At 41.4% G+C, this 72089-nt stretch overlaps 1 non-coding gene across 1 annotated transcript; it reads left to right on the top strand.

Annotated features, from left to right (window-relative positions):
- The first annotated feature begins 43975 nt into the window (after positions 1 to 43975).
- On the top strand, positions 43976 to 44050 carry Trnat-ugu (transfer RNA threonine (anticodon UGU)). The gene has a single exon. It is a non-coding gene; the product is annotated as a tRNA-Thr (tRNA).
- Positions 44051 to 72089: the final 28039 nt, after the last annotated feature.

The raw sequence follows: 72089 nt of genomic DNA, 5'->3' as shown, positions 1-72089 counted from the left end.
ATAATCGATAACTAAAACTTGAATTGTACTGCTTCTTAATGCCTATTACATCTACTTAGAAGCCTCTTATGTGTTCTGCTATGCTGCTTTTAGTGTCTCCGCATACTGCAAGTACGCGACATAGATTTGCAGACGATAAATGTAACCATTTCAGAGAGAAGACCGGCCAATGTGACGATCTAGCATTAAGCCGATGAGATAACAAAAGACGAAAACGGACGGATTTCTCAGGTTTATGCTACATACGAACACGTTTCACATTCACCCATGCAACGTGGCTCCCAGTCCTCCATTCAGGCTAAATCTTAAGGTCCTAGCTCATGTCCAGTGCACCAAAGTAGGGTAAAAAGTCAATAATCGATAACTAAAACATGAATTTACTACCTCTTACTGGCTATTACATCAACTTAGAAGCTTCATCTGTGTTCTACCATGGTGCTTTTAGTGTCTCCGCATAACGCAGAGCGTGACATAGCTTTGCAGACAATAAATGTAACCGTTTCAGAGAGAAGAGCGGACAATGTGACGATCTGGCTTTAAGTCGATTCGAAAACAAATGACGAAAACGGACGGATTTCTCAGGTTTGTGCTACATATGAACACTTTTCACATTATCCCTTGCAACGCGGCTGCCAGTCCTCCTTTCATGCAAAATCTTAAGGTCCTAGCCCATGTCCAAAGCACCAAAGAAGGGTAAAAAGTCAATAATCGGTAAGTGAAACTTGAATTGTACTACTTGTTACTGGCTATTACATGAACTTAGGACCTTCATCTGTGTTCTACTATGTTGCTTTTAGTGTCTATGCATACCGCAGCACGCGACATAGCTTTGCAGACGATAAATGTAACCGTTTCAGATAGAAGAGCGGCCAATGTGACGATCTGGCTTTTAGTCGATTCGATAACAAATGACGAAAACGGACGGATTTCTCAGGTTTTTACTACATATGAACAGTTTTCACATTCTCCCGTGCAACGCGGCTACGAGTCCTCCTTTCATGCTAAATCTTAAGATCCTAGCTCATTTCCAAGGCAGCAAAGAAGGGTGAAAAGTCAATAATCGAAAACTAAAACTTGAATTGTGCTGCTTATTACTGGCTATTGCATCACCTTAGTAGCCTATTATGTGTTTTGCTTGCTGCTTTTAGTGTCTCCGAATACCGCAGCACGTGACATAGCTCTACAGACGATAAATGTAACCGTTTCAGAGAGAAGAGCGGCCAATGTGACGATCTGGCTTACAGTCGATTCGAAAACAAATGACGAATACGGACGGATTTCTCAGGTTTATGCTTCATATGAATACTTTTCACATTCACCCATGCAACGCGGCTGCCAGTCCTCCTTTCATGCAAAATCTTAAGGTCCTAGCTCATGCCGAAGGCACACAAGCCGCCTAAAAAGTCAATAATCGATAACTGAAACTTGAATTTTACTGCTTCTTACTGGCTATTACATTAACTTAGAAGCTTCTTCTGTGTCCTACTATGGTGCTTTTAGTCTCTCCGCATACTGCAGCACGCGACATAGATTTGCAGACGATAAATGTAACCGTTTCAGCGAGAAGAGCGGCTAATGTGACGACCAGGTTTTAGTCGATTCGTTATGAAATGACGGAAACGGACGGATTTCTCAGGTTTTTACTACATATGAACACTTTTCACATTCTCCCGTGCAACGCGGTTCCTAGTCCTCCTTTCATACAAAATCTTAAGGTCCAAGCTCATGCCCAAGGCACCAAAGAAGAGTAAAAAGTGAATAATCGATAACTAAAATCTAAATTGAACTGCTTCGTACTGGCTATTACATCAACTAAGAAGCTTCTTCTGTGTTCTACTATGGTGCTTTTAGTGTCTCCGCATACCGCAGAACGCGACATAGCTTTGCAGACGATAAATGTAACCATTTCAGAGAGAAGAGCCCCCAATGTGACGATCTGGCCATAAGTCAATTCGATAAAAAATGACGAAAACGGATGAATTTCTCAGGTTTTTATTACATATGAATACTTTTCACATTCTCCCGTGCAACGCGGCTGCTAGTCCTTCTTTAATGCAAAATCTTAAGGTCCTAGGTCATGCCCAAGGCACACAAGCCGCCTAAAAAGTCAATAATCGAGTACAAAAGCTTGAATTGTACTGCTTCTTTTGGCTATTACATCAAGTTAGATATTTCTTCTGTGTTCTACTATGGTGCTTTTAGTGTTACCGCATTCCGCAGCACGCAACATAGATTTGCAGACGATAAATGTAATCGTTTCAGCGAGAAGAGCGGCCAATGTGAGGATCAAGCTTATGTCGTTACGTTATCAAACTTGAATTGTACCATTTCTTGCTTTCTATTACATCAATTTGGAAGCTTCAACTGTGTTCTACTATGGTCCTTTTAGTGTCTCCGCATACAGCAGCACGCGACATAGCTTTGCAGACGTTAAATGTAACCGTTTCAGAGAGAAGAGCATGCTACGTGAGGATCTGGCTTTAAGTCGATTCGTGAAAAAAGGATAAAACGGAAGAATTTCTCATGTTTTTACTACATATGAACACTTTTCAGATTCTCACGTGCAACGCGTCAGTTAGTCCTCGTTTCATGCAAAATCTTAAGGCCCTAGCTCCAGTCCAAGGCGCGAAAGCCGGGTAAGGGTCAATAATCGATAACTAACACTTGAATTGTTCTACTTCATACTTTCTATTACATCAGCTTCGAAGATTCATCTGTGTTCTACTATGGTGCTTTTAGTGTCTCCGAATACCGCAGCACGCGATATAGCTTTGCAGACGATAAATGTAACCGTTTCAGGGAGAAGAGCGGCCAATGTGACGATCTGGCTTTCAGTCGTTTCGGCAACAAATGACGGAAACGGACGGATTTCTCAGGTGTTTACTACATATGATCACTTTTCACATTCTACCGTGCAACGTGGCAGCTAGTCCTCCTTTCATGCAAAATCTTAAGGTCCTAGCCCATGTCCAAGCTACAAAAGTCGGGTAAAAGGTCAATAATCGATAACTAACACTTGAATTGTACTACATCTAACGGGCTATTACATCAACTTAGAAGCTTCGTCTGTGTTCTACTATGGTGCTTTTAGTGTCTCCGCATACTGCAGCACGCGACATAGCTTTGCAGACGATAAATGTAACCGTCTCAGAGAGAAGTGCGGCCAATGTAACGCTCTGGCTTAAATCGATTCGATATCAAATGATGAAAACGAATAAGTTTCTCAGGTTTTTACTACATATGAACTCTATTCACATTCGCCCGTGCAACGCGGCTGCTAGTCCTGTTTTCATGCAAAATCGTAAGGTCCTAGCTCATGTCTAAATCACCAAAGAAGGGTATAAAGTCAATAATCGATAACTAAAACTTGAATTGTACTGATTCTTACTGGCTATTACATCAACATAGTAGCTTCTTCTGTGTTCTACTATGGTGCTTTTAGTGTCTACGCATAGAGCAGTACGCGACATAGCCTTGCAGCCGATAAATGTAACCATTTCAAAGAGAAGAGCGGCCAATATGACGATCTGGCTTTAAGTCGATTCGTTTAAAAATGAAGAAAACGGATGGATTTCTCAGGTTTTTACTACATATGTAAACTTTTCACATTCTCCCGTGCAACGCGGCTGCTATTCCTCCTTTTATGAAAAATCGTAAGATCATAACTCATGTGCAAGGCACCAAAGAAGGGTAAAAGTCAATAATCGATAACTAAAATTTGAATTGTACTGCTTCTTACTGGCTATTACATCAACTTAGAAGCTTCTTCAGTGTTCTACTATGGCGATTTAGTGTCTCCGCATACCGCAGCACGCAACATAGCTTTGCAGACGATAAATGTTACCGTTTCAGAGGCAAGTGCGGCCAATGTGACGATGTGGCTTTCAGTCGTTTCCATAATAAATGACGAAAACGGTAGGATTTCTCAGGTTTTTACTACATATGAACACATTTCGCATTCTCACGTGCAACGCGTCAGTTAGTCCTCCTTCCATGCAAAATCTTTAGGCCCTAGCTCTTGTCCAAGGCACGAAAGCCGGCTAAAAAGTCAATAATCGATAACTAACACTTGAATTGTACTGTTTCCTAATGGCTTTTACATCAACTTAGAAGTTTCTTCCGCGTTCTACTGTGGTGCTTTTAGTGTCTCCTCATACCGCAGCACGCGAGATTGCTTTGCAGATGATAAGGGTAACCGTTTCAGAATGAAGAGCGGGCAATGTGACGATCTAGCTTTAAGCCGATGAGATAACAAATGACGAAAACGGACGGATTTTTCAGGTTTTTAATACATATGAAAACTTTTCACTCTCTCCCGTGCAACGTGGCTGCTAGATCTCCCATCATGCAAAATCGTATGGTCCTAGCTCATATCCAAGGCACCAAAGCCGGCTAAAAAGTCAATAATCGATATCTATAACTTGTATTGTATTATTTCTTACTGGCTCTTACCTCAACTTAGAAGTTTCATCTGTGTTCTACTATGGTTCTTTTAGTGTCTCCGCATACCGCAGCACGCTACATAGCTATGCAGGCGACGAATGTAAACGTTTCAGAGAGAAGAGCGCCCAATGTGAAGTTCTATCTTTAAGTCGATTCGATATCAGATGACAAAAACGGACGGATTTCTCAGGATTTTACTACATATGAACACTTTTCACATTCTCCCCTGCAACGCGGCTGCTAGTCCTCCTTTCATGCAAAATCTTAAGGTCCTAGCTCATGTCCAAGGCACCAAAGCCGGCTAAAAATTCAATAATCGATAAATAAACTTGAATTGTACTACTTCCTACTTTCTATTACATCAGCTTAGAAGCTTCATCTGTGTTCTAGTATGATCCTTTTAGTGTCTCCGCATACCGCAGCACGTGACATAGCTTTACAGGCGATAAATGTAACCGTTTCGGAGAGAAGAGGGGCCACAGTGACGATCTCGCTTCCAGTCGTTTCAATAATAAATGACGAAAACGGATGAATTTCTCAGGTTTTTACTACATATGAACACTTTTCACATTCTCCCGTGCAACGCGGCTGCTGGTCCTCCTTTCGTGCAAAATCTTAAGGTCCTAGCTCATGTCCAAGGCACCAAAGAAGGGTATAAAGTCAATAATCAATAACTAAAGCTTGAATTGTACTGCTTCTTACTGGCTATTACATCAACTTAGAAGCTTCTTCTGTGTTCTACTATGCTGCTTTTAGTGTCTCCGAATACCGCAGCACGCGATATAGCTTTGCAGACGATAAATGTAACCCTTTCAGAGGGAAGAGCGCCCAATGTGACAATCTGGCTTTCAGTCTTTCGACAACAAATGACGAAAACGGACGGATTTCTCAGGTTTTTACTACATATGAACACTTTTCACATTCTACCGTGTAACGCGGCTGCTAGTCCTCCTTTCATGAAAAATCTTAAGGTCCTAGCCCAAGTCCAAGGCACAAAAGCCGGGTAAAAATCAATAATCGATAACTAAAACTTGAATTGTACTACTTCTAACTGGCTATTACATCAACGTAGAAGCTACTTATGTGTTCTACTATGGTGCTTTTAGTGTCTCCGCATACCGGTGCACGCGACATAGCTTTGCAGACGACAAATGTAACCGTTTCAGAGAGAAGAGCTTCCAATGTAGCGATCTGGCTTAAAGTCGATTTGATAACAAATGACGAAAACGGGCCAATATCTTAGGTTTTTACTACATATGAACACTTTACGCACTTTCCCGTGCAACGCAGCTACTAGTCCTCCTTTCATGCAAAATCTTAAGGTATTAGCTCACGTCCAAGGCACCAAAGCCGGCTAAAAAGTCAATAATCGAAAACTAAAACTTGAATTGTACTACTTCTTACTGGGTATTACATCAACTTAGAAGCTTCTTCTGTGTTCTACGGTGCTTTTAGTGTCTCCGCATACCGCACCCAGCGACATAGGTTTGCAGACGGTAAATTTAACCGTTTCAGAGGGAAGAGCGGCCAATGTGATGATCTGGCTTTAAGTCGATTTGATAACAATGACGAAAACGGACGGACTTCTGAGGTTTTTACAACATATGAACACTTTTCACATTTTCCCGTGCAACGCGGCTGCTAGTCCTCCTTTCATGCTAATATTAAGGTCCTAGCTCATGTCCAAGGGACTAAAGCCGGCTAAAAAGTCAATAATCGAAAACTAAAACTTGAATTCTACTACTTCTTACTACCTATTACATCAAATTAGAAGCTTCTACTGTGTTCTACTATGGTGCTTTTAGTGTCTCCGCATACCGCAGCATGCGACATAGCTTTGCAGATGATAATTGTAATCGTTTCAGGGAGAAGAGCGGCCAATGTGACGATCTGGCTTTAAGTCGATTTGATCAGAAATGACGAAAACGGACGGATTCCTCAGGTTTTTACTACATATTAACACTTTTCACATTCACCCGTGTAACGCGGCTGTTAGTCCTACTTCCACGCAAAATCTTAAGGTCCTAGCTCATGCCCAAGGCACCAAAGCCGGCTAAAAAGTCAATAATCGATAATAAAACGCGAATTGTACTACTTCTTACTGGCTATTACATAAACTCAAAAGTTTTTTCAGTGTTCTACTATGGTGCTTTTAGTGTCTCCGCGTACCGGAGAACGCTACATAGCTTTGCAGACGATATATGTAACCGTTTCTGAGAGAAGAGCCGCCAATGTGACGATCTGGCTTTAAGTCGATTCGATAACAAATGACGTAAACGGAGGGATTTCTCAGGTTTTTACTATATATGATCATTTTTCACATTCTCCCGTGCAATGCGGCTGCTAGTCCTCCTTTCAAGAAAATAATAAGGTCCTAGCTCATGTCCAATGCACCAAAACCGGCTAAAAAGTAAATATTCGATACCTAAAACTTGAATTGTACTACTTCTTACTGGCTATTACATGAACTTAGAAGCTTCATCTGTATTGTACTATGAGGCTTTTAGTGTTTTCGCTTACCGCAGCACGCGACATAGCTTTGCAGACGGAAAATATAACCGTTTCAGAGAGAAGAGCACAGAATGTACGTCCTGGCTTTAAGTCGATTCGATAACAAATGACGAAAACGGCCGGAATTCTCAGGTTTTTACGACATATGAACACTTTTCACATTCTCCCGTGCAACGCGGCTGCTAGTCCTCCTTTCATGCAAAATCATAAGGTTCTAGTTCATGCCCAAAGCATCAAAATTGGTTATGAAGTCAATAATCGATAACTAAAACGTTAATTTTACTACTTTTTACTGGGTATTACATCAACTTAGAAGCTACTTCTGTGTTCTACTATGGTGATTTTAGTGACTCCGCATACCGCACCAAGCGACATAGGTTTGCAGACGGTAAATTTAACCGTTTCAGAGAGAAGACCGGCCATTTTGACGATCTGGCTTTAAGTCGATTCGACAACAATTGACGAAAACATACCGATTTCTCAGGTTTTCACTACATATGAACACTTTTCACATTCACCCCAGTAACGCGGCTGCTAGTTTTCCTTTCATGCAAAATCTTAAGGACCTAGCTCATGTCCAAGGCACCAAAGCCGGCTAAAAAGTCAATAACCGAAAACTAAAACTTGAATTGTACTACTTCTTACTGGGTATTACATCAACTTAGAAGCTCCTTCTGTGTTCTACGGTGCTTTTAGTGTCTCCGTATACCGCACCCAGCGACATAGGTTTGCAGACGGTAAATTTAACCGTTTCAGAGGGAAGAGCGGCCAATGTGACGATCTGGCTTTAAGTCGATTCGATAACAAATGACGAAAAGGGCCGGATTTCTCAGGTTTTTACTACATATGAACACTTTTTACATTGTCCCGTGCAACGCGGCTAATGGTCCTCCTTTCATGCAAAAACTTAAGGTCCTAGCTCATGTACAAGGCATCAAAGCAGGCTAAATAGTGAATAATCGATAACGAAAACTTGAATTGTACTACTTCTTACGGGCTATTACATTAACTTACAAGCTTCTTCTGTGTTGTACTATGGTGCTTTAAGTGTCTATGCATACTTTACCCAGCGACATAGCATTGCAGACGAATAATATAACCGTTTCAGAGGGAAGAGCGACCAATGTGACGATCTGGCTTTAAGTCGATTCGACAACAATTGACGAAAACATTCGGATTTCTCAGGTTTTCACTACATATGAACACTTTTCACATTCACCCTAGTAACGCGGCAGCTAGTCCTCCTTTCACGCAAAATCGTAAGGTCCTAGCTCATGCCCAAGGCACCAAAGCCGGCTACAAAGTCAATAATCGATAGCTAAAACGTGAATTGTACTACACCTTACTGGCTATTACATAAACTTAGAAGTTTTTTCAGTGTTCTACTATGGTGCTTTTAGTATCTCCGCATACCGCAGCACGCGACACAGCTTTGCAGACGGTAAATTTAACCGTTCCAGAGGGAAGAGCGGCCAATGTGACGATCTGGCTTTAAGTCGATTTGATAACAATGACGAAAACGGACGGACTTCTCAGGTTTTTACTACATATGAACACTTTTCACATTTTCCCTTTCAACGCGGCTGCTAGTCCTCCTTTCATGCAAAATCTTAAGGTCCTAGCTCATGTCCAAGGCACCAAAGCCGGCTAAAAAGTCAATAATCGATAGCTAAAACGTGAATTGTACTACTTCTTACTGGCTATTACATAAACATAGGAGATTGTTCAGTGTTCTACTATGGTGCTTTTAGTGTCTCCGCATACCGCAGAACGCGACATAGCTTTGTAGACGGTAAATATAACCGTTTCAGAGAGAAGAGCCCCCAATGTGACTATCTGGCTTTAAGTCGATTCGATAACAAATGACGAAAACGGAGGGATTTCTCATGTTTTTAGTATATATGAACATTTTTCACATTATCCCGTGCGAAGTGGCTCTTACACTTCCCTACATGCAAAATCGTAAAGTCCTAGCTCATTACCAAAGCACCAAAGAAAATTAAATGGTCAATAATCGATAACTAAAATTTGAATTTTACTGTTTCTTACTGGCTCTTACATCAACTTTGAAGCTTCTTCTGTATTCTACTATGGTGCTTTTAGTGTCTCCGCATACCGCAGCACGCGTCATAGCTTTGCAGACGGTAAATATAACCGTTTCAGAGAGAAGAGCGGCCAATGTACGTCCTGGCTTTAAGTCGATTCGATAACAAATGACGAAAACGGACGGATTTCTCAGGTTTTTACTACATATGAACACTTTTCACATTCCTTCGTGCAACGCGGCTGATAGTCCTCCTTTCGTGCAAAATCTTAATGTCCTAGCTGCTGTACAAGGCACCAAAGCCGGGTGAAAAGTGAATAATCGATAACCAATACTTGAATTGTACTGCTTCTTACTGGCTATTACTTCAAATTAGAAGCTTCTTCTGTGTTCTATTACGTTTGCTTTTAGCCTCACCGCATACAGCAATAAGTGACATAGCTTTGCAGACGATAAATGTAACCGTTTCAGGGAGAAGAGCGTTAAATGTGACGATGTGTCTTTAAGTCGATTCGATAACAAATGACGAAAATGGACGGATTTCTCAGGTTTTTATTACATATGAACACTTTTTACATTCTCCCGTGCAACGCGGCTAATAGTCCTCCTTTCATGCAAAATCTTAAGGTCCTAGCTCATGTACAACTCACCAAAGCCGGCTAAAAAGTGAATAATCGATAACGGAAACTTTGAATTGTACAACTTCTTGTGGGCTATTACATTAACTTAGAAGCTTCATCTGGGTTGTACTATGGTGCCTTAAGTGTCTATGCATACTGCACCTAGCGACATAGCTTTGCAGACGACAGATAAAACCGTTTCTGTGAGAAGAGCGGGCAATGTGACGATCTCGCTATAAGTCGATTCGATTACAAATGACGAACACGGACGGATTTCTGAGTTTTTTACTACATATGAACACTTTTCACATTGTCCCGTGCAATGCGGCTGCTAGTCGTCCTTTCATGCAAAATCTTAAGGTCCTAGCTCATGCCCAAGGCACCAAAGCCGGCTAAAAAGTCAATAATCGAAAACTAAAACTTGAATTGTACTACTTCTTACTACATATTACATCAACTTAGAAGCTTCTACTGTGTTCTACTATGGTGCTTTTAGTGTCTCCGCATACCGCACCCAGCGACATAGGTTTGCAGTGGGTAAATGTAATCGTTTCAGAGGGAAGAGCGGCCACTGTGACGATCTCGCTTTAACTCGATTCGATAACAATTGACGAACACGGACGGATTTGTCAGGTTTTTACTACATATGAACACTTTTCACATTCTCCCGTGCAACGCGGATGCTAGTCGTCCTTTCATGCAAAATCGTAAGGTCCTAGCTCATGCCCAAGGCACAAAAAAGGCTGAAAAGTCAATAATCGATAACTAAAACGTTAATTGTACTACTTCTTATTGGGTATTAAGTCAACTTAGAAGCTACTTCTGTGTTCTACTATGGTGATTGTAGTGTCTCCGCATACCGTAGCACGCGACATAGCTTTGCAGACGATAAATGTAACCTTTTCAGAGAGAAGAGCGGCTAATGTGAGGATCTAGCTTAAAGTCGATTTGATAACAAATGACGAACACAGGCGAATATCTTAGGTATTTACTACATATGAACAGTTTTCACATTCTCCCGTGCAACACGGCTGCTAGTCCTCCTTTCATGCAAAATCATAAGGTTCTAGCTCATGCCCAAAGCATCAAAATTGGTTAAAAAGTCAATAATCGATAACTAAAACGTGAATTTTACTACTTTTTACTCGGTATTACATCGACTTAGAAGCTACTTCTGTGTTCTACTATGGTGATTTTAGTGACTCCGCATACCGCACCCAGCGACATAGGTTTGCAGACGGTAACTTTAACCGTTTCAGAGAGAAGACCGGCCAATGTGACGATCTGGCTTTAAGTCGATTCGGCAACAATTGACGAAAACATACCGATTTCTCAGGTTTTCACTACATATGAACACTTTTCACATTCACTCCAGTAACGCGGCTGCTAGTTTTCCTTTCATGCAAAATCTTAAGCACCTAGCTCATGTCCAAGGCACCAAAGCCGGCTAAAAAGTCAATAACCGAAAACTAAAACTTGAATTGTACTACTTCTTACTGGGTATTACATCAACTTAGAAGCTTCTTCTGTGTTCTACGGTGCTTTTAGTATCTCCGCATACCGCACCCAGCGACATAGGTTTGCAGACGGTAAATTTAACCGTTTCAGAGGGAAGAGCGGCCAATGTGATGATGTGGCTTTAAGTCGATTTGATAACAATGACGAAAACGGACGGACTTCTCAGGATTTTACTACATATGAACACTTTTCACATTCTCCCGTGCAATACGGCTGCTAGTCCTCCTTTCATGCAAAATCTTAAGGTCCTAGCTCAGGTCCAAGGCACCAAAAAAGTCTAAAAGGTCAATAATCGAAAACTAAAACTTGAAGTGCAGTAGTTCTTACTGGCTATTACATCAACTTAGAAGCTTCACCTGTGTTCTACTATGGTGCTTTTAGTGTCTCCGCATACCGCAGCATGCGACATAGCTTTGCAGATGATAATTGTAATCGTTTCAGGGAGAAGAGCGGCCAATGTGACGATCTGGCTTTAAGTCGATTCGATAACAAATGACGAAAAGGGCCGGATTTCTCAGGTTTTTACTACATATGAACACTTTTTACATTGTCCCGTGCAACGCGGCTAATAGTCCTCCTTTCATGCAAAAACTTAAGGTACTAGCTCATGTACAAGGCATCAAAGCAGGCTAAAAAGTGAATAATCGATAACGAAAACTTGAATTGTACTACTTCTTACGGGCTACTACATTAATTTAGAAGCTTCATCTGTGTTCTACTATGGTGCTTTTCCTGATTCCGCCTACGGCAACACGCGACATAGCTTTGCAGACGATAAGTACAACCGTTTCAGAGAGAAGAGCGGCCAATGTGACGATCTGGCTTTAAGTCGATTCGATAACAAATGACGAAAACGGACGGATTTCTCAGGTTTTTACTACATATGAACACCTTTCACATCCTCCTCTGCAACTCGGCTGCTAGTCCTCCTTTCATGCAGAATGTTAAGGTCCTAGCTCATGTCCAAGGCACCAAAGCCAGCTAAAAAGTCAATAATCGATACCTAAAACTTGAATTGTACTACTTCTTACTGGCTATTACATCAACTTAGAAGCTTGAACTGTGTTCTACTATGGTGAGTGCAGTGTCTCCAGATACCGCAGCACGCGACATAGCTTTGCAGACGATAAGTACAAGCGTTTCGGAGAGAAGAGCGGCCAATGTGACGATCTGGCTTTAAGTCGATTCGATAACAAATGACGAAAACGGACGGATTTCTCAGGTTTTTACTACATATGAACACTTTTCACATTCTCCCGTGCAACTCGGCTGCTAGTCCTCCTTTCATGCTGAATCTTAAGGTACTAGCTCATGTCCAAGGCACCAAAGCCAGCTAAAAAGTCAATAATCGATACCTAAAACTTGAATTGGATTACTTCTTACTGGCTATTACATCAACTTAGATGCTTCATCTGTGTTCTACTATGGTAATTTTAGTGTCTCCACATACCGCAGCACGCGACATAGCTTTGCAGACGATAAGTACACCCGTTTCAGAGAGAAGAGCGGCCAATGTGACGATCTGGCTTTAAATCGATTCGATAACAAATGACGAAAACGGACGGATTTCTCAGGTTTTTACTACATATGAACACTTTTCACATTCTCCCGTGCAACTCGGCTGCTAGTCCTCCTTTCATGCACAATCTTAAGGTCCTAGATCATGTCCAAGTCACCAAAGCCAGCTAAAAAGTCAATAATCGATACCTAAAACTTGAATTGTACTACTTCTTACTGGCTATTACATCAACTTAGAAGCTTCTTCTGTGTTCTACTATGGTGATTTTAGTGTCTCCGCATACCGCAGCACGCGACATAGTTTTGCAGACGATAAGTACAACCGTTTCAGAGAGGAGCGGCCAATGTGACGATCTGGCTTTAAGTCGATTCGATAACAAATGACGAAAACGGACGGATTTCTCAGGTTTTTTAAACATATGACCACTTTTCACATTCTCCCGTGCAACTGGGCTGCTAGTCCTCCTTTTATGCAGAATCGTAAAGTCCTAGCTCATGTCCAAGGCACAAAAGCCAGCTAAAAAGTCAATAATCGATACCTAAATCTTGAATTGGACTACTTCTTACTGGCTATTACATCAACTTAGAAGCATCATCTGTGTTCTACTATGGTGCTTTTAGTGTCTCCGCATATTGCAGCACGTGACATAGCTCTGTAGACAATAAGTACAACCGTTTCAGAGAGAAGAGCGGCCAATGTGACGATCTGGATTTAAGTCGATTCGATAACAAATGACGAAAACGGACGGATTTCTCAGGTTTTTACTACATATGAACACTTTTCACATTGTCCCTTGCAACGTGGCTGCTAGTCTTCCTTTCATGCAAAATCTTAAGGTCCTAGCTCATGTGAAAGGCACCAAAGCCGGCTAAAAAGTCAATAATCGATAACTAAATCTTGAATTGTACTACTTCTTACTGGCTATTACAACAACTTAGAAGCTTTATCTGTGTTCTACTATGGTGCTTTTAGTGTCTCCGTATACCGCAGCACGCGACATAGCTTTGCAGGCGATAAATGTAACCGTTTATGAGAGAAGTGCGGCTAATTTGACGATATGGCTTTAATTCGATACGATAACAAATGACGAAAACGGACAAATTTTTCAGTTTTTTGCTACATATGAACACTTTTCACATTCTCCCCTGCAACGCGGCCACTAGACTTCCCTTCATGCAAAATCTTAACTTCCTAGCTCATGTCGAAGCACCAATGAATGGTAAAAAGTCAATAATCGATAACAAAAACTTGAATAGTACTACTTTTTACTGGCTATTACATCAACTTAGAAGATTCATCTGTGTTTTACTATGATGGTTTTAGTGTCTCCGGATAACGTAGCACGCGACATAGCTTTGCAGACGATAAATGTAATCCTTTCAGAGAGAAGAGCGGATAATGTGACGATCTGGCTTTAAGTCGATTCGATAACAAATGACGAAAACGGACGGATTTTCAGGTTTTTACTACATATGAACACTTTTCACATTCGCCCGAGGACCGCGGCTGCTAGTCCTCCTTTCATGCAAAATCTTAAGGTCCTAGCTCATGTCCAATGCACCAAAACCGGCTAAAAAGTCAATAATCGATACCTAAAACTTGAATTGTACTACTTCTTACTGGCTATTACATGAACTTAGAAGCTTCATCTGTGTTCTACTATGGTGCTTTCAGTGTCTCCGCATACCGCACCCAGCGACATAGGTTTGCAGTGGGTAAATGTAACCGTTTCAGAGGGAAGAGCGGCCACTGTGACGATCTGGCTTTAAGTCGATTCGATAACAATTGACGAACACGGACGGATTTGTCAGGTTTTACTACATATGAACACTTTTCACATTCTCCCGTGCAACACGGCTGCTAGTCCTCCTTTCATGCAAAATCGTAGAGTCGTAGGTCATGTCCAAGGCACCAAAGCCGGCTAAAAAGTCAGTAATCGACAACTAAAACTTGCATTGTATGACTTCTTACTGGCTATTACATCAACGTAGAAGCTTCATCTGTGTTCTACTATGGTGCATTTAGTGTCTCCGCATTCCGCAACACGAGACATATCTTGGCAGACGATAAATGTAACCGTTTCAGAGAGAAGAGCGTCCAATGTGTCGATCTGGATTTAAGTCGAATCAATAACAAATGACGAAAACGGACGGATTTCTCAGATTCTTACTACATATGAACACTTTTCACATTCTACCGTGCTACGCGGCTTCTAGTCCTCCTTTCATGCAAAATCTTAAGTTGCTAGCTGATGTCCAAGGCACCAACGAAGGGTAAAAAGACAATAATCGATAACTAAAACTTGAATTGTACTACTTCGTACTGGGTATTACATCAACTTTGAAGCTTCACCTGTGTTCTACTATGGTGCTTTTAGTGTCTCCGGATACCACAGCAGGCGACATAGCTTTGCAGACTATAAATGTAACCGTTTGAGAGAGAAGAGCGGCCAATGTGGCGATCTGGATTTAAGTCGATACGACTTTCTCAGGTTTTTATTACATATGAACGCTTTTCACATTCTCCCATGCAACGTGACTGCTAATCTTACTTTCATGAAAAATCTTAAGGTCCTAGCTCATGTCCAAGGCACCAAAGCCGGCTAAAAAGTCAATAATCAATAACTAAAACTTGAATTGTACTACTTCTCACTATCTATTACATCAACTTATAAGTTTCATCTGTTTTCTACTATGGTGCTATTAGTATCTCCGGATACCGAAGCACGCGACATAGCTTTGCAGACGATAAACGTAACCGTTTCAGAGAGAAGAGCGGCCAACGTGTCGTTCTGGATTAAAGTCGATTCGATATCAAATGACGAAAACGGACGGATTTCTCAGGTTTTTACTACATATGAACATTTTTCACAATCGCCCGTGCAACGCGGCTGATAGACTTCCCTTCATGTAAAATCTTAAGGTCCTACCTCAAGTCCAAGGCTCCAAATAAGGGTAAAAAGTCAGTAATCGATAACTAAAACTTGAATTGTACTACTTCTTACTGCCTATTACATCAACTTAGAGGCTTCATCTGTGCTCTACTATGCTGCTTTTAGTGTCTCCGGATACCGCAGCACGCGACATAGCTTTGCAGACGTGAAAACGTAAACGTTTCAGGGAGAAGAGCGGCCAATGTGTCGATCTGGATTTAAGTCGATACGACTTTCTCAGGTTTTTATTACATATGAACACTTTTCACATTCTCCCATGCAACGTGACTGCTAATCATACTTTTATGCAAAATCTTAAGGTCCTAGCTCATGTTCAAGGCACCAAAGCCGGCTAAAAAGTCAATAATCAATAACTAAAATTTGAAATGTACTACTTCTTACTTGCTATTACGTCAACTTATAAGTTTCATCTGTGTTCTACTATGGTGCTATTAGTATCTCCGGATACCGAAACACGAGACATTGCTTTGCAGACGATAAATGTAACCGTTTCAGAGAGAACAGCGCCCAATGTATCGATCTGGTTTTAAGTCGATTCGATAACAAATGACGAAAACGGACGGATTTCTCAGGCTTTTACTACATATGAACACTTTTCACATTCGCTCGTGCAACGCGGCTGCTAGTCCTCCTTTCATGCAAAATCGTATAGTCCTACCTCATGTCAAAGGCACCAAAGCCGGCTAAAAAGTCAATAATCGATAACTAAATCTTGAATTGTACTACTTCTTACTGGCTATTATATCAACTTAGAAGCTTTATCTGTGTTCTACTATGGTGCTTTTAGTGTCTCCGTATACCGCAGCACGCGACAGAGCTTTGCAGACGATAAATGCAACCGTTTCAGAGAGAACACCGGCCAATGTGACGATGTGGCTTTAAGTCGATTCCATAAACAAATGACGAAAACGGACGAATTTCTCAGATTTTTACTACATATGAACACTTTTCACATTCTCCCCTGCAACGCTTCCACTAGACTTCCCTTCATGTAAAATCTTAAGGTCCTACCTCAAGTCCAAGGCTCCAAAGAAGGGTAAAAAGTCAGTAATCAATAACTAAAACTTGAATTGTACTACTTCTTACTGGCTATTACATGAACTTAGAAGCTTCATCTGGGTTCTACTATAGTGCTTTTACTGTCTCCGCATACCGCAGCACGCGACATAGCTTTGCAGACGATAAGTACAACCGTTTCAGAGAGAAGAGTGACCAATGTGACGATATGGCTTTAAGTCGATTCGATAACAAATGACGAAAACGGACGGATTTCTCAGGGTTTTACTACATATGAACACTTTTCACATTCTCCCGTGCAACGTGGCTGCTATTCCTCCTTTCATGCAAAATCTTAAAGTCCTAGGTCATGTCCAAGGCAACAAAGAAGGCTAAAAATTCAATAATCGATAATTAAAACTTGAAGTGTACTACATTTTACTGGCTATTACATAGCCGACTAAAAAGTCAAAAATCGATAACTAAAACTTGAATTGTACTACTTCTTACTGGCCATTACATCGAATTAGAAGCTTCTTCTGTGTTCTACTATGGTGCTTTTAGTGTCTCCGCATACCGCAGGACGCGCCATAGCTTTGCAGACGATAAATGTAACCGTTTCAGAGATATGAGCGGCCAATGAGACGATCTGACATTAAGTCGATTCGATAACAAATGACGAAAACGGACGGATTTCTCAGGTTTTTACTACACATGAACACTTTTCACATTCTCCCGTGCAACGCAGCTGCTAGCCCTCCTTTGATTCAATGTCTTAAGGTCCTAGCTCATGTCCAAGACCCCAAAGCCAGCTAAAAAGTCAATAATCGATATCTAAAACGTTATTGTACTACTTCTTACTGGCTAATACATCAACTTAGAAGTTTCATCAGTGTTCTACTATAGTGCTGTTAGTGTCTCCGCATACCGCAGCACGCGACATAGCTTTGCTGACGATAAATGTAACCGTTTCAGAGAGAAGAGCGACCAATATGACGATCTGGCTTTAAGTCGATTTGATAAGAAATGACGAAAACGGACGGATTTCTCAGGTTTTTACTACATATGAACACTTTTCACTTTCTCCCGTGCACCGCAGCTGCTAGTTCTCCTTTGATGCAAAATCTAAGGTCCTAGCTCATGTCCAAGGCCCCAAAGCCAGCTAAAAGGTCAATAATCGATATCTAAAACGTTATTGTACTACTTCTTACTGGCTATTACATCTACTTAGAAGTTTCATCTGTGTTCTACTATGGTGCTGTTAGTGTCTCCGCATACCGCAGCACGCGACATAGCTTTGCAGACCATAAATGTAACCGTTTCAGACAGAAGAGCGACCAATGTGACGATCTGGCTTTAAGTCGATTTGATAAGAAATGACGAAAACGAACGGATTTCTCAGGTTTTTACTACATGTGAACACTTTTCACATTCTCCCGTGCAACGCAGCTGCTAGTCCTCCTTTGATGCAAAGTCTTAAGGTCCTAGCTCATGTCCAAGACCCCAAAGCCAGCTAAAAAGTCAATAATCGATATCTAAAACGTTATTGTACTACTTCTTACTGGCTATTACATCAACTTAAAAGTTTCATCAGTGTTCTACTATGGTGCTGTTAGTGTCTCCGCATATCGCAGCACGCGACATAGCTTTGCAGACGATAAATGTAACCGTTTCAGAGAGAAGAGCGACCAATGTGACGATCTGGCTTTAAGTCGATTTGATCAGAAATGACGAAAACGGACGGATTTCTCAGGTTTTTTTTACACATGAACACTTTTCACATTCTCCCGTGCAACGCAGCTGCTAGTCCTCCTTTGATGCAAAGTCTTAAGGTCGTAGCACATGTCCAAGACCCCAATGCCAGCAAAAAAGTCAATAATCGATATCTAAAACGTTATTGTACTACTTTTTACTGGCTATTACATCAACTTAGAAGTTTCATCATTGTTCTACTATGGTGCTGTTAGTGTCTCCGCATACCGCAGCACGCGACATAGCTTTGCAGGCTATAAATGTAACCGTTTCAGAGAGAAGAGCGACCAATGTGACGATCTGGCTTTAGTCGATTTGATAAGAAATGACGAAAACGGACGGATTTCTCAGGTTTTTACTACACATGAACACTTTTCACATTCTCCCGTGCAACGCAGCTGCTAGTTCTCTTTTGATGCAAAATCTTAAGGTCCTAGCTCATGTCCAATACCCCAAAGCCAGCTAAAAAGTCAATAATCGGTATCTACAACGTTATTGTACTACTTCTTACTGGCAATTACATCAACTTAGAGGTTTCATCTGTTTTCTACTATGGTGCTGTTAGTGTCTCCGCATACCGCAGCATGTGACATAGCTTTACAGACGATAAATGTAACCGTTTCAGAGAGAAGAGTGACCAATGTGACGATCTGGCTTTAAGTCGATTTGATGAGAAATGACGAAAACGGACGGATTTCTCAGGTTTTTACTACATATGAACACTTTTCACATTCTCCCGTGCAACGCAGCTGCTAGTCCTTTTTTGATGCAATATCTTAAAGTCCTAGGTCATGTCCAAGGCCCCAAAGCAAAATAAAAAGTCAATAATCGATATATAAAACGTTATTGTACTACTTTTTACTGGCTATCACATCAACTTAGAAGTTTCATCTGTGTTCTACTATGGTACTGTTAGTGCCTCCGCATACCGCAGCACGCGACATAGCTTTGCAGACGAAAAATGTAACCGTTTCAGAGAGAAGAGCGGCCAATGTGACGTTCTGGCTTGAAGTCGATTTGATAAGAAATGACGAAAACTGACGGATTTCTCAGGTTTTTACTACATATGAACACTTTTCACATTCTCCCGTGCAACGCAGCTGCTAGTCCTCCTTTGATGCAAAATCTTAAGGCCCTAGCTCATGTCCAAGGCCCCAAAGCTAGCTAAAAAGTCAATAATCGATATCTAAGACGTTATTGCACTTTTTCTTACTGGCAATTACTACAACTTAGAAGCTTCTTCTGTGTTCTACTATGGTGCTGTTAGTGTCTCGGCATGCCGCAGCACGCGACATAGCTTTGTAGGCGATAAATGTTACCGTTTCAGAGAGAAGAGCGGCCAATGTGACGTTCTGGCTTTAAGTCGATTTGATAAGAAATGACGAAAACGGACGGATTTCTCAGGTTTTTACTACACATGAACACTTTTCACATTCTCCCGTGCAACGCAGCTGCTAAACCTCCTTTGATGCAATGTCTTAAGGTCCTAGCTCATGTCCAAGACCCCAAAGCCAGCTAAAAAGTCAATAATCGGTATCTAAAACGTTATTGTACTACTTCTTACTGGCTATTACATCAACTTAGAAGTTTCATCAGTGTTCTACTATGGTGCTGTTACTGTCTCCGCATACCGCAGCACGCGACATAGCTTTGCAGACGATAAATGCAACCGTTTCAGAGAGAAGAGCGACCAATGTGACGATCTGGCCTTAAGTCGATTTGATAAGAAATGACGAAAACGGACGGAATTCTCAGGTTTTTACTACATATGAACACTTTTCACATTCTCCCGTGCAACGCAGCTGCTAGTCCTCCTTTGATGAAAGGTCTTAGGGTCCTAGCTCATGTTCAAGACCCCAATGCCAGCTAAAAAGTCAATAATCGATATCTAAAACGTTATTGTACTACTTCTTACTGGCTATTACATCAACTTAAAAGTTTCATCAGTGTTCTACTATGGTGCTGTTAGTGTCTCCGCATGCCGCAGCACGCGACATAGCTTTGCAGACGATAAATGTAACCGTTTCAGAGAGAAGAGCGACCAAAGTGACGATCTGGCTTTAAGTCGATTTGATAAGAAATGATGAAAACGGACGGATTTCTCATGTTTTTACTACATATGAACACTTTTCACATTCTCCCGTGCAACGCAGCTGCTAGTTCTCCATAGATGCAAAATCTTAAGGTACTAGCTCAAGTCCAAGGCTCCAAAGCCAGCTAAATAGTCAATAATCGAAATCTAAAACGTTATTGTACTACTTCTTACTGGCAATTACATCAACTTAGAAGTTTCATCTGTTTTCTACTATGGTGCTGTTAGTGTCTCCGCATACCGCAGCACGCGACATAGCTTTGCAGACGATAAATGTAACCGTTTCAGAGAGAAGAGCGACCAATGTGACGATCTGGCTTTAAGTCGATTTGATAAGAAATGACGAAAACGGACGGATTTCTCAGGTTTTTACTACATATGAACACTTTTCACATTCTCCCGTGCAACGCAGCTGCTAGTCCTCCTTTGATGCAAAGTCTTAAGGTCCTAGCTCATGTCCTAGACACCAAAGCCAGCTAAAAAGTCAATAATCGAAATCTAAAACGTTATTGTATTTCTTCTTACTGGCTATTACATCAACTTAGAAGTTTCATCTGTGTTCTTCTATGGTGCTGTTAGTGTCTCCGCATACCGCAGCACGTGACATAGCATTACATACGATAAATGTAACCGTCTCAGAGAGAAGAGTGACCAATGTGACGATCTGGCTTTAAGTTGATTTCATGAGAAATGACGAAAACGGACGGATTTCTCAGGTTTTTACTACATATGAACACTTATCACATTCTCCCGTTCAACGCAGCTGCTAGTCCTCAATTGATGCAAAGTCTTAAATTCCTAGCTCATGTCCAAAACCCCAAAGCCAGGTAAAAAGTCTATAGTCGATATCTAAAACGTTATTGTACTACTTCTTACTGGCTATTACATCAAGTTAGAAGTTTCATCAGTGTTCTACTATGGTGCTGTTAGTGTCTCCGCATACCGCAGCACGCGACATAGCTTTGCAGACGATAAATGTAACCGTTTCAGAGAGAAGAGCGACCAATGTGACGATCTGGCTTTAAGTCGATTTGATCAGAAATGACGAAAACGGATGGATTTCTCAGGTTTTTACTACACATGAACACTTTTCACATTCTCCCGTGCAACGCAGCTGCTAGTCCTCCTTTGATGCAAAATCTTAAGGTCCGAGCTCATGTCCAAGGCCCCAAAGCCAGCTAAAAAGTCAATAATCGAAATCTAAAACGTTATTGTACTACTTCTTACTGGCTATTACATCAACTTAGAAGTTTCATCTGTGTTCTTCTAGGGTGCTGTTAGTGACTCCGCATACCGCAGCACGTGACATAGCTTTAAAGACGATAAATGTAACACTTTCAGAGAGAAGAGCGTCCAATGTGACGTCCTGGCTTTAAGGCGATTTGATAAGAAATTACGAAAATGGACGGATTTCTCAGGTTTTTACTGCATATGAACACTTTGCACATTCTCCCGTGCAACGAAGCATGTAGTCCTCCTTTGATGCAAAATCTTAAGGTCCTACCCCATGTCCAAGGCCCCAAAGCCAGCTAAAAAGTCAATAATCGATATCTAAAACGTTATTGTACTACTTCTTACTGGCTATTACATCAACTTAGAAGGTTCATCTGTTTTCTACTATGGTGCTGTTAGTGTCTCCGCATACCGCAGCACGCGACATAGCTTTGCAGACAATAAATGTAACCGTTTCAGAGAAAAGAGCGACCAATGTGACGATCTGGTTTTAAGTCGATTTTATAAGAAAAGACGAAAACTGACGGATTTCTCATGTTTTTACTACATATGAACACTTTTCACATTCTCCCGTGCAACGCAGCTGCTAGTCCTCCTTTGATGCAAAGTCTTAAGGTCCTAGCTCATGTCCAATGCCCCAAAGCCAGCTAAAAAGTCAATAATCGAAATCTAAAACGTTATTGCACTACTTCTTACTGGCAATTACTACAACTTAGGAGCTTCTTCTGTGTTCTACTATGGTGCTGTTAGTGTCTCGGCATACCGCAGCACGCGACATAGCTTTGTAGACGATAAATGTTACCGTTTCAGAGAGAAGAGCGACCAATGTGACGATCTGGCTTTAAGTCGATTTGATAAGAAATGACGAAAACGAACGGATTTCTCAGGTTTTTACTACATGTGAACACTTTTCACATTCTCCCGTGCAACGCAGCTGCTAGTCCTCCTTTGATGAAAGGTCTTAAGGTCCTAGCTCATGTTCAAGACCCCAATGCCAGCTAAAAAGTCAATAATTGATATCTAAAACGTTATTGTACTACTTCTTACTGGCTATTACATCAACTTAGAAGTTTCATCAGTGTTCTACTATGGTGCTGTTAGTGTCTCCGCATGCCGCAGCACGCGACATAACTTTGCAGACGATAAATGTAACCGTTTCAGAGAGAAGAGCGACCAATGTGACGATCTGGCTTTAAGTCGATTTGATAAGAAATGACGAAAACGAACGGATTTCTCAGGTTTTTACTACATATGAACACTTTTCACATTCTCCCGTGCAACGCAGCTGCTAGTCCTCCTTTGATGCAAAATTTTAAGGCCGTAGCTCATGTTCAAGGCCCCAAAGCCAGCTAAAAAGTCAATAATCGATATCTAAAACGTTATTGTACTACTTCTTACTGGCAGTGTTATCAACTTAGAAGCTTCTTCTGTGTTCTACTATGGTGCTGTTAGTGTCTCGGCATACCGCAGCACGCGACATAGCTTTGCAGGAGATAAATGGTACCGTTTCAGAGAGAAGAGCGGCCAATTTAACGTTCTGGCTTTAAGTCGATTTCATAAGAAATGACGAAAACGGACGGATTTCTCAGGTTTGTACTATATGTGAACACTTTTCACATTCTCCCGTGCAACGCAGCTGCTAGTCCTCCTTTGATGCAAGATCTTAAGGCCCTAGCTCATGTCCAAGGCCCCAAAGCCAGCTAAAAAGTCAATAATCGATATCTAAAACGTTATTGCACTACATCTTACTGGCTATTACATCAACTTAGAAGTTTCATCAGGGTTCTACAATGGTACTGTTAGTGTCTCTGCATACCGCAGCACGCGACATAGCTTTGCAGATGATAAATGTAACAGTTACAGAGAGAAGAGCGACCAATGTGACGATCTTGCTTTAAGTCGATTTGATAAGAAATGACGAAAACGAACGGATTTCTCAGGTTGTTATTACATATGAACACTTTTCACATTCTCCCGTGCAACGCAGCCGCTAGTCCTCCTTTGATGCAAAATCTTAATGCCGTAGCTCATGTTCAAGGCCCCAAAGCCAGCTAAAAAGTCAATAATCGATATCTAAAACGTTATCGTGCTACTTCTTACTGGCTATTACATCAACTTAGAAGCTTCTTCTGTATTCTACTATGGTGCCTATATTGTCTCCGCATACCACAGCACGCGACATAGCTTTGGAGACGATAAATGTAACCGTTACAGAGAGAATAGCGGCCAATGTAACGTTCTGGCTTTAAGTCGATTTGATAACAGATGAGGAAAACGGACGGATTTCTCAGGTTTTTACTACTTATCAACACTTTTCACATTCTCGCCTGTGCAACGCAGCTGCTAGTCCTCCATTCATGCAAAAATCTTAATGTCACAGCTTATGTCCAAGCCACGAAAGACGGCTAAATAGTCAATAATCGATAACTAAAACTTGAATTGTACTACTTCTTACTGGCTATTACATCAACTTAGAAGCTTCTTCTGTGTTCTACTATGGTGCTTTTAGTATCTCTGCATACCGCAGCACTCGACATAGCTTTGCGGACGATAAATGTAACCGTTTCAGAGAGAAGAACGGCCAGTGTGACGATCTGGCTTTAAGTCGATTCGATAACAAATGACGAAAACGGACGGATATCTCAGGTTTTCACTATATATGAACACTTTTCACATTCTCCCGTGCAACGCAGCTGCTAGTCCTAATTAGATGCAAAATCTGAAGGTCCTAGCTCATGTCCAAGGCCCCAAACCCAGCTAAAAAGTGAATAATCGATATCTAAAACGTTATTGTACTATTTCTTACTGGCTATTACATCAACTTAGAAGCTTCTTCTGTGTTCTACTATGGTGCATTTATTGTCTAAGCATACCACAGCACCCGACATAGCTGTGCAGACGATAAATGTAACCGTTACAAAGAGCATCGCGGCCAATGTAACGTTCTGGCTTTAAGACGATTTGATAACAGATGAGGAAAACGGACGGATTTCTCAGGTTTTTACTACTTATCAACACTTATCACATTCTCCCGAGCAACGCGGCTGCTGGTCCTCCTTTCATGCAAAATCTTAATGTCCTAGCTCATGTACAAGACACCAAAGACGGCTAAAGGGACAATAATCGATAACTAAAACGTGAATTGTAATACTTCTTACTAGCTATTACATCAGCTTAGAAGCTTCTTCTGTGTTCTGCTATGGTGTTATTTGTTTCTTCGCATATCGCATCACGCGTCATAGCTTTGTAGACGATAAATGTAACCGTTTCAGAGAGAAGAGCGGCCAACGTGACGTTCTGGGTTTAAGTCCATTCGATAACAAATGACGAAAACGGACGAATATCTCAGGTTTTTACTATATATGAACACGTTTTCATTCTCTCGTGCAAAGCGACTGCTACACTTCGTTTCATGCAAAATCTTTAGGTCCTTGCTCATGTACAAGGCACCAAAGAAGGGTAAAAGGTCAATAATCTATAACTAAAACTTGAATTGTACTATTTCTTACTGGCTATTACGTCAATTTGGAAGCTTCTTCTGTGTTCCACTATGGTGCTTTTAGTGCCTCCGCACATCGCATCACGCGTCATAGCTTTGTAGACGATAAATGTAACCGTTTCAGAGAGAAGAGCGGCCAACGTGACGTTCTGGGTTTAAGTCGATTCGATAACAAATGACAAAAACGGACGGATATCTCAGGTTGTTACTACATATGAACACTTTTCACATTCTCCCGTGCAACGCGTCTGCTAGACTTCCCTTCAAGCAAAATCTTAAGGTCCTAGCTCATGTCCAAGGCACCAAAGAAGGGTAAAAGGTCAATATTCGATAACTAAAACTTGAATTGTAGTGTTTCTTACTGGCTATTACATCAACTTAGAAGCTTCTTCTGTGATCTGCTATGGTGCTTTTAGTGTCTAGCCCATACCGCAGCACACGACACAGCTTTGCAGACAATAAATGAAACCGTTTCAGAGAGAGGAGTGGCCAATGTAACGATCTGGCTTTAAATCGATTTGATAACAAAGGACGAAAATGGCAGATGTCTCAGGTTTTTAGCACATATGAACACTTTTCAAATTACCCGTGCAAAGCGACTGCTAGTCCTTCATCATGCAAAACTTAAGGTCCTAGCACAAGTCCAAGGCGCCAAACCCGTCTAAAAAGTCAATAATCGATTACTAACACGTGAATTGTACTACTTCTTACTGGCTATTACTTCAACTTAGAAACTTCTTCTGTGTTCTACTATGGTGCTTTTAGTGTCTCCGCAAGCCGCAGCACGCGACATAGCTATGCAGACGATAAATGTAACCGTTTCAGAGAGAAGAGCGGGCAGTGTGACGATCTGGCTTTAATTCGATTCGGCCAAACCCGTCTAAAAAGTCAATAATCGATTACTAACACGTGAATTGTACTACTTCTTACTGGCTATTACTTCAACTTAGAAACTTCTTCTGTGTTCTACTATGGTGCTTTTAGTGTCTCCGCAAGCCGCAGCACGCGACATAGCTATGCAGACGATAAATGTAACCGTTTCAGAGATAAGAGCGGGCAGTGTGACGATCTGGCTTTAATTCGATTCGATAAGAAAAAACGAAAACGGCCCGATTTCTCAGGTTTTTACTACATATAAACACTTTTCACATTATCCCATGCAACGTGGCTGCCAGACTTCCCATCAAGCAAGCACCAAAGAAATGTAAAAGGTAAATAATCAATAACTAAAACTTGAATTGTACTGTTTCTTACTAGCTATTACGTCAACTTAGAAGCTTCTTCTGTGTTCTACTATGGTGCTTTACGTGTCGAGCCCATACCGCAGCACACGACATAGCTTTGCAGACGATAAATGAAACCGTTTCAGAGAGAAGAGCGGCCAATGTGACGAACTGGCTTTAAGTCGAATGGTTAACAAATGACGAAAACGGACGGATTTCTCAGGTTTTTACTATATATATGAACACTTTTTACATACTCCCGTGCAAAGTGGCTGCTAGACATCCCTTTATGCAAAATCTTAAGGTCCTAGCTAATGTCCAAATCACCAAAGAAGGGTAAAAGGTCAATAATCGATAACTATAACTTGAATTGTACTATTTCTAACTTGCTATTACATCAACTTTGAAGCTTCTTCTGTGTTCTGCTATGATGCTTTTAGTGTCTCGCGCATACCGCAACACGCGACATAGCTTTGCACACTATAAATACAGCCGTTTCAGAGAGAAGAGCGGCCAATGTGACGATCTGGTTTAAGTCGATACGATAACAAATGACGAAAACGGACAGATTTCGCAGGTTTTTACTACTTATGAACACTTTTCAAATTACCCGTGCAAAGCGGCTGCTAGTCCTTCATCATGCAAAAATTTAAGGTCCTAGTTCAAATCCAAGGCGCCAAAGCCGTCTAAAAAGTCAATAATCGATAACTAAAATGTGAATTGTACTACTTCTTACTGGCTATTACATCAACTTAGAAGCTACTTCTGTGTTCTACTATGGTGCTTTTAGTGTCTCCGTATACTGCAGCAAGCGACATACCTTTGCAGACAATAAAGTTAATGGTTTCAGAGAGAAGAGCGGCCAATGTAACAATCTGGCTTCAAGTCGAATTGATAACAAATGACGAAACCGGACCGATATCTCAGGTTTTTACTCCATAAGAACACTTTTCACATTCTTCCTTGCAACGCGGCTGCTAGTCCTCCTTTCATGCAAAATTTTAAGGTCCTAGCTCATGCCCAAGGCACCAAAGCCGGCTAATAAGTCAATAATCGATAACTAAAACTTGAATTATACTTCTTCTTACTGGTTTCTACATCAGCTTAGAAACTTCACGTGTGTTCTACTATGGTGCTTTTAGTGTCTCCGCATACCTCAGCACGCGACATAGCTTTGCAGACTATAAATAAAACCGTTTCAGAGAGAAGAGCGGCCAATGTGACGATCTGGCTTTAAGTCGATTCGATAACAAATGACGAAAACGGACGGATTTCTCATGTTTTTAGTACATATGAACACTTTTCACAATCTCAATAGCAACGCAGCACGCAGCACGCGACATGGCTTTGCAAGCGATAAATGAAACCGTTTCAGAGAGAAGAGCGGCCAATGTAACGATCTGGCTTTAAGTCGATATGATAACAAATGACGAAAACGGACGGATATCTCAGGTTTTTACTACGTATGAACACTTTTCACATACTCGCGTGCAACGCAGCTGCTAGTCCTCCATTTATGCAAAATCGTAAGGTCCTTGCTCGTGTCCAAGGTACCAAAGAAGGCTAAAATGACAGTAATCGACAACTGAAACTTGAATTGTACTGCTTCTTACTGGCTATTACATAAACTTAGAAACTTCTTCCGTGCTCTATTTTGGTGCTTTTAGTGTCTCCGTATACCGCAGCACGCTACATAGCTTTGCACACGATAAATGTAACCGTTTCAGAGAGAAGAGCTGCCAATATTCGATCTGGCATTAAGTCGATTCGATTGCAAATGACGAAAACGGGCGAATTTCTCAGGTTTTTGCTAGATGTGAACACTTTCCACATTCTCCTGTGCGATGTGGCTGATTGACCTTCCTTCATGCAAATTCATAAGATTCTAGCGCATGTACAAGGATCTAATGCCGGCTAAGAAGTCATTAATCAATAACTAAAACTTGAATTTGACTGCTTCTTACTGGTTATTACGTCAACTTAGAAACTTCTTCTGTGTTCTACTATCGTGGCTTTAGTGTCTCCGCATTCCGCAGCACGCGACATAGCTTTGCACACGATGAATGTAACTGTTTTAGAGAGAAGACCGGCCAATGTGACGATCTGGCTTTAAGTCGATACGATAAAAAATGACGAAAACGGGCGGATTTCTTAGGTTTTTAGTACATATGAACACTTTTCACATTCTCTCCTGTAACGTGGCTCATCAGACCTTGATTAATGCCAAATTTTACGGTAGTCGGTCATTTCACTGGCACCAAAGCCGGCTAATAAATCAATAATCGATAACTAAAACCTAAATTGTACTGTTTCCTAAGGGCTAATTACATCAACCTAGAAGCGTCTTCTGTGTTCTACTGTGTTCTTTTTAGTGTCTCCGCATTCCTTAGCACGCAACATAAGTTTGCAGATGATAAATGTAACCGTTTCAGAGAGAAGAGCGGCCAATGTAACAATCTGGCTTTAAGTCGATTTGATAACAAATGACGAAAACGGACGGATATCTCAGGTTTTAACTACATAAGAACACTTTTCACATTCTCCCGTGCAACGCGGCTGTTAGTCCTCCTTTCATGCAAAATCTTAAGGTCCTAGCTCGTATCCAAGGCACCAAAGCCGGCTAAAAAGTGAATAATCGATAACAAAAACTTGAATTGTACTACGTGTTACTGGCTACTACATCAACTTGGAAGTTTCCTATGTGTTCTAGTATAGTGCTTTTAGTGTCGCCGCATACCGCAGCACGTGACACTGCTTTGGAGACGATAAATGTAACCGTTTCAGAAAAAAGAGCGGAAAATGTGACGATCTGGCATTAAGTCGATTTGATAGCAAATGACTATAACGGTCGGATTTCTCAGGTTTTTACTAGATATGAACACTTTTCACGTTCTCCCGTGCAACGTGGCCGCTAGACCTCCTTTCATACTAAATCTTAAGGTCCTAGCTCATGTACAATGCACTGAAGCCATCTAAAAAGTCTATAACTGACAACTAATACTTGAATTGTACTGCTTCTTACTTGCTATTACATCAACTTAGAAGCTTCTTCTCTGTTCTACTATGGTGCTTTTAGTGTCTCCGCATACTGCAGCACGCGACATAGCTTTGCACACGATAAATGTAATCGTTTCAGAAAGAAGAGCGGCCAATGTGACGATCTGTAATTAAGTCGATTGGATAGCAAATGACAAAAACGAGCGGATTTCTCAGGTTTTTACTAGATGTGAACACTTTTCACGTTCTCCCGTGCAACGTGGCTGCTAGATCTCCGTTCTTACTAAAACGTAAGGTCCTAGCTCATGTCCAATGCATTAAAGCCATCTAAAAAGTCAATACTTGGTAACTAATACTTGAATTGTACAGCTGCTTACTGGCTATTAGATCAACTTAGAAGCTTCTTCTCTGTTCTACTATGATGCTTTTAGTGTCTCCGACTACCGCAGCAAGCGACATAGCATGGCACACGATAAATGTAACCGTTTCAGAAAGAAGAGCGGAAAATGTGACGATCTGGCATTAATTCGATTCGATAGCAAATGACGATAACGGGCGGATTTCTCAGGTTTTTACTAGATGTGAACACTTTTCACATTCTCCCGTGCGATATGGCTCATAGACCTCCCTTCATACTAAATCGTAAGGTCCTAGCTCATGTCGAATGCACTAATACTTCAATTGTACAGTTGCTTACTGGCTATTACATCAACTTAGAAGCTTCTTCTGTGTTCTACTATGGTGCTTTTAGTGTCTCCGCATACCGCAGCACGCGACATAAGTTTGCACACGATAAATGTAACCGTTTCAGAGGGAAAACGGCCAATGTGACGATCTGGCATTACGTCGATTCGAAAGCAGATGACGAAAACGGGCGGATTTCTTAGGTTTTTACTGCACATAAAAACTTCTCACTTTCTCCCGTGCAACGTGGCTGCCAGACCTCCCTTCATGCCAAATCTTAAGGTCCTAGCTCATGTCCAAGGCACCAAAGCCGGCTAAAAATTCAATAATCGATAACAAAAACTTGAATTGTACTGCTTCTTACTGGCTATTACACCAAATTAAAAGCTTCTTCTGTGTTTTACTATGGTGCTTTTAGTGTCTCCGCAAACCGCAGCACGCTACATAGCTATGCAAACAATAAATGTAACCGTTTCAGAGAGGAAACGGCCAATGTGACGATCTGGCATTACGTGGATTCGAAAGCAGATGTGAAAACGGGCGGATTTCCTTGGTTTTTAGTACATATGAACACTTTTCACATTCTCTCGTGTAACGTGGCTGCCAGACCTTGTTTAATGCCAAATCTTAAGGTAGTCGGTTATTTCACTGGCACCAAAGCCGGCTAATAAATCATCTACATCTACATCTACATGACTACTCTGCAATTCACATTTAAGTGCTTTTCAGAGGGTTCATCGAACCACAATCATACTATCTCCTACTGTTCCACTCCCGAACAGCGAGCGGGAAAAACGAACAGCTAAACCTTTCTGTTCGAGCTCTGATTTCTCTTATTTTATTTTGATGATCATTCCTACCTATGTAGGTTGGGCTCAACAAAATATTTTCGCATTCGGAAGAGAAAGTTGGTGACTGAAATTTCGTAAAAAGGTCTCGCCATGACGAAAAACGTCTATGCTGTAATGACTTCCATCCCAACTCGTGTATCATATCTGCCACACTCTCTCCCCTATAACGCGATAATACAAAACGAGCTGCCCGTTTTTGCACCCTTTCGATGTCCTCCGTCAATCCCACCTGGTAAGGATCCCACACCGCGCAGCAATATTCTAACAGAGGACGAACGTGTGTAGTGTAAACTGTCTCTTTAGTGGACTTCTTGCATCTTCTAAGTGTCCTGCCAATGAAACGCAACCTTTGGCTGGCCCTCCCGACAATATTATCTATGTGGTCCTTCCAACTGAAGTTGTTCGTAATTTTAACACCCAGGTACTTAGTTGAATTGACAGCCTTGAGAATTGTACTATTTATCGAGTAATCGAATTCCAACGGATTTCTTTTGGAACTCATGTGGATCATCTCACACTTTCCGTTATTTAGCGTCAGCTGCCACCTGACAAACCATACAGCAATCTTTTCTAAATCGCTTTGCAGCTGATACTGGTCTTCGGATGACCTTACTAGACGTTAAATTACAGCATCATCTGCGAACAGTCTAAGAGAACTGCTCAGATTGTCACCCAGGTCATTTATATAGATCAGGAACAGTAGAGGTCCCAGGACGCTTCCCTGGGGAACACCTGATATCACTTTAGTTTTACTCGATGATTTGCCATCTATTACTACGAACTGCGACCTTCCTGACAGGAAATCACGAATCCAGTCGCACAACTGACACGATACCCCATAGCTCCGCAGCTTGATTAGAAGTCGCTTGTGGGGAACGGTGTCAAAGGCTTTCCGGAAATCTAGAAATACGGAATCAACTTGAGATCCCCTGTCGATAGCGGCCATTACTTCGTGCGAATAAAGAGCTAGCTGCGTTGCACAAGAGCGATGTTTTCTGAAGCCATGCTGATTACGTGTCAATAGATCGTTCCCTTCGAGGTGATTCATAATGTCTGAATACAGTATATGCTCCAAACCCCTACTGCAAACCGACGTCAATGATATAGGTCTGTAGTTAAATGGATTACTCCTACTACCCTTCTTGAACACTGGTGCGACCTGCGCAATTTTCCAATCTGTAGGTATAGATCTATCGGTGAGCGAGCGGTTGTATATGAGTGCTAAGTAGGGAGCTATAGTATCAGCGTAATCTGAAAGGAACCTAATCGGTATACAATCTGGACCTGAAGACTTGCCCGTATCAAGCGATTTGAGTTGCTTCGCAACCCCTAAGGTATCTACTTCTAAGAAACTCATGCTAGCAGATGTTCGTGTTTCAAATTCTGGAATATTCCATTCGTCTTCCCTGGTGAAGGAATTTCTGAAAACTGCGTTCAATAACTCCGCTTTAGCAGCACAATCGTCGATAACAGTACCATCGGCACTGCGCAGCGAAGGTATTGACTGCGTCTTGCCGCTTGTCTACTTTACATACGACCAGAATTTCTTCGGATTTTCTACCAAATTTCGAGACGATGTTTCGTTGTGGAACCTATTAAAGGCATCTCGCATCGAAGTACGTGCCAAATTTCGCGCGTCTGTAAATTTTAGCCCATCTTCGGGATTTCGCGTTCTTCTGAACTTCGCATGTTTTTTCCGTTGCCTCTGCAACAGCGTTCGGACTTTTTTTTGTGTACCACGGGGGATCCGTTCCATCTCTTACCAATTTACGAGGTATGAATATCTCAATTGCTGTTGCTACTATGTCTTTGAATTTGAGCCACATCTCGTCTACATTCGCATAGTCAGTTCGGAAGGAATGGAAATTGTCTTTTAGGAAGGCTTCTAGTGGCACTTTATCCGCTTTTTTTAATAAAATTATTTTGCGTTTGTTTCTGATGGATTTGGAAGAAATGGTATTGAGCCAAGCTACAATGACCTTGTGATCACTAATCACTGTACCAGTCATGATGCTCTCTATCAGCTCTGGATTGTTTGTGGTCAAGAGGTCAAGTGTGTTTTCGCAACCATTTACAATTCGCGTGGGTTCGTGGACTAACTGCTCGAAATAATTTTCGGAGAATGCATTTAGGACAATCTCGGAAGACGTTTTCTGCCTACCACCGGCTTTGAACAAGTATTTTTGCCAACATACCGAGGGTAGGTTGAAATCCCCACCAACTATAACCGTATGAGTTGGGTATTTATTTGTTACGAGACTCAAACTTTCTCTGAACTGTTCCGCAACTGTATCATCGGAGTCTGGGGGTCGGTAGAAGGAGCTAATTATTAACTTAATTCGGCTTTTAAGTATAACCTCCACCCACACCAATTCACACGGAGTATCTATTTCGACTTCACTACAAGATAAACCACTACTGACAGACACAAACACTCCACCACCAATTCTGCCTAATCTATCTTTCCTGAACACCGTCTGAGACTTCGTAAAAATTTCTGCAGAACTTATTTCAGGCTTTAGCCAGCTTTCTGTACCTATAACGATATCAGCTTCTGTGCTTTCTATTAGCGCTTGAAGCTCAGGGACTTTTCCAGCGCAACTACAACAATTTACAACTATAATTCCGACTGTTCCTTGATCCAAGCACGTCCTGTAATTGCCAAGCACCCTTTGACATTGCAGCCCATCCCGCACTTTCCCGAGGCCTTCTAACCTAAAAAACCGCCCAGTCCACGCCACACAGCTTCCGCTACCCGTGTAGCCGCCAGCTGAGTGTAGTGAACTCCTGACCTATTCAGCGGAACCCGAAACCCCACCAGCCTATGGCGCAAGTCAATGAATCTGCAGCCAATAAGGTTGCAAAACCGTCTGAGCCTCTGATTCAGACCCTCCAACCGGCTCTGCACCAAAGGTCCGCAGTCGGTTTTCTCAACGATGCTGCAGATGGTCAGCTCTGCCTTCATCTCGTAAGAAAGACCGGCAGCCTTCACCAAATCAGATAGCCGCTGGAATCCAGAGAGAATTTCCTCAGATCCAAAGCGACACACGTCATTAGTGCCGACATGTGCCACCACCTGCAGCTGGCTGCACCCTGTGCTCTTCATGGTATCCGGAAGGACCCTTTCCACATCAGGAATGACTCCTCCCGGAATGCACACGAAGTGCACACTGGATTTCTTCCCCTCCTTAGCCGCCGTATCCCTAAGGGGTCCCATTACGCGCCTAACATTGGAGCTCCCAACTAATCGATAACTAAAACCTGAATTGTACTGTTTCCTACGGGCTAATTACATCAACCTAGAAGCATCCTCTATGTTCTACTGTGTTGTTTTTAGTGTCTCTGCATTCCTTAGCACGCGACATAAGTTTGCAGACGATAAATGTAACCGTTTCAGAGAGAAAAGCTGCCAATGTAACGCTCTGGCAATACGTCGATTTGATAGCAAATGACGAAAACGGGCTTATTTCTTAGGTTTTTACTACATATGAACACTTTTCACATTCTCTCGTGTAACGTGGCTTTTAGGCCTCTCTTCATGCAAAATCTTAAGGTCGTCGGTAATGTCAAGGCACCAAAGCCGGATAATAAGTCAATAATCGATTACTAAAACTTAAAGTTTACTGCTTCTTACTGGCTGATTACATCAACTTATAAGCTTCTTCTGTGTTTTACTGTGTTGCTATTAGTACCTCCACATAGCGCAGCACACAACATAAGTTTTCAGACGATGAAGGTAACCACTTCACAGAGAAATTCCAAATTCTGTGTCTGTGTCTACTGCCTGCTCATATTGTTTAAAGCAGGTTGCTCTAAATGCCCAGTGGATCTGATTCCCTTGATACCCATTCTAAACAATCTCGGATTGGGAAAGGCCAAGCTCTGCTTATACTTATAGTCTGGGAAGTTGACATATCTTAGACAGTAAAATATGATGGTTAAAGATGTCCACTGAGTATTCCCATATACACTGAAGTTAGCTTTGAACAACAAATTATTAATTGGCCACCTACTCTTGACTCAATAGCTACTAAGATCTTTCACTGGTGAAGGAGGTGACAACGTTGTTACGTCCATTAGAGGCTTCTGTAGTTTGCTGAGAATGATGTGATATAATTGTGCCTTGTGATTTTCTGTGGAGTTCCAGAGTAAGTTCTACACTGGTGCAGGACATCCATTATTGCTGTTCTCATTCGAGGCAATCCTGGATTCTAAATCTCAAGCACCAGAGGATTAGAAACAGCAATGCAACCTCTGTCTTCCTGGCTGTCCACTATTTCAAAGTGCTGTGGTTGACAGTCTCTTCTCATTGTGCAGTGCTTGTAGATTATTGTAAATGGATAAACTGCAATATTTAGAACATCTCATTCTAAACTTTTTAAAGAACGAGACTTTTCTGTCACGACCACTTTTTGTGTGAGGTGATAAATACCAGGAATTTGGTTGTATTTTGAGAACCTAATGGTGACATACATTAGTGTCTGTGTAAATTAATGGAACTGGATTTTTCCTGAGGTCGGCAGTTTTCCGAAGGTCGGCGTTTTCCCACGAGGTCGGCGTTTTACCCCGAGGTCGACGTTTTTCCCTCGAGGTCTGCGTTTTTCCCCGAGGTCGGCGTTTTTTCCCTAGGTCTGCGTTTTTGCACTGAGGTCGGATCGGCGATTTTTTCCCCGAGGTCTAGAAATCTATCGGTATATTGAAAATCCAAAGTATTTTGATGTATATCGAACTATACTGATATGTCAAGTCAACTTGAAACATATATCCGACCACTAGATATCGGTATTTATCGAGATAGCGATATATTTCGATATACCTATTTATTTCGAGAATCGTTTTCTTAGGGGTACAGATTTTTTTCAAGACGTCCATTCTTTCCCATTATCGATTCATTTCGATATATCGACTTATGTCGAAGCACTCATTATACCGAGACGTCGATTTATTTCGAGATATCTATCTATATTGAGGCATCCATTTATTTCGAGGTATCAATTGATTTCGAAGTATCCGTTTATGTCGAGATATCGATTTAGTTTGATATACCGAAACAAATCGGGTTGTCTGTTTATTTCGAGCTATCGATATATTTCCATGTATCGGTGTACTTCAGATATCGATTCCTTTCGAGATATCGATATATTTCAAGAAACCTCTATATCTCAAGTAATCCATAAATTTCTAGATATTGTATTTTTAGAGATATCTTTATATTACTAGGTACCAATATATTTCAAGATATCGATATATTTCTATACCTCGATTTATCTCGAGAGGTCCGTGAGATTCGAGATATCGATCTATATGGTAAGCTGAAATGCGTATAGATGTCGATATATTTCGGGATATCGAATCATTTCGATGTAGCTGTCTTTTGGAGGTGTCGATTTATTTCGAAGTTTCGATTTTTTTCATGGTGTCGATTTATTTCGAGGTTGCGATTTATTTCGGGCTGGCGATTTATTTCTGGGTGTGGATTTATTTCGAGGTGTCGATATATTTCGAGGTGACGATATATTTCGACGTTACTTGTCGACTGCATCAGCTTAGAACCTATTTCGTACAGAGTGGTGCGACTGCATACCTCAGAAGGCGACATTGATATCCAGACGATGAATGTAAACGTTTCCGAGAGAAAAGCGTCCAATGTGACGAATTGGCACTACGTCATTATGAAAACAAATGACGGAAACGTGAGGTTTCTGCCACTCAAAGTGCTGCCAACTTTCACCCCACCCCCTCCTCACTCTCCCCAGTCGTGGCGATCAGCTGGTGTGATAGAAATGGACACAGGAAAGTAATAACGTTCCATTAAATCCCATTCTAGGGAGGTTCAAGGGTAAATGTTCCAGACGGTTTATTTGCATTAAGACACGCATACTGGACATCTACAATGTCACATCTGCCAGATCGTTTCTATTGTCAGCAGTGGAAAACAAAACAGCGTACTGAAAAAGCCAAAGTGAGACGCGGTTTTTGGTAGACGAAATAATAAGAATACTCTAGGCACTGATAATGATGATCTAATGAGAATTCTGGTATTGTTTTGAAAGATGCATTTAAATATGCATTGAACGTAGCTCCAAATTATTTTGAGAATTATAATTGCGGTATGATGGATCTACATTGGAGATTTGGTAATGCAAAACATTTCGATCTGAGAATACTTTACGTGATAGAACGGCATTGACCTTGTGTGTCATTAGGGTAAAGTTAATTTGCCGCCATTAACATAAAATTTATCCGCCATTAACATAAAATGTATTTTTCAGCTTACTTCAATAAGGACTCACTTCAGATGATTGGACAGCTAAAGAGAACTCAAACCGTTATTTTAATAGTATTCGTAGGTCCAATGCAGCATTTACCGTGGACAGTCCCTGAGTCAAGACTGTCAGTTTTATGTAGGGAGCACTCCTTTAAGAAAGCACTCCGTGTTCAGGCCACAAGTGGCCAATCAGGACCATCCGACCGCCACGTCATTCTCACTGAGGGTGGAGGAGGAGCTGGCTCTCCCACTCGTTGTGGTAGTTTCCTTTGACTGGAGCCGCTACTATTCGGTCGAGTAGTTCCTCAATTGGCATCGCAAGGCTGAGTGCAACCCGAAAAATGGAAACAGCGCATAGCGGCCCGGATGGTCACCCATCCAAGTGCCGACCACGCCCGAAAGTGCTAAACTTCGGTGATCTGACGGGAACCGGTGTATCCACTGCGGCAAGGCCGTTGCCCCTACCACTTTTACATGATATTTTTGATCGTAGATCAGGTCTGATGGCTGGAAAGAATGGACGTTTACCATGTTATGCACATTTATATTTTCACTACGTCGACACAGCTGGTCCAATTTCGACCAGCGGTGATGGTAGCCATAATGATCGAGCCAAGCATCCTGTGTACATTGGTTGCACCCAAGTGTGTGGGGGTCACAGCATTCGTGACATTTAAATTTGTTACTTCTTTGCTACTATATTCGCAATAAATTTTGCAGACAGTATCCGCATATGACGCTGAATGCACCTACAAAATTATATCATTGTACGACACATGTTTCAGGAGATACGTCATAAAAACTCAGGACAAGGCCAGACGCTGCATAGTACGGACGTGGACGCACAGCTGTAAATAAATGCCTGGTCAACACCAAGCTTTTCCGCTAGTCATCTATAAAGATAAAAAATCCCCAATATTGTCCACCAGCATATTTTTGAAAAACCTTTATTTTGTCATCCATTTCTTTTTCCTGTAAAAATCGTAAAAGCCGCATCATTGTGTTTTTAAAAATCGTTTCCTATTGTCATCTCTTTTTATGTATTTTAAACCATTTATCGCTTGTGTAACCTGTGGCTACAAGTCCATTCCCTTTATGGGGTAATCGAAATAATGAACAACGGAAAAAAGTGTGGGTCAATTTCTTCCTCATTTTTCGGAACATTTGATAATAGTATATCGTTGGCTCTTTGAGGGCGTGGTAGGTACATACAAGAGATTAGTGTAAGATTAGAATTTGGGTTAGATACAGTGCCAGGAGGTTCTGTTTCTATCTGGCTAGCTTCAAAGTACTTCACCATCTACTAAGTGATGCGTTTCATTGTGAATGGTGTGGTCTGTGCTAGGTCAACCGCGGAGGTTGCATCGGTTCACGTGAGATCACCGAAGTTAAGTGCGTTGTCGGGCGTTGAAGGCACTTGGATGGGTGATCATCCAGGCCGCCTCATGATGCCAATCGAGGAGCTACTCGGCCCAATAGTAGCGGCTCCGGTCAAAAAATACCAACATAACGACCGGGAGAGCAGTGTGCTGACCCCCGCCCCTCCTGTTCGCATCCTCCACGGATGATGACACGGCGGTCGGATGGTGCTGTCCCAGTAGGTCACTCGTGGCCTGAAGACGGAGTGCTTACAAAGCAAACTACTCTCCAGTGGATGGTCGTACTACTGAGACCTTGATGCCTGGCATCAATAACAGATGGCAGCACAAGAGGTTGGCTTACGCCTACTGCCGAATTTTGCGATCTGTCGTAAGCCTGCGTAAGTACGTGGGGCCTTCCGTCTTATGTGCAAGCATATCCATTGCGTTTTCTGCCGCGCGACTTGAGTGGAATGTTTCATTATTTCTGAAATATTATAGAAATGTTTTTCGTTGTATATCCTCACCATCGGTACTGAATTTACTGTAAAATTACTTGCTCACTTTTCGGAACTTCCGTTCATAGTAAATCGATACTATTTGAAGCCGTGGTAGACACGAGTCTAGTGTGCTTCACCTTCAGCACCTTCTGTGTCAGTCTCGGTTCCTAGGTCCCTGATTTCACAACGAACAGTTCGTTGTCTACTGAGTATACTGTCTGTTGCACGACACTATCCCTCCCACGCTGCTAAATGTAGGTCGTCGGCAAAATATGACTGCAGTGGAACAAGGGCGTCTGCAGAAATTTCCCCAGGAGGTGGTGGTGGCATTGTTAGTGGTGTGTGTGTGTGTGTGTGTGTGTGTGTGTGTGTGTGTGTGTGTGCGTGTGTGTGTGTGTGTGCGGAGGCCATTACTATGAAATTCACACAGTCCAGACCGCCAAGGAAAATAAACCTTGAGATTTGGAAAGGTTGTTGATCTTATACCGCTTATACTGCATATTTCGAAATTCCACCTCTAAGGGGGATACACAGGAAATGAAAGGATTTTTGAAACATGTAGCTATTAAGGTAATTTTGAAGCTAGGCAGACGAAAATTTGTATCTGGTTTCTAGGTCAGAAATAAAGAAATATGTGTTCCAGTATTATTGGGAATTTAACCTCTATGAGGTGAAATAGTAGGTGAACATTTTATCTTGAGATAAAAAATTATGGAAGGACTATGGAAGTATTTTTAAGGCTATATCTACGAAAATTGGTATTTGACTTCAAGGTTACAAATAAGAAAATACGTATTTTCGTGTTTTTGGAAGTTCAACCCCTAAGGGGATGAAATAGAGTGAGCTGGTGCGTTTATGGCGCCAGTTTCCGTCGATCGATGTTTCGATCTTTGAGTCGCGGTCCATAGGACACTGCTCGCTAACCGACTGTAGTAGTTCTCTGTGCGGCCCAACATGGGGCTTACCGCGCTTACACTGGACACAGTTGCCAACAAATCGCATGCCATCGCCATATAGGTTGGGCCAAAACATGTGTTCCCGAACTCTGTTCAAGGTCTTGTAGAACCCCAAATGATCCCCTACCGCCGAATCGTGGAAATATCTGAGTGCCATGCTAACTCGTTCCTGTGGAATACAGACCTTCCCTTCACCACGGTTGTCTTCCCCTTTACACAAGACACCCCCCCCCACCCCACCCCCCGAAGACCTCGCCATCCGCCAACTGCTGCCGAATCGGTCCCCACCCGGGGTCCTCGGCCTGTTTGCCGGCTAAGTCGCAGAAGAAGCCGGGTGTCTCGGAGAGAAGGAAATTGACCCCCAGATCCGGCTCCACGTGGCCCTTGCCTTCCCCAGACTCTGCCGCGAACATACGGATAAGAGCGTCGCCAATTCATTGTCTCTGCCACTAATATGGCGAACCTGGAGATAAGTCTCGTCATCTTAACTTTGGTATGATTTTTAGCGATCTTATTAATCAAAGTTTAAGGGCTGGCACTGGCCAAGTAACTCACGGAGGCTCATTGGTTTCAGTCCAGTTGTATTGCTCACCTGTTCTCCAGATAGGGTTGTGTAGTTTATGTCTCAGAAAATTGTCTGCTCTTGATGTGTGTTGTGTTAGAGATAACTGGCAGCGGTCGACGCTAGCATACTGGGAGCAGAGCACCACGGCGGCAGAGAGATATTTGAGGCCATGTCCTCTCCTTTACATCTTGGGTTATGTTGTCACTTTTGCGTGATTCCATCTTTCCGGTGCTGAACTATAGCATCCAAAGTTCAATTGCATTGCCATGTTGAGTATATTTCTATGTCATTCTCTGCCTCGTGGATCTCTTGTATTGATTTGAATCCTTGGTCTGCTCGCGTCTATCGCCAATTCACACGAAATATTGAAGCAACCTTATTTTAAGGGTATTGTCATATAGTCATGTTCTAGTTGTAATCGTTCTAAGAATATTGTTGATTAATCAACTGAGTAAGTAAATTTGAAGGTCCGTTTAGTCAAAATTAAAGGACCCCCTTAATTGTTTTAGTCATTTTTATACAGTTTTGTTTAGGAAAGTTGGCAAGCCGAACGTTAAATATCTGTATTCTTACGCTTAATCTGTTTCTCCCCTGATTGCAAGTAGTGAGAGTTCTGCTATGATTTTTATGGACATTTGTGCTATTTAAGTAAAGCTTTACCTAAGTATATATACCTAGTCATATTCAAATTTCAAGTTTTACGGGTCTCGTTCCACTTAACGAAATTTATTTATTATTTGTCCAACTGATCTGGCCTTGTGATTTTATAATGCTTTTGATTGTAATAAAATATGTAGCAACTACAACGGATTACTATTGTGATTTTGGTGTGTCACTACCATACCCCATATCACAGAGGATGAAATGTTTCATGAAATATATGAAAACCTGTTTTTGATACATTCAACATTGATACATTCAACTGGTGGAATATAGGATGTAATGTTTTATGAAAGTATTTCAGTGCGAAAGAGTTTTTAAAGCGAAATCTATGAATATTGTGTTATTGAAAACTACGTGTTTCACTGTTTTTGGAACTACAACCTCCAAGAAGGTGCAATAGGGGCACAGGTTTCACTGACCCATAGCCTTCCAGCCCAACCTGCAAAGTATACGGACTTGAAATTTGATGAAGGTGTAAATCTTACGCTGAAAGCATCATTTAAGAAGAGATTGTTCGAAATTTCACTCCTATGGGGGTGAAACATGGGTTGAAAGTCTTTTTTTTTTTAATATGTCCCTATGTCCCTATTGAAGCTATAACTACAAAACTACGAAAATTGACATTTGGTGTCTCAGTCAGATACAAAAAAGAAACAGGTTTTTAGCATTTTCCGAAATTCTTCCATTGGGGGATAAAATAATTAGTGAAGGTTTTTTGAAAATAAATCATTATTAAAGAACTACTGAAGCATTTTTATAGCTACATCTATGAAAATAGGTATTTGACATCTCGGTTGGATGTAAAAAAAATGTGTTTCGTTGCTTTTGGAAATTTAACTCACTAATAGAGTGAAATAGGGGATGTAATGTTTTATGAAATATTTCACTATGAAAGCATTTTTAGAATTAAATGGATGAAGATTTGAATTTGGCTCCTCGGCTCTAAATAGAAGAATACGTGTTTAATTGTTTTTGAAACCCAACCCCTAAAGGGTGTGAGATGTTTCAGAAAATGGTTCATTATGAAAGGATTGCTAAATATATCTGACAATTCGTATTCGGCTAATATGTTACAATTTTTAAAAACTACGTGTTTTTCTGGTTTTGGAACTTCGAGCATAAGGGGATGAAAATTTTAATGAAATATTTATTGCGTTATATTAAAATATTTTAAATCTGCATCTATGAAAACCGGTATTTCACTTCTCAATTAGATATAAAGAAATATGCGTTAGGGAATGAAAGACTGTACGGAGATATCACCACAAGAATACAAACGGCTTGATTAACAAAAACCTTGGACTCCAGCTGTCAGCATTGCTTTTTGATCATTCAGTAAAAGACCATGCTTCAACGGCGCTAAGTTTAGAAAGTGTTGCAGTTTATAAAAGACATAAAAAAACGATTAAAGAAAAAAATTCTATGCAGACCATGAACGGCCTACGCAAGTAAAGAAGCGGATGATAAGCTAGCTCTTTATGCAAATGAGTTGGTCAGTTTAAGTTCCGAGACATGTCATGCAGCAGGAACGGAATCCTATAGTTGCTACGATTGGCTAAAGGAAAAGTTTTGCAGAATCACTCGAAATCACTTCTGCAAGTGGCTAAGAATCTCGTAATGAATAAAAATTCTGTACTGAGAATTCCAAGGTGGGAGATGCAAGATTCCTCCCCCCCCCCCTTCCCCTTCCTCACAATGCTATCCTTCTTTACCTACAGCAAAAAATAAATAAATAAATTAATAAATAAAACTAGAGAAATTTCTACTGTGAAACTATTTGCATACAAGAGAACGGCCCTTGAAATTTAACTCTTCAAAGTTTTAAGCCCTGCTCATTCCGGATATTGATTAGAAAGTGTTAATCCACATGTGAAACCTGAGTATATAATCCCTGTGACATTTGATCAACGGTGTTCCATAAGGACAGGTTCTCATTCAAAACGTTCGAAAATTCAATTTCTTTGTAGTTGCATTTTTTAAAGGTGTACTTGTCTAGACTCTTGGAACAGAAAGTTTTTTTTTTTTTTAATCCGTGCTTTACAAAAGTTTCTACAGTCCATTGTTTGAAGCAGTGTCACGGCTGCCATGAGCCGCGCGGGGTACCCGCCATGTGTCCAACGCCTTGTCACGGTTCGCGCGGCTCCCCCTGTTGGAGGTTCGAGTCCTCCCTCGGGCATGGTTGTGTGTGTGTTGTCCTTAGCATAAGTTACTGTAAGTAGTGTGCAAACATACGGACTGATGGTTCAAATGGCTCTGAGCACTTTGGGACTTAACATCTGAGGTCATCAGTTTCCTAGAACTTAGAACGACTTAAACCTAACTAAATTAAGGACATCACACACACCCATGCTCGAGGCAGGATTTGAACCTGCGACCGTAGCGGTCGCGTGGCTCCCGACTGAAGCGCCTACAACCGCTCGGCCACATCGGCCGGTCTATCATGTATTCTAGAAGAGTTGCAAGGTCGTCAGTGGCGCCTGTTCTTTCGAGAGCAGTTACTATCTTCATATCTATGGTTAAACGTTACCCAGCCATTGACCTTCGTCTGTGCGAATGCGCACAGGTTGCCGGAACTCTTACGGGAATCGTCACCTTAGTGTGAGCCAGTAATGAGTGGATGGACAAATACCTTTTAAGTACATTACGTATGCGGATTGTGGACGGTTGGGGATGTGAGTCTCACGGGAAGCGTGCGAGGGATAAATTCCTGCAGTCGTGCTGTTCATGTGTGCCCTCGATGGCTCAGATGGATTGAGCGTCTGCCTTGTAAGCAGGAGATTCTGGGTTCGAGTCCCAGTAGGGGCACACTTTTCAGCTGTCCCCATCGAAGTATATCAACAACACCTGTCGGCAGCTGAGGGTTTCAATTAATTATCAGTTGTGAAGGTGATTCGATGAACCCTTTGCCAGGCACTTAAATGTGTTTTGCAGGGTATCCATATAGATGTAGATGATAACTCGTCCCGTGTCGCACGTGCTCAAAATGATTCATACTGCAGAATGCATGCAAACATACTCACCGAAAATACGGACGAATATCAAGTGCAGGCTGCCGAGTGCTGCATATCCAGCTTTGACAGATCGGCTTTTCCTGCCAAGAAGAACAGGAAGTTGCTGTCTAGGAACAATCAGAGGTAGAGGAAGGGTTGATAAATACTCCTTGACTTGCAGACTAAACGTAAATAACGAAAATACATTTTTGGTAAAAATTGGTCAAAACATAATCGGTTGCCCTCCGTATTGGATTAGCTGTTTTGAATATTGAAAATCTGACTTCAGATTCGTTTTCAGTGACATTAAAAATATATATGTAACACTCAGTTCATGCAAATCGAAGTAATAATATAACTAAATGTTTTCCCTAAACTTTGAACACATTTTTTTCGGGTAACTATTTTCTCAGAACGGCATGCAGCATAAATTAAAAGTGGTTCGTTCTCTTAACATCTACCTCTGACCCCTAAAAGTAAACACTTTTCTTAGGAACTTATAGCTATAATATGACATTTGTTAATATTAACTAATTTTTGTGTAGGCATAAGGAGTGAAACAAACCCTCAAAAATCGAACTCAAAGTTCGAATTAGCACTGTATCGTTAAATTTAAGGTTGTTTCATTGCGGTTAGGTATACGCTCCCATAAATTTTATGTTTTATCGACTGATGTTATCCATTTTCAATTTCAGGGGAATAATGTAGTATCAACTGATGTTACCCATTTTTGAATTCAGGTAACATATGAGGTGCCACACTGCACGCGCTCTGCGTACTCCAGTCTCGCAGGCCCTTGATCAAATCATAATTACGGGCGCCATTTTTTATTGAAAATCTAAAATTAAGCTCATAGTATTATCACTCGTAATTCCCAAACAGATCTTTCGAATGTATTTTCATTGTCTCAAAAAGAATTTCAAATGTACCCTTTTTTGCTCATTTGTATGAGAACCTGGCCGTAACGCCGGAATATAGTCACGAGATTTTTTTTCAGAGACGCTGTACGTTCGCGAGAAGACTTTCGTTCTGCGCGTGTCGAAGGACATTCCTCAGATATTACTGTGTGTGTGCTACTCAGTCGTGCCATTTAAGTGTACATCTTTGCATAGTTTTCCTTTCACGATGTAAACAGTGTTCCGCTCAGTTGCTAACTGGCCAGTGAGTGGTTCCGAAGGTATCGGATGTGCGGTGCGTTCGGTCTGCTAGGACAACAGCAGACTAGCGTGGTGCGATGGCAGAAGCAGACACTGAGGGAGCTAGCTGCTGGGACGCCAGCGAACAATTTATGCCAAGTAAGACGAAGAGGACTATTCTAAAATTACGAGCCGTCTCAAAAGTGTTTACCATTGGTAAATCTTGCTGTTGAGTCTGACAAAACTGGCAGTTTTGCCTGGAGATACATTAGAGAGAGCTACAGGAAATACCCCCACCCCCCTCAATGAATTTTTGGTTGTGATGACAGGCCGATTGGTAGTGTAGCCCGAGATCTAAGTTAGGTTGGAAGGTGGTAATTTGACTGAGAGTTGTTTACGCCAACGATTATGAATGCCGACTAAACGTTGTGCGAGCAGATTGCCCTGTAGCGTAGCCTAGCGTTTCCGTCCGCGCCACATTTAACACACTTTCTCTAACTGTGTACAAAAGTCTCACAACAGCCACGATAACTACGTTTCTGGTGGGGGGAGGGTAGAGTCCACTATGTAACTTTCACTGCAAATTTTAGTAACCGCATAAACTAACCGAAATAGAAGCGTAATTTTAACTATATTTCCTTTTGTGGGAAAATAATGGTTCTCCTCTTTCGGCAGCAACTGTAATATGTAGGCGACTTATTAGTTTTTTTTAACTCTGAATCATGATCTCAATAGACGCAGTGCTTTTTTTACGTTACTTGATTTGTGGTCTATAGTAAACAATGCAACGAATTGGTAAATTCTTTGAAGTTTGACGTGTCTTACATAGACGACGTCTGCAATGTTCGTAAGGCCAAGTTTGCATATATTCGGTGTCTGTTTTTTTCGCCATGTACTGTATAATTAAAGGGAGGAGGATTATGTTCAAGGAGCAGTGCATTAGCAGTCTATGGAGAAATTGAGAATTTGGATCTAAAGAACGGCATGCTCGGGCAGTTCGTGCTATTCTGTTGACCACTGTGTAATTCGGACACAGTGATCATTGCCTCTCCCTCGTAACCAGGGGACTCGGGTGCTAATCCTGGTCTGGCACAAATTTTCAACAGTGCCCATTGACTAAAGTCTGTGCCCATTGTCAGCTAATGTCATTGTTTCGGTGTTAAATTGTATTTTGTTCACGATACGTAGTTTGGCTTTTTCATGGATAACAGCTTTGAAAAGCGTACAGATTATATTGATATTTGCTCGTCGTTAGTCCAAGGCAACTATAGCGATTTATAAACACAGTTGTAGTTCGTATTAAGCCTACATACGTAATTGTGTCCTGTGTTTCTTTACCAAGAACTACTTCCTAAGTAATTCCCCTGTAGTGGTATTTTGTTTTAGTATTTTGTTTAAATATTTATAGACTGCAGGCTTGGATGAAATATGAAACACATGTCCGAAGTTCCTGTTGATACTGCAGATACTGTTTCATCCGTACTAGGGGCCAAAACATTTCATCTAATACAGAAGGACACAATTTGTCTCGAGATTTAGCAATTTTTCGTAATAGAGGCCTTGCTTCGATATATTTTTCTCTAATTCTTGTTTGGATTTAATCTTAAAACACACTAACTCTTCCACCACTTATTCGATATGTGGTTTTATCCATTTCGTAGCCTAGAGTTCCTAAACGGTCGATAATATTAATGATTTCCTTTCTCAATTATATTTTCTGTAAATCTCCTGTTTATGGTTATTGCTAACATGTTTCACGTTCTCACTTTTATTATTTTTATTTTTCTAGTTTTGTGCCTTGTAGCCAAATTTTCTTAGAATCTGGTTTCTAATTCTGAAATAGTAACAGTTGAAGGTCAAGAGAAGATTGCGGTCTATTTGAGGAGAGTGGCTTGGAGATTTTTTATAACAGACGTATACAGGTCATGGGGATCCTTACCTATATACATTTACTTCGAGTGTGATGTAGCCCATTCTCTTGTCATGATCTCGGCTGTATCGTAGCACATTGTCTCGGTTAGGTTGGAGATTTCTGTTGAGAGTTGCCGAAGTCAACGAAAGTGATTACAAAGTAAAGACTGTGCTAACAGAACGATCTGTAGCGTAGTCCAACACGTTCTTTCTGTCCTTTTAAAGCCTCTTTTAATTAAAAATAACTAAAGCTGCAAGATACAATCACAAAAACTGTATTACGTAATAGAGTAATCCCAGACTATTGTTGTGTAAGTTGTGTGCGTACACTATTTTTTTTGTCAGTGAATATACATTTTTTTACTCATTTGCTGGGTTTCAATTTTCCCCGTTTTCTGGCAAAAAACCTTTTCCTGTGAAGGGCCCATTAGCTTGTCGGTTATATTTGTGACTTTCTCGACGGTCAGTAATTTCCTGATAGTCCATCCACCGGCGTCATTGTTAACATCGGATATAGATTTTAGTATTAGGAAGGCTAATATGAAGCTAATGCATAAGTAGGTCTAATAATTAATAAAAATAGGAATGCGGGTAAGCTACTACAAACAGCATAGTGAACGCATTGTTGTGGCCAAGATAGCCACGAATCCCACGCCTACTAAAGTCGTAAAAGTAGTCCGCAGATGATGAAGAAATTGATGAAATGTGTGATAAGATAAAAGAAATCATTCGGATAGTGATGGGAGATGAAAATTTAATATTAATGGGTGACTGGAATTCGACAGTGGGAAATGGAAGAAAAGGAAACGTAGTAGGTGAATATGGAATGGGGGTAAAAAATGAAAGAGGAAGCCGCCTGGTAGGTTTTTGCCCAGAGCATAACTTAATCATAGCTAACACTTGGTTCAAAAATCATGAAAGAAGGTTGTTTACGTGGAAGAGACCTGGAGATACTGCAATATTTCATATATATTATATAATGGTAAGACAGAGATTTAGGAACCAGATTTTAAATTGTAAGACATTTCCAGGGGAAAATGTGGACTCTGATCACAATATATTGATTATGAACTGTAGATTAAACTGAAGAAACTGGAAAAAGGTGGGAATTTCAGGAGATGGGACCTGAAAGAACTGACAGAATCAGAAGTTGTAGAGTGTTTCAGGAAGATCATTAGGGAACGATCTACGGGAATGGGGGAAAGTAATACAGTGTGATGAGGGATCTGAGTGGTGTACTGTCAAGGGGGAGGGGGTTCCTCAGGGATCAGTGTTGGGGCCGCTCCAGTTCCTTATTTATATAAATGATATGCCCTCAAGTATTACGGGTAACTCTAAAATATTTCTGTTTGCTGATGACACTAGCTTGGTAGTAAAGGATGTTGGGTGCAACATTGACTCCGTTTCAAGTAGTGCAGTACATGACCTCAGTCCATGGCTTGTAGAAAATAAACTAACGTTAAATCACAGTAAGCTTCAGTTTTTACATTTTCTAACACACAATTCAACAAAACCTGACGTTTTAATTTCACAGCATGGGCATATGATTGGTGAAACTGAACGGTTCACATTCCTAGGTGTTCAAATAAATAGTAAGATGTCGTGGAAAGCCCACGTTCAGGATCTTGTTCAAAGACTTAATACTGCCATTTTCACTATTGGAACGGTGCCGAAAGTGAGTGATACTTCGACAAGTAAATTAGTCTACTTTGCTTATTTCCATTCACTTATGTCGTATGGTATTATGTTTTTGGGTAACTCTTCCCATTCTAGAAGGATATTTTTGGCTCAGAAACTGGAGGTTCGGGCAAAAAGTGGTGTGAGTTCACGAACCTCTTGTCGACTTCTGTTCAGGGAGTCTGGGTATTTTGACATTGGCCTCTCAATATGTATATTACTTATTGTCGTTTCTTGTTATCAATATTAGTTTATTTCCAACAATAAGCAGCTTTCACTCGGTTAATACTCGGCAGAAATCAAACCTCCATTTGGATCGGACTTCCTTAACTCATGTGCAAAAATGTGTGCAGTATACTGCTGCATCAATTTTCAATAAGCTGCCACTCGAATTCAAAACTCTTAGCAGTAATCCACGCGCTTTCAAATCGAAACTGGAGTGTTTCCTCATGGGTCACTCCTTTTATTCTGTCGAGGAGTTAATTGAAAAATTAAGCTGATTCTCATTGTACTGCTGATAGCGTTTGCTTAAACTTATGGACTGATTTTCTCTCAGGTTCATGAACATGTATTTCTATCTGTTATTACTTTTTTGTTGTAAGTTCATGTGTCGCCCTAACCGCCGGCTGCTTCACGTCTGCTGTGCAGCGAGCTACCTTAATTTAAGTATTAACTCTATTTTTCTTACTTGTCACTTCTTCTTCCGTGTGTTTTTGCTTTTAGGAAGCTTTAATTGTCGAGTGCTAGTAATAGTGTTACATAGATTTCGTGTTTGTTTTGAATACAGTCAGAGAGAGTCCTTGTAGTCAGCCATAGTGCCAGTAGTGCTAGTGTTTGTTTTGAATACAGTCCAGAGACAGGTAGTGCTATTTTCATTGTTTTCCACAAGAAGTGGTTAGCAATCACAGTTTAGTCAGTAATCAATCGCCTTTAGTGAATTAGCAGTCTACTTAAAAGTTGATTAAGTCTCTACGGTAAATTGATTCCTTAGGATGGATAGGATGTGTGACTGCTGTGTACAGACGCTGGCCACTCTTCGCGAACAGCTGAGCGTGTTGATGGCCGCGGTCAGCCGTCTTCAGGCTGCTGCCTCGGAGTGTAGCGGCAGTGGGGAGTCTGGTGCGTCGCATGGTGCACCCCAGGTATTAGATGCTTCACCCACTGTCCCTGCTGTCGAGAGATCTTCGCGGGTACCGGGCGCGGTTGGGCCACCCTCTCCCCAAGGGGAGTGGCGGGTTCAGTGGCGTTCGCGGCGCACGAGGCGGAGGGTCAATGTGGAGGCTGGCCGTGTGGCATCGCCCGCTCTGCCTGTGAATGGACATGTGGCTGCTCCTTCAGCAAGGTCCGAGCAGGCACACGGGGGGGAGGGGTTTATTAGTTATTGGGAGCTCCAACGTTAGGCTAGTGATGGAGCCCCTTAGGGAAATGTTATAGTTCTGGGAGGAGATTTTAATTTTGCTGGATATAGACTGGGAGACTCAAACGTTCATAACGGGTGGCAGGGACAAAGAATCCATTGAAATATTTTTAAGTGCTTTATCTGAAAACTACCTTGAGCAGTTAAACAGAGAACCGACTCGTGGCGATAATATATTAGACCTTCTGGTGACAAACAGACCCGAACTATTTGAATCAGTTAATGCAGAACAGGGAATCAGCGATCATAAAGCAAAGGGAACTTCACAGCAAACATAAACATAGCCAAAGCCTTGCTGACAAACAAAAATTACGCGAAGCGAAATGTAGTGTAAGGAGGGCTATGGGAGAGGCTTTCAATGAATTCGAAAGTAAAGTTCTATGTACTGACTTGGCAGAAAATCATAAGAAATTTTGGTCCTATGTCAAAGCGGTAGGTGGATCAAAACAAAATGTCCAGACACTCTGTGACCAAAATGGTACTGAAACAGAGGATGACAGACTAAAGGCCGAAATACTAAATGTCTTCTTCCAAAGCTGTTTCACAGAGGAAGACTGCACTGTGCTTCCTACTCTTGAAGTCGCACAGTTGACAAAATGGTAGATATCGAAATAGACGACAGAGGGATAGAGAAACAATTAAAATCGCTCAAAAGAGGAAAGGCCTCTGGTCCTGATGGGATACCAGTTTGATTTTACACAGAATACGCGAAGGAACTTGCCCCCTTCTTGCAGCGGTGTACCGTAGGTCTCTAGAAGAGCGAAGCGTTCCAAAGGATTGGAAAAGGGCACAGGTCATCCCCGTTTTCAAGAAGGGACGTCGAACGGATGTGCAGAACTATAGACCTATATCTCTAACGTCGATCAGTTGTAGAATTTTGGAACACGTATTATGTTCGAGTATAATGCCTTTTCTGGAGACTAGAAATCTACTCTGTAGGAATCAGCATGGGTTTCGAAAAAGACGGCCGTGTGAAACCCAGCTCGCGCTATTCGTCCACGAGACTCAGAGGTCCTTAGACACGGGTTCACAAGTAGATGCCGTGTTTCTTGACTTCCGCAAGGCGTTTGACACAGTTCCCCACAGTCGTTTAATGAACAAAGTAAGAGCATACGGACTATCAGATCAGTTGTGTGCTTGGATCGAGGAGTTCCTAGATAACAGAACGCAGCATGTCATTCTCAATGGAGAGAAGTCTTCCGAAGTAAGAGTGATTTCAGGTGTGCCGCAGGGGAGTGTCATAGGACCGTTGCTATTCACAATATTCATAAATGACCTGGTGGATGACATCGGAAAGTCCCTGAGGCTTTTTGCAGATGATGCTGTGATGTATCGAGAGGTTGCAACAATGGAAAATTGTACTGATATGCAGGAGGATCTGCAGCGAACTGACGCATGGTGCACGGAATGGCAATTGAATCTCAATGTAGACAAGTGTAATGTGATGCGAATGTATAGAAAGATAGGTCCCTTATCATTTAGCTACAAAATAGCAGGTCAGCAACTGGAAGCAGTTAATTCCATAAATTATCTGGGAGTACGCATTAGGAGTGATTTAAAATGGAATGTTCATATAAAGTTGATCGTCGGTAAAGCAGATGCCAGACTGAGATTCATTGGAAGAATCCTAAGGAAATGCAATCCGACAACAAAGGAAGTAGGTTACAGTACGCTTGTTCGCCCACTGCTTGAATACTGCTCAGCAGTGTGGGATCCACACCAGATAGGTTTGATAGAAGAGATAGAGAAGATCCAACGGAGAGCAGCGCGCTTCGTTGCAGGATCATTTAGTAATCGCGAAAGCGTTACGGAGATGATAGATAACCTACAGTGGAAGACTCTGCAGGAGAGACGCTCCGTAGCTTTGCATGGGCTTTTGTTGAAGTTTCGAGAACATACCTTCACCGAAGAGTCAAACAGTGTATTGCTCCCTCCTACTTATATTTCGCGAAGAGACCACGAGGATAAAATCAGAGAGATTAGAGCCCACACAGAAGCATACCGAGAATCCTTCTTTCCACGTACAATACGAGACTGGAATAGAAGGGAGAACGGATAGAGGTACTCAGGGTACCCTCCGCCACACACCGTTAGGCGGCTTGCGGAGTACGGATGTAGATGTAGATACTGACACGTTCCATGACCTTTAAGATTTGCTCCTCAATTTGGGCCTACAGAACTTGACATGCGCAGAGAAAGAGGGTAACAGAAGATATATTGAATTTAATTTATGAAAGGAGAAAATACAAAAATGCAGTAAATTAAGCCGGCAAAAAGAAATACTAATGTCTCAAAATGAGATCGACAGGAAGTGCAAAATGGCTAAGCAGGGATATCTAGAGGACAAACGTAAGGATGTAGAGGCGCATATCACTAGGGGTAAGATAGATACTGCCTACAGGAAAATTAAAGAGACCTTTAGAGAAACGAGATTCACTTGTATGCATATCTAGAGCTCATATGGAAACCCTGTTATCAGCAAAGAAGGGAATGCAGAAAGGTGGAAGTTGTATATAGAGGATCTATACAAGGGCAGTGTACTTCAGGACAATATAATGGGAATGGAAGAGGATGTAGATGAAGATGAAATGGGAGATGACATACTGCGTGAAGAGTTTGACAGAGCACTGAAAGACCTTAATCGAAACAAGATCCCGGGAGTAGGCAACATTCCATTAGAACTACTGACAGCCTTGGGAGACCCAACTCTGACAGAACGTTACCGTCTGATGAGCAAGATGCATGAGACAGCCGAAATACCGTCAGACTTCAAGAAGAATGAAATAATTCCAATTTCAAAGAAAGCAGGTGTTGACAGATGTGAAAATTAGCGAACTATCAGTTTAATAATTCACAGCTGCAAAATACTAACGCAAATTCTTTACAGACGAATGGAAAAAATGGTAGAAGCCGACCTCAGGGAAGACCAGTTAGGATTCCGTAGAAATACTGGATCATGTGAGGCAATACTGACCCCACGACTTACCTTATTAAGTAGATTAAGGAAAGGCAAACCTACGTTTCTAACATTTGTAGACTTAGGGAAATCTTTTGACAATGTTGACTGGAATACTCTCTTTCAAATTCTGAAGGTGGCAGGGGTAAAATACAGGGAGCGAATTCAATTTACAATTTGTACAGAAAGCAGGTGGCAGTTATAAGAGTCAAGGGATATGAAATTGAAGCAGTGGTTGGGAAGGGAATGAGACAGGGTTGTAGACTATCCCCAATGTTATTCAATCTGTTTATTGAGCAAGCAGTAAAGGAAACAAAAGAAAAATTCTGAGTAGAAATTAAAATCCATGGATAAGAAACTAAAACCTTGAGGTTTGCCGATGACTTTGTAATTCAGAGACAGCAAAGAACCTAGAAGAGTAGCTGAACAGAATGAAGTGTCCTGAAGGGATGATATAAGATCAGCATCAATAAAAGCTAAACGAGGATAATGGAATGTAGTCGAATTAAGGTGGGTGATGCTGAGGGAATTAGATTAGGAAATGAGACATTTAAAGTAGTAAAGGAGTTTTGCTATTTAGGGAGCAAAATAACTGATGACGGTCGAAGTAGAGAGGATATAAAATGTAGACTGTCAATGGTAAGAAAAGTGTTTCTAAAGAAGAAAAATTTGCTAACATCGAGTATAGCTTTAGGTATCAGGAAGTCTTTTCTCCGAGTATTTGTATGCAGTGTAGCCACGTATGGAGGTGAATAATGGACAATAAATAGTTTGAACATGAAGAGAATAGAAGCTTTCGAAATGTGGTGCTACAGAAGAATGCTGAAGATTAGATGGGTAGATCACATAACTAATGTGGAGGTATTGAATAGGATACGGGAGAAGAGAACTTTGTGGCACAACTTGACTAGAAGATGGGGTCGGATGGTAGGACACGTTCTGAGGCATTAAGGGATCACGAATTTAATATTGGAGGGCAGCGTGGAGGGTAAAAATCGAGGAGGGAGTCCAGGAGATGAATACACTAAGCAGATTCACAAGGATGTAGGTTGCAGTGGGTACTGGGAGATGAAGCTTCCAGACGATACAGTAGCATGGAGAGCTGCATCAAACCAGTCTGTGGACTGAAGACAACAACAACAGCAACAAGGTATTTGTGTGATGTGTAACCTTCAACAGAAGTGGGGCAGACAAGAGGGTTAGATTATATGTACTTTCCATTGAAATTGATCCATAATGGGGAGATACTCAATGGGAAAATAATATGCTAATTTACTATCCACAGACCGCAAATGGACTGATCATGAACGAGGAATGAAAATTTAGTCACACTTCTGATTGTACACGTATTATTTGACCCCCCCCCTCTCTCTCTCTCTCTCTCTCTCTCTCTCTCTCTCTCTCTCTCTCTCTCTCTCTCTCTCTCTCTCTCTCTCTCTCTCTCTCAACACACACACACACACACACACACACACACACACACACACACACACTCTCAATCGCGCGCGCGCGCTAGTTCTAATAAATAATTCAATTCATTAATGGTGTCGGAAGAGATGGTTAGCAAGAAATCCGTTAGGCTCCTCGTAAACTGAAATCTGTCAGTAGTAAAGCTTTTTGTGGCTGCCGGCAAGTTATTGAAAACATCGTTCTCCTTAATGATGGAGACTTTCTTGCACCAAAGTAATTAACTTACCAATTTTTGTGGAGATTATTCACTTCTAGTTATGACTTCATGAAATGAGCTGTTGATTTGAAAATATTCATTTGTTTTTAAACACAATATTCACGGGGAGAACGTATCTTCCATCTCCACCATGTTAACTGATCTATTTATATGATCCTTATTCTAAGTTGTGTTATATTAACGGTAAAACACCAAACATTACTTACATGCATTTCCACTGTTTTCCAACAAGCTGACAATTTTTCATGAATAATATATTAATACTGAAATTTTTAGAAAAATTTTGAAAGAGAGGTTTTGCAGGCAAATTTCAAAAATAAAAAGACCATAGTGTTCATTATAATACAACTTCTCCATGGTTTTTAATTCCTACTCCGAAGTTTTCTTTTGTTTTCTTTACTGCTTGCTCAGCAAACAGATTGAATAACATCGGAGATAGGCTACAACCCTGTCTCACTCCCTTCCCAACCACTGCTTCCCTTTCATATCCCTCGACTCTTCATGCCCTCGAGTAAGAAAACTGACCGTTAGAATTCCATGGTTCTGGGATAAATGGTTTGAGAGGAAAGGTACATTTAGTTAGAAAAGTTACGGAATATTTAAAGTTGCATTGCACTTAACGTCGTACATGCACTCATTTAAATTCATAGTTTCTTTCACTTTCCAATAGTATGCATGCTGTACAAAAACATAACATTTGTTTCATGATATTTACTTTTTTATTTCTTGCAAGTCTTCTAGAACTTCTCTCGAAAACTTTGTGGGTAGATCTTGGCATTTGTTTTGTTCAGAAACGTTATTACTGTAGCAAACAACTGACTACGAGACAAGAAAAAATGTATTCAATAGGTGAAAGCTCAAAAACTACGGGTAAAATGTCCCTAGGCTTATCATCTCAAAGAAGATATGGCACAGAGAAACAAGTGGGCATGTCTTACATAGCAAGCTGCCATTTAAACCGACATTTTAGTACCTTCAAATAAGGATTTGGAATAAAATACTTTCATATTCGCACTAAGTGTAAATCAAACTGGTACAGTCACCAATAAACAAAATTATTTTCATTGTTTTCTGGGTTCCTTTTGCCTTTCGGAATAAATATATTGCGAATCAGCAGTTAACATGCCTGGTTCCCCAAACAGGAGACGACTAGAAACTTCCGAAATGTGGTGGTGTAGAAGAATGCTAAAAAAGTTTTGATCGAATAGCTGATGGGGAGATACGAAATCAGATTAGGGAGCAGAGAAATTAATGGCACAAATTGACAAAAAGAAGCGATCGTGGGTAAATGTCATATTTCGATTCCACCCATCCGCTGTGACCCACGACGTTCTGCATTACTTTGATTAGTTGCATTTCGAAGGATACCAGTGGCCTTATTAAATGTTAACTGGGATTGCCTTCGTTTCTAGAGCAATTTATAACGTTCGTTAACTATGATTTTCTTCGGAATATATCGTGATGAACTCTGGGAGGAACCACAGAACACAGCTTAAATTGTAGTTGAAGAAACGAGTAGTGATTGTATTTTTATCTTTCTTATCCGACACGTTGGGGAATCCAAGGTATAATGGGGTACACAGTTGAAAACTTTGATTAAATGTACAAAATTGATAAATAAGAGAGTTACAAATTTTTATATGAACACATTATGATGTATTAATCACAAAAATATAAGAACATTGCCATAAAATAAAACAACAATATTTTCTCACTCAAAAACAGAAATTTATATCATTTGCACGCGGCAGAATGGGGTGGTAAATACAAGTGATTACAAAAACGTATAAAATTATCGGAAATGCAGAAAATATTGGCTTGCTCGGTATTTTTTTTAGTTTAAAGTGAGTATTAATGTCAAACTACAGTTTTCATGTATCGTATCCTTTTCTTGAGGCTGTTTACAAAATTCACACACGGGGAGACACTCACCATCTTCGCTATCTATTCCTGCACAAGAATCGTGTGTCCATTTTTTGCACGTGGAACAAGCGACCCAACCTCCAACTGATTTTGAATATAACCCACCACAATATACACACTGACAGTCAGAACTTACCTCATAATCACTCTCGTTAGTATAGTATTCTTACTCCTTTCTTCCATTTATCTTCAGGCTCTTTCTCTCGTTTTTGAGTTCTTAATTTTATTCTCTTTCGCAAAAAGTTTTCTGTTTGCTCTTTCTTCTTTGTCAAAGTTCTTTTTTCTATTTCTCCCATTAATGACTTTTAACTCTTTTTTGTACGGCGAATCAGTTAAAACAACGTTGTTCCCCCTTTTCAGTCTCGCTCTTTTCTTGCTTTCGTTAACTTTTGACAAGAAAATCAGAATCTCAGGTGAAATATGAAATGAGGAGGTCGTGTTGTCAGTTGTCATCCAAGAGCACCCAAGATTAGAACAATTAGCCCCAATAACTTTGTTATTCTTAGGTGGCAGTTCATTGTAACAATTCGCTGAAACCTCGTCCCCTTGATTATCCAGCCCGTTTGAGTCGTCTTTTTCAGCTGGTGTGCTAGTTGGAGGCAATTCGAATTGTTCAGATATAATAACCCCTTCATCTGACAGCCTATCACGTCCGCTGTCAGTTGTGTGTGCCGATAGGAAGTGTGCGTCTTGAATATGGATGGGTCCGTGGGCCATATTGCAGTAGCTTCGAAACCTTTAATAGCGGTTTTCATTGTTGCGCTTTAGACGAAAGCTGAACCAAAAAGCGTTGAAATTTGAAAGATAGTTACGACTTTCCCTGCGTGGCTTCGCAGCCATTTTCGAAGCTGATCACTATAACGAGGATTTATAAAACAAACATCAAGCGGCTGAAGTCTGTGAGAGCAATGTGGTGGTGAAGAAACGCCACTCTCCCTCGCGTAGTCCATAACGTCATTGTTCGTGGTATGAGCTGAGTGGCCATCTGATATAAGGAGAACTGGGACGTGCTTTGATGTCTTAGAAAATACCACTAATTGTGGAAACCATACAAAGAATGACTCTGTGGCCATCCATGCGGTGCTGTGGACCTCAGCGCAACCTCCTGCTGTCAGTCCTAACTCAAATTCTTTCTGCTTCTTCTTTAGTGGAAGAATAATCGTAGGAGGAATGTCAGCTCCGCTTGCTGACGTACTAATGAGGATGGTTGCAGTTTCGCCCCTTTCTGCAGAGGTTAACGATCGCACTGGACGGTTCCCTTTGCAAGCTGCGATGTTCGATTGGTTTTTAGCATTAACCGAGACGCCTGTTTCATCACAATTAGTTATTTGAGAAGTCATTAGTTTGTGATTGTCAGTTACATTTGTTAGCAACGAAAAAATCCTATCGACAGCTACTTTATTAAAATCAATGATTCTTGTACCAGATAATGCTTCGGGCTTGCGAACAAACCCGCATTTGCTTCTTCATTGTTTCGTGATGTAATAAAGATTTCGATTTGTTTTGCTCGAAATTTTCGAAAAGGTATCTCTAAAAACGTGCAAAAATTGAAATGGCAAAACTGTGCACCTGCCGAAATACGAGTGCGTATACTCATTTGAAAACATTTTCCTACACCGCTTCTGATACGCTAGAGGTTACCGCACAGTAAACAACAATTGTAGTTGACCGTTTGCCTGCATCGTATAAAGTACGGCCAATAAAATATTTTTGTAGGGGGGACACATCATCTCATCCTAAATGGAGAGTTCATCTATACGTGTAAAAGTAACCACTTGTGCCAGAGGGAAGTGTGTTGGGAGCCTTATTGTTCCTGTTGTATATTAACATTACAGATAATATAAGTAAGCTCACATATTTCGAAAATGATGCCGATATCGACATTGAGGTAACAAAGGTCGTGTGAAGCGATATGCACATACAGGGGATAGTAAAAATGTGACCACCTATACTTGCATCTACATGGATACTCTGCAAGTCACATTTAAGTGCATGGCAGATTGTTCATCGAACCACCTTCACAAGTCTCTATTATTCCAATCTCGCATAGCACCCGGAAAGAATGATCACCTGTGTCTTTCCATACGAGCTCTGACTTCCCTTATTTTATCGTTGTGGTCGTTTCTCCCTACGTAGGTCGGTGTCAACAAAATATTTTCGCATTCGGAGGAAAAAGTTGGTGATTGGAATTTCGTGAGAAGATACTGTCGCAACGAAAAACGCTTTTCTTTTAATGATGTCCAGCCCAAATCCAGTATCATTTGTGTGACACACTCTCTCATATTTCGCGATAATAGAAAACGTGCTGCCTTTCTTTGGACTTTTTCGATCTACTCCGTAAGTCCTATCTTGTAAGGATCCCACATCTTCCAGCAGTATTCTAAAAGAGGACGGAGAAGCGTAGTGTAGGCAGTCTCCTTTGTAGGTCTGTTACGTTTTATAAGTGTCGTGCCAATAAAACGCAGTCTTTGGTTAGCCTTAACCGCAACATTTTCTATGTGTTCTTTCCAATTTAAGTTGTTCGTTATTGTATAATAATAATGGCGTGTGACGAGGGCCTCCCATCGGGTAGCCCGTTCGCCTGGTGCAAGTCTTTCGATTTGACGCCACTTCGGCGACTTGCGCGTCGATGGGGATGAAATGATGATTAGTACAACACAACACCCAGTCCCTGAGCGGAGAAAATCTCCGACCCAGCCGGGAATCTAACCCGGTCTTTTAGGATTGACAGTCTGTCGTGCTGACCACTCAGCTACCGCGGGCGGACGTTAGTTATTGTAACACCTAGTTATTTAGTTGACTTTACGGCTTTTAGATTAGACTGCAACTTCTCTGATAGTGATTCGTCCATTCTGCTTCACCAGCAATATTGCGGGATCAGTAACGACCTGATTTGCGGATACTGCGGGCGTACCTTAACTGGCTTCTGTCTTCATTGATTAGCGGCTACCTTCGAAATGGTTGTACCACTCCTTTAGCCCTGCAGTACCCATTACTTTGTCCACAAACACACGATGGTTTCAACTTGAGAATCGCCAAGCTTGGAGCCAAATGTGATGTAAAGACGTCATTTTGCTCAGAATACTAAATCCAACGTGTACCACTTGCAAGCGTTCCAAAGTAGTGGAGAAAATCAGGTATGTGTGCTAAATATGCCTGAAAACATGAGTGCATGCGCGCCCTGATACCATTGTTGATTTCAACAATTAAAAAAGGTCGGATATTTTTTGAACAGCTCATGTATATAAGCCATCGCCAGTGATGTCGAAAGAGCAAGATACCCCTAACTACGCCAGTTGTATAGGTAGTTCGAATGGAGCGGTCTATTGTCTGACGTATCTCCATAACAGCTCCGAACCGAATACCCCAAAGTTCGACAAATGGTTCAAATGACTCTTAGCACTATGGGTCTTAACATCTATCGTCATCAGTCCCCTAGAACTTAGAACTACTTAAACCTAACTAACCTAAGGACATCACACAACATCCAGCCATCACGAGGCAGACAAAATCCCTGACCCCGCCGTGAATCGAACCCCGGAACCCAGACGCGGAAAGCGAGAACGCTACCTTCACGTCAGGAATCAAGCTGAGCTCAGAAGGGCGCAAGTCCGGGGTTGTCTCTGGCTGATACTGATCTTCGGCCTGACGTGGCTGCTTGTCCTGTTCCAGGGGTTGCCCCTCAGTCTGCAAGATCCGAGCAGTCGCAGAGGGTGGTCTTACTGGTAGTTGGGAGCTCCAACGTCAGGCGCGTAATGGGGCCCCTTAAGGATATGGCAGCAAGAGAGGCGAAGAAAACCAATGTGCAATCCGTGTGCATACCGGGGTGGGTCATTCCAGATGTGGAAAGGGTCCTTCCGGATGCCATGAAGGGTACAGGTTGCACCCATTTGCAGGTGGTCGCTCATGTCGGCACCAATGATGTGTGTCGCTATGGATCGGAGGAAACCCTCCCTGGCTATCTGATTTGGTGAAGACTGCCAGTCTCGCTAGCCGGATGAAAGCAGAGCTCACCATCTGCAGCATCGTCGATAGGACTGACTGCTGACCTTTGGTAAAGAGCTGAGTAAAGGGTCTGAATCAGAGGCTGAGATTGTTCTGCGACCGTGTGGGCTGCAGATTCCTCGACTTGAGCCATAGGGTGGTGGGGTTTCGGGTTCCGCTGGATAGGTCAGGAGTCAACTACACGCAACAAGCGGCTACACGGGTAGCAGGGGTTGTGTGCCGTGGGCTGGGCGGTTTTTTAGGTTAGATGGCATTGGGCAAGTACAAAAAGGGCGGCAGCCTCAACGAGTTCGGGGCAATGCAGGACATGAGGGGACCAAGCAGCAATCGGTATTGTAATGGTAAAATGTCGAAGCTGCGTTGGTAAAGTACCGGAACTTCAAGCGCTGATAGAAAGTACCGAAGCTGAAATCGTTATAGGTACAGAAAGCTGGCTGAAACCAGAGAGAAATTCTGCCGAAATTTTTACAAAGGTGCAGACAGGTAGAAAGGATAGATTGCATGCAACCGGTGGTGGAGAGTTAGTCGCTGTTAGTAGAAGTTTATCCTGTAGTGAATTAGAAGTGGATAGTTCCTGTGAATTATTATAGGTGGAGGTTACACGCAACAGCCGAGCTAGGTTAATAATTGGCTCCTTTTACCGACCTCCCGATCCAGCAGCATTAGTGGCAGAACAACTGAGAGAAAATTTGGAATACATTTCACATCAATTTTCTCAGCAAGTTATAGTCTTAGGTAGAGATTTCAATTTACCAGATATAGACTGGGACACTCAGATGTTTAGGATGGGTCGTAGGGACAGAGCATCGAGTGACATTATACTGAGTGCGCTATCCGAAAATTACCTCGAGCAATTAAACAGAGAACCGACTCGTGGAGATAACATCTTGGACCTACTGATAACAAACAGACCCGAACTTTTCGACTCTGTATGTGCAGAACAGGGAATCAGTGATCATAAGGCTGTTGCAACATCCCTGAATATGGAAGTTAATAGGAATATAAAAAGAGGGAGGAAGGTTTACGTGTTTAGCAAGAGTAATAGAAGGCAGATTTCAGTCTACCTAACAGATCAAAACGAAAATTTCTGTTCTGACACTGACAATGTTGCGTATTTATGGAAAAAGTTCAAGGCAATCGTAAAATGCATTTTAGACAGGTACGTGTAGAGTAAAACTGTGAGGGACGGGATAAACCCACCGTGGTTCAACAACAAAGTTAGGAAACTACTGCGAAAGCAAAGACAGCTCCACTCCAAGTATAAACGCAGCCAAAACCTCTCAGACAAACAGAAGCTAAACGATGTCAAAGTTAGCGTAAGGAGGGCTATGCGTGAAGCGTTCAGTGAATTCGAAAGTAAAATTCTATGTACCGACTTGACAGAATATCCTAGAAAGTTCTGGTCTCACGTTAAATCAGTAAGTGGTTGGAAACAGCATGTCCAGTCACTCCGGGGTGATGATGGCATTGAAACAGAGGATGACAGGCGTAAAGCTGAAATACTAAACACCTTTTTCCAAAGATGTTTCATAGAGGAAGACCGCACTGCAGTTCCTTCTCTAAATCCTAGCACAAACGAGAAAATGGCTGACATCGAAATAAGTGTCCAAGGAGTAGAAAAGCAACTGGAATCACTCAACAGAGGAAAGTCCACTGGACCTGACGGGGTACCAATTCGATTCTACACAGTACGAGAAAGAACTTGCCCTCCCTTCTAACAGCCGTGTACCGCCAGTCTCTAGGGGAACGGAAGGCTCCAAATGATTGGAAAAGAGCACAGGTAGTCCGAGTCTTCAAGAAGGGTCGTAGAGCATATGCGCAAAACTATAGACCTATATCTCTGACGTCGATCTGTTGTAGAATTTTAGAACATGTTTTTTGCTCGAGTATCATGTAGTTTTTGGAAACCCAGAATCTACTCTGTAGGAATCAACACGGATTCCGGAAACATCCATCGTGTGAGACCCAACTCACTTTATTTGTTCATGAGACCCAGAAAATATTAGATACAGGCTCCCAGGTAGATGCTATTTTTCTCGACTTCCGGAAGGCGTTAGATTCAGTTCCGCACTGTCGCCTGATAAGTAAAGTAAGAGCCCACGGAATATCAGACCAGCTCTGTGGCTGGATTGAAGAGTTTTAACAAACAGAACACAGCATGTTGTTATCACTGGAGAGACGTCTACAGACGTTAAAATAATCTCTGGCGTGCCACAGGGGAGTGTTATGGGACCATTACTTTTCACAATATATATAAATGAGGTAGTAGATAGTGTCGGAAGTTCCATGCGGTTTTTCGCGGATGATTCTGTAGCATACACAGAAGTTGCAGCATTAGAAAATTGTAGCGAAATGCCGGAAGATCTGCAGCGGATAGGCCCTTGGTGCAGGGAGTGGCAACTGACCCTTAACATATACAAATGTAATGTATTGCGAATACATAGAAAGAAGGATCCTTTATTGTATGATTATATGATAGCGGATCAAACACTGGTATCAGTTACTTCTGTAAAATATCTCGGAGTATGCGTGCGGAACTTTTTGAAGTGGAATGATCATATAAAATTAACTGTTGGTAAGGCGCGTACCAGGTTGAGATCCATTGCGAGAGTCCTTAGAAACTGTAGTTCATCAACAAAGGAGGTGGCTTACAAAACACTCGTTGGACCTATACTTGAGTATTGCTCATCGGTGTGGGATCCGTACCAGATCGGGTTTGCGGAGGAGATAGAGAAGATTCAAAGAAGAGCGGCGCGTTTCGTCACAGGGTTATTTGGTAACCGTGATAGCGTTACGGAGATGTTTGACAAACTCAAGTGCCAGACTCTGCAAGAGAGCCGCTCTTCATCGCGGTGTAGCTTGCTCGCCAGATTTCGAGAGGGTGCGTTTCTGGATGAGGTATCGAATATATTGCTTCCCCCTACTTATACCTCCCGAGGAGATTACGAATGTAAAATTAGAGAGATTAGAGAGAGCACAGGGGCTTTCAGACAGTCTTTCCTCCCGCGAACCATACGCGACTGGAACAGGAAAGGGAGGTAATGACAGTGGCACGTAAAGTGCCCTCCGCCACACACCGTTGGGTGGCTTGCGGAGTATAAATGTAGATGTAGATGAGTGTGGTGCGTGATGCGGCGCTCCCCATCCCCATATACCGATCAAATCAGTCACGACTTGAACCGAGCGTGCCCGAACATTGTCCTACAAAATGATGTCCGCCTCCTGCAGAAACCGACGCCGCTTCTTTCTCTCAGTTGCTTTTCTGCTTTGTAACACAGTCTGTTTCGTTTTCGAGTCCAAACCGCTTAACAGATATTGTTCAAATTTGGCATGGAGACAGTTCGAACTCTGAGAAAGAACATAGCCCACTTTAAAAAGCAAGAAAAATTTTTTTTTGCATCAGTGAACGTAAACTACATTAAAACTTACTTATTTTGGTTGTATAACTTAAGAATTCTATAATGTATAAGTACTTCAGTAGTCGCCGTGCGGGATAGTCTCTCAAACGAAATTGCTCCCACGTCCGAGGCCTTTCAATATCACGTCTTCCATTCCGTTTGTAGTTCAGAATATTTTGGGGAAGTCTGGGACGTAGCATTCTCACCAGTCTTCACGATATTTTTGAATTTTTTAGTTTCTGTTGAAAATACTTAATTTTTCTCTAGTATCTTCGTTCCTAATCATTTCTTGTTGTGCAGCTCTTCGAATTTCTTAGGAACCTCATCTCTGCCGTGTGATTTTTTTTGCTTTTTTTTAAACCATGTTTTCGCTTTCATAGCATAATACAGGAACCGGGACCACGTTATAGAATTTCGGAACAATCTCTTTGTACTTTATTGCCCAATATTCAGATAATAGTGTCACAGATAGCTTAGAATTTGTGTAATTTATTTTAAGTATCAGAGTAAAAATCAGATCTTACAGCGTAGCCTAAGTGAAAGATTAAGAGACCAGTTCTAAAGCAGGATTATCCAAAACTAGTTTTAAAATGACTGAGTATTTTCCTCGGAGTGCACTTATTTTCGTTTTATTACTAGAAATTTTAAAGTTGTATTCATTGCATATTTCGTTCAGGTGGTATATAGATCTTTGGAGGTCATTTTGTGAACGTGAATCATGTCATCTACAAACAGAAGCACAATCAGGTATTTCTCATTCGTTATCCCAATTCTTTTGTCTTGTCGTAGTTCCTGCTTTCATTTATGAAGAACGAAGTCAATGTAAATACTAAAAATGCTGACTTAATCTGCTCATTTAAATGTATACCGAACGAGCTGCCGCAGTGGTTAGTACATGGTATGATGATGATGATGATGATGATGATGTTTGGTTTTTGGGGCGCTTAACTGCACGGTTATCAGCGCCTGTACAAAGCCCCAACCTTTACACAGTCCAGTTTCGCCACCTTCACGAATGATGATGAAATGATGGCATCACAGACACCTACTTCCCGGGCGGAGAACGCAACCCAGCCGTGAATCGAACCCGGAATCCCATCACCAGCAACGCTAGCTTCTACACGACGAGCTGTCAACTAGTACACTAGACTCGCATTCGGGAGGATGACGTTTAAATCCGCATCCGGCCATCCTGATACGTTTTCCGTAACTTTCCTGAATCGCTCCAAGCAAATGCTGGGATGATTCCTTTGAAAGGGAACGGCGGATTTCTTTTACCCTTCCCTGACACATTGCCAACTCCTGCTCCGTCTCTAATGACCTCGACATCGATAGCACATTAAATGCAATCCTCCTTCCGTCCTTCATTTAAAGGCATAGGTTTACGCAATAAGTCGGGCGTTAAAAGTTACAAACTGCGTACTCGTCTAAGGCAGCATAATTTCATGGAGCGCAAATTATCGAGACTATATTCACCGAGCATTTGTGAAAGGCAGCACGTGGCGACTTCCAACAAACTTCACACATAATTTCGAAACTTGGCGAAACTTTTTTTCCCCTCTGACATCCCTGACAGAATGATGAAAGGAAAAAGACTTCTATCACTTCTACATTTTCGCTGTTCGTGCAGTAAAGTGTCAGCATCAGGCTTGATGTTTCACTTCATTACTTCTTTACTACTCACTTTATTCGCAACACATTTGTCAGACAGTATCCACATACGTCGCCAAATGTACCTGAAAATTATAGAATTGTACAACACCTAGTTCAGTACATAAATATTGAGACGTTTTCGAAAAACTAGCTTCTCTTACAACAGAGCGTCTTCAACTGCAAAGGGTTATGTTTCTTCAGGTCAAGTTTTTAACACATTAACTGATACGGAAAGTGAACGAACTTCTGAAGGTGGTTTACATATGGGACTTACCGTTTTGAGACAGCAATTTGGAGAGGAGAAGGGGCGGTGGTTACGCGGTCTATTTGGATCTTCAGTGTTTCCGCAAATGATGCTGTTGCCTGTAATAAAGTTCTGTTTGAAAGAAGCCACGCCCTCATAAGATTTCAGTGTAGTGCAAAGCATGACAACTTAGTTTAAATGTTCCCGAAATGTAAAATTGTTCGGTTCACAAAACGATATAACCTTATCCTACGAGTATAGTGCAGCGAGTCAAATTCGCAATCGCTCAACCCACATGAATACCTGGGTGGAAAAATTTCTAGAGATTTTAAATGGAACCGTCACATCCCCTAAGGATCGCCTAGAGCCTGTGACTAGCGCATTGAATGTAAATACGGAAAACTGCAAAAACTCACTTTTTGAACTATTTGTAATTCCATTAACTAGTTTTGTAACCTTTACAGACTCATCTTCAAATGTGGCACACAGAATTTCCGTCTCTCTGACGTGGAGACAGGGCGACAGTAACATGGTGACATGTGTCGGAAAACCAATTATTCCACTTACTGACTAACGGGCAGTTCATGGTAGACACAGACTATCCCGTGGAAGAGCAAAGTATCGCGAGGAGACCTAATTAGAAAGTTTCTAGAACTGACGTTACATGATGAAAGTAGGAATGGAATATACTTAAACCGCCTACGTATTGTAACTGTAGGAAGCGTGAAGACCAGAAGAGACTAAGCACAGCACGCACAGAGGCTTTTAAGCAGCCACAGTTCGCACGCTCCATACGTCAGTGGAGTGGGAATAAGTCCTAATAACTGGTATACTGGCAAGTTCCATCTGTCACGCAATTCACGGTCATTTATAGACTACAAATTATAAGCTGCCTATGTTTTGTTTAAATTTGGATTACAAGAAAATGGGCGTTTTGCAAAATGTCCTACATAAGTCTCCTCTTCATCAACACCACCACCATGAGTGTTCTGCCCTAGGGCAGGTCTTCACATGTAGCTCTCCATGCAGTCCCATCATTTGTTACCCTCTTGTTTTCTCACAACTATTTTCTGTTCTTACGCTGTCCATCACCTGGTATGTTCATCGTCTTCTTCTTCTTCTTCTTCTTCTTCTTCTTCTTCTTCTTCTTGCATTCACCGTTTCCTCCATACCATCAATAAACAATCTCTTCTCATTCAGTGTCCATGCCAATTGTGTTTGCTCATCCTGCAACCTTTAAAATTTCTCTCTGTTCTCCCACTCAACACCACCTCATTTCTCACTGTGCCTGCCTATTTTATCCCCTATCAACGCACCCACATAAAAGCCTCCTGTTATGAAACGTCTCGTTGGCAATTGCTATACGTATTTTCACCTCCATATTACTTCCAATGTCGTCCATAATAGCACGTCGCAGTTATCTAAAAACACTAAATTGTTGTGTATCTTCCTGCCTAACATTATAGTTGTTCTTGCTTTTCTTGCACCAATCACCGGACATTTTGCGATTTTCTTATTATTTCTCATTCCAATTTACTCACGCCTCTTGTTGAATTCTTTTAACATTTCAGTCATACTTCTTTCGCTCTCTGCCAATAACACCACATGATCCGCGAGTCTAATACATTCTGCTCTCCTAACAACAACCCGCTCCCGTCTATGTCGTTTCAAACGTTTTTGAATGACATGCTCCAAATATATTTACACACTAAGGAGAATAAACGTATCCCGGAGGACTTACCCCAGCGCGATGGAAATCGATACACGTGATGTTCATTCATGCCCAATAGTATCCGAACGACCAGAATTGAAATTCGCCTGATTCACATGCAACCCACATAGCGCAACTGTCTAGCAGGTCTCCTTATCGCTCCTTGGTACAGTCGTTTGACTATTGAAAGTGGTTCCAACAAGTCACCACGAGAAAAAACTGTTCTGTATCGCAATAACTCAAGATGTAAAGTAATACCACGATACTACAAATATCACGGAACACCTTATCACAGATAAGACTGCCCTTAAGGCTTGTAGCTCACATTTATTACAATAAATGACATACCTGACATTTTACCACTCTCATTATTACGTCAGATAGGTAATGCACGTAGTAAATTCGTCGTATTCATGATTTACTCTTCAAAGTAACATACCGTACTTATTATTTAACACAAAATAAGATTAAAAATTAAAGGTATTCACGAGCAGCTAATTGAGAATATTTATGAACTTCAAATGACACGACGAACCGTCTCGTTCTGCATATGGATGCAAACTCAGGTCATGCAGACTAAGCAATGATTTCGTGCCTGACGGATACTAACTGCCACTCCTGATTAGGCATACAGAGAGTGATATACCTCGATTTTAGACAAAGCCAGTTTGCAAATTCCATCTTTAAATTACATATCGCAAGTATTTTTGCCGGACGCGAATTTATTGTCCCTGTAACGAACGACGAGAGATGTTGAATCTTGGTTCTTAACAAGTAACATACGTGAATTGCCGTGAGGTAAGGCTTTGTATTGGGCAGGGATTCGAACTCGGAACTTAATCGGATAGATATCGACGCACAATCAACTGTGACATTTCGGATTTTCTCGGCAGTAGCTAGATGTTTTAACTGAAATGACGAGACGAAACATTAATTTTTTTCCTTCCCAAGACCCCAACCCGGCATCTATCGCTGTTATATTCTAGAGAAAACGAACGTTAAATATGGGTTTGTTGCACCAGCAGCGACATGTGAGCGTGTTGGAACTAGAAATAATATGACGAAGAGTTCGGTGCTCACTGGGAATACAGCTCCACACATCATATCGCTTTTGACTACACACAAAGATACGTCAGCTTCCGAATTTTTGTCCAGCTCGGACTAACATCTTGAACTTACAGTGATCTCGCAAATAGTTCTGTGTCTCACTGGGTGTCAAAAACGTCACATATCGTTAGTGTTGACAACGAATGAAAATACATTAAACATTAAAATAATTATCCACCAGCAGATAGGTGTTCTCATGCTAGAGCTTGATAATACATAATGAAATCTATAGTGCCGGGCCAGGATTCGAACCCATTCACGCGCAGTATGTGGAGACGTTGAGGAATCTGCAGTTCTGAACAAACAACAAATAGTAGCCGTGCTGTATTCTCACGAAGGGATCAAATTCAGCGTTAAGTACGGTCTAAGTTGCATTCCCAGTTCAGAACCGATTTTATCGACATACAGAAGCTCAGATAAAATATGGACTAAATGTCCTGTGAGCCTACATAGCGTTTGTTTCGTCACTAGAAATAAATAACAAGTATAAGAAAGGTTTCTACGTGTCGCCGCTCCAGTCTTTATTGTGATTCATCCTAACGTCTACTTTGTAGAAAAGGAATATCATTTTTCATGTCAATTTCAGACCACAATGTCATTATATCTTCTTCACTTGGTGTAGCCAGAAGAGAATGGAATCTGTCTCTTCTTATCTAAAATCATTGACAGAAGTTGGAATCGAACCCAGTCCATAGATATTCAAGCATATTATAAGTATGTGGCTCATTTTTCTATCGTAACGCCGTTGCACCACACTGGATGAGAATTGACACACAGGCTTCCTGTAGTAATTTGCAGCAGGTTCAGTAAATTCATTTACTTGGTTGACCGAATCACAATGAACTAGCTGCCTCGACTACCCAGTGCATAAATTCGACCGAAATAAAATCACGTACCTGCCACCTACACAGAACAGCCAACAGTGTAGGATGCACAAATTTGAAAAGGAAGTGTTTCTTTCCACTTGAGCTACTGTATTGCGCCATCTCTTTGTTGAAAACGTCGTGCAGTACAAATGTCGCATTTCATAAGTAAAGTTTTGTATTCCTAGAAACCCAAAATTTGCTTGTCAGCGGCGGGAAGAGGAGTTACCCGTTGTGCAGCATTGTAAGTTTTCACCATTGAACTATGAGCCGAAAGTATTTTTTTGCGATTTCCTTATCGATGTTTTATCTGGCTGTTAGTAGCTCTTTCACAGAAGGGATAAAAACGTTACAGTCAGTGAGACTGGAAGTGCGAACCATAACAGATGCTATTTCTCAGGTCAGCGCATTACCATAGAGCTGGAGTAGAAGTACGTGTCTTAGCTTACTCTTACGAGATCGATAATGTCTAGCACTCGTAAACCGCTATTTAAAGGACGAGATTAGTTGCGATTTCCACGTGCAACGACTTTCCTGGGCTGAAAACCGTAAATTTACAATCTTTTGTTACACGTAAAGCGATAATAAGTCAGATTATTCAATGGAAATGACAGGTAAAATCAAGTGAACTTTGAGGATAAATTCCGTGCACACCAGGAAGCAACTGGTCGATCACAGAGTTGCCAAACATACGTTGCCTTGTTGTCAAATCTCAGTTACAGTACCAGCAGAAAGAAGACGAACCGATGTGATCGTACAGCGGTCTGGGAAGTGACCATAGCTGGTGTCTCCAAGTCGCGGTTGCTACGGCCTGGAATACGTAATGCGTCTGATTCGCATTTCTGTAACTAGGTTTAGGGACTGGAGCGTGGTTACTAATAATACTCGGAACTGACTGAAAACTAAGCATCATATATCAGTAACTCTCACAGTTATTTTTATATTTATTTCGTAAGTGTACTAAAAACTAAGAAGCTCATTCAGAGACGTTTTCATGCCTCGCCGATAGTCGAGCAAAACAAACAAATAAAGAAAAAAAGAATGTGTGTGTGTATGATAGAGAGAGAGAGAGAGAGAGAGAGAGAGAGAGAAATCAAAAAGAATGAGAGAGAGTAAGAAATTGTTGTAAAGAAATTGAATCATGGTATGTAAAGAAATCTTTCATTAAAATTACACGTTACACGTCATTACGAAATATCGTATTCATGATCTATGAAACAAGAATTGATCTAATGTAATCTAATCATATCATATTGATGGCTATCCATGAAGAGTCATGAATTACCGAAATTTTTGCCAATACCAGTAATGAAATCTAAACTTGAAAATAAAAGACGACAATTTTTTTAATAAACCGGGACTCCTAACAAGACAATTTCGTCCCTGTTAACTAACCACGAAAGATGTCTGATATACCTCCATGCTCAAGTAACAAAGTGCGCATGCATTTAAAGATTAAGTGCATGATGTGAAGTTATATGACGGAGATACGAACCCAACACGTAATCGTATTGTTAATTAAGTAAAATCAAATTTACGTATCGGTCTTTCTTACCAGCTGCTAGGTGTTTGAATCTAAACTAAGGATACAAACTTTTGTACCTAAGCGACAATCTAACTACACGCCTACCGTGCATCCACAAATATAGCTTAAATATCAGTTGCTTACTCACCAACGGTAAGGTGTGTGCGTGTTTGACAAGAAATAATGACACCTATTGCGATTGTTGGCAACACATGAATAGACATTAAAAGTGCACGTTGGTTTTCACTAGCGGGACGGTGTGCACGTTATAGGGCTTGAACTGAAACTATGAATATTTTTGTATTGGATCAGGATTCGGACCCACATCCTTACCTTTGGAGGAGACCTAGAGAAGGTTGCAGTCTTGCGAAAAGGGACGAAATGGTTGAACTATAATGTCCCGAGAGATTCAGATCCTCGAAAGCGGAGAAACGAATTCGAATCACAGTCCAGCACCAAATTTTTCAACGTCTCTAGTTCAATCAATTACAAGTAAAATAAGAGCCCCATCCTTTAAATGGCTATCGGTTCATAAAATAAAATAAAATTTTCTAATGTAAGTAAGTTTACTGGCGACTGTATTTCTGTTTACGATGACTTCCGCTATGTCATTTCCCAACGTAACCTGGCTCTGCCCAGTT

This window comes from Schistocerca gregaria, unplaced genomic scaffold (genome assembly GCF_023897955.1).
Source record: "Schistocerca gregaria isolate iqSchGreg1 unplaced genomic scaffold, iqSchGreg1.2 ptg000552l, whole genome shotgun sequence".
Taxonomy (NCBI): Eukaryota; Metazoa; Arthropoda; class Insecta; order Orthoptera; family Acrididae; genus Schistocerca; species Schistocerca gregaria.
Note: the sequence above shows the minus strand (reverse complement) of the source record. Positions and strands in the feature narration are given on the sequence as shown.